At 36.3% G+C, this 72,089-nt stretch overlaps 1 protein-coding gene across 3 annotated transcripts; it reads left to right on the forward strand.

The window, feature by feature from the left end:
- Window positions 1-6,746: 6,746 nt before the first annotated feature.
- On the forward strand, window positions 6,747-57,869 carry MDFIC (MyoD family inhibitor domain containing). 3 transcript variants are annotated; one of them, XM_084298199.1, is made up of 5 exons: window positions 6,747-6,919; window positions 8,994-9,149; window positions 20,073-20,204; window positions 42,260-42,535; window positions 54,326-57,869. In XM_084298199.1, exons 2-5 carry the CDS (start codon window positions 9,059-9,061, stop codon window positions 54,571-54,573), a joined length of 747 nt encoding a protein of 248 aa, XP_084154325.1. In that variant the 5' UTR covers window positions 6,747-6,919; window positions 8,994-9,058; the 3' UTR covers window positions 54,574-57,869. The 3 variants fall into 3 exon arrangements, with proteins under 3 accessions (XP_084154325.1, XP_084154327.1, XP_084154326.1); XM_084298201.1 differs by lacking the exon at window positions 54,326-57,869 and adding an exon at window positions 46,996-47,129; XM_084298200.1 differs by lacking the exon at window positions 54,326-57,869 and adding an exon at window positions 43,216-43,928.
- Window positions 57,870-72,089: the final 14,220 nt, after the last annotated feature.

Below are 72,089 nucleotides of genomic sequence, written 5' to 3' on the forward strand. Positions count from 1 at the left end.
GCCAGATGATTGCAGGTGTAGCTCGCACTTTGTGAAAATAAGTGAGATATCATAAACTGAACAAGTTTAAATCTTTTCTGATTTTACAGAGAGTAGAGTACAGGTGACAATAGTACAACTTTTCCAGTCTTAATAGAGCTATATCCCCTTTAATTGATTCAGTTATATTCCCAATCTGCCAAATTGCACATGGCATGAAGAAAGCTGATTCTCTCCCAACAGTGATATTTTATGAGATTGGCTGTGGATTTATAAACAGCCAGAGTGTTTTAAGATGAAGGCAAAGTCTGAAGACTGAAAGGAAGAGTTAAGTAGAAAGAATTAAATTAATGAGACTAAATATTCTTCATACATTAAAAAATAAATTGTATTATTGATTAAAGCATTGAGCAGCCCAATTCCATCCCATTGCTACCATATTATTGTCACTTCAACCTGAACTCGCAATTTTCACAAGTTTCAGCATTTATCTTTGTAACTGTCACCTGTCATGCTTAATGAAACTAAGTGACAATTGTATTTCTTTTAGTACATTAATATAATTAGGGTTTTTTGAAAACCACTTCAGGGTTAAAATAAATCATAGAACTTCATTAACTATTGCAAGATAAGAAATCCAGCTTTCTGCTTTTTTTTTTTTTTTTCTTAAGTACTGTAGGTTTGCCTTACAGTTACTTTGTCTCCTTTAATAAATATTGATTAGGATTAAATACTTTATAATATATCTTTTTCCATTCATGAATTCTAGGCATCCACCTTCACAAATGAGGATAAATGTATAATCTCATGGTCTACTGTAGCATATCCTTTACACATGCACAGTGTGAGTGTAGTTAACTATGGGTGTCTAGACAGATACTTAGACAAACATTAATGTGTATGTACAGAATTCTGTTGTGTATTTCTAAAACCTTCACCTTCTTTTACCAAATTGCTGAACAGTATATTTCTTGGCAAAGCAAGTTAATACACTATTTTTCAGATTGCTATAGCCATGGGCCAAGATTCTCATTTCTTTTGTGAGGCCGGACTCACTGCACTCTTCATAAGTTCTCTCATTTATGTTGAGTAGACAAGACCAAATGTCTTCTGTTTTATTTTAAAAAGTCTTTTTTTTTTTTGTCACAGGAACTGGTCAGTATTATTCACTACTTCTCATGCCATAGCTAATCTCATATAAGAGAAGAATTTAAAGTGTGACCAGATATTAGAAGCTGTGGTTATCATGCAAAAAGGGCTTTTTTGTTGTTGTTGTTTTGATACTATAAAGGAAAAAGAATACATACCTCTGTGTTTCTTCTTACTCTTTCCAGCTTCAGTTTTATAAAAAGAAAATTGATCTCTGATAACTAAGATACTTCTGAAGATTTTTCTGTACTAATTCCTCATATAAGTAGACTTAAGTACTACAGTAATGACCTGCAATAATTTGTGTATGTTCTCACAAATTATTTAAAATGTGGAGGGTATCTTATTATTACACATATATTTGATTCCATTATAATGGCTGGCAGGAGGTACTTATTGAATATAGGACTTGACACATTTCTGGGTTGAAGTGACTTTCTTTGCTACCTAGTTTTACTGTCATTTTAGTCAATGACTAAACAAGGGCTTTGGGCAGGAAAGCATCAGGCATTCATTTCTAACCTAGGAGTATGTTTTGGAACTCCTAGCTGCTGACAACTAGGAGACAGTTCCTATTGGTTTTAGTATTCCATTACAGAAATTTCCAGATGTAAATTGTATTTTTCCCTGAAGAAAATGACACCTTGGTGAGGCTAGGGTGTTTTGAGAGAGCACTTTAAAACCCTCTTTCTTAATTTTGTATGTCTCTTTTTCAGAATTATTTAAAAATGGTAATATGAGGAGACAAGACACAATTCTGCTCAACAGCAGTTATTGTTTTGGAGTGAGTGTGCAGGGTGACCATAGGATGAGTGCTCCCATTCACAGCCCCGGAGCAGACTGATGCTGATGTAGGAGGAAAATGGAGTGGGCTGCAAAGCTTTATATTCCCTCCTCAAGTGACAGAAAGAATAGCTGAGAAAAAAATGTCAGTAGCATTTGTGAAAAAAATATATCCCTTGAATTACTCCTTAATTATATTTACAGTGTAAATTAATTAAAATTATATAAAGTATATATTTTAAAGTATATATTTTAGCCTGCAAAATAGGTGTCAAATCTTCTTCAAGCCCACAATAAATGTGTGCTTGAAAGTTTAAATAGTCTGTGAAAATGATTGGATCAAACTCAGTATAGGCCTAGTAATACTGAATTTTAAAATCTGTTTTTTAATTGTTTTCTTTTTCTTATTTTACTAAAACGAGAAAACTGGACAGAAATTAGGGTACTAATCTGAGTTCCAGGACTGGAAAACCAGTGGTCCTTCAGTGAATGATGCCATGTTGTAGTTGCCTAAATTTTACTTGGCTGTAGAGCACAGTTATCAGAACTTTACTTTTATTAACATATTTTTTTTGCTTGTTGATGATTATGGTAATTTGCAAACTGCTGGCATTTATATCTTGAAACATTCTCTGAGACAGAGCAGCTAGCATGTTAGAATTATAAAATAACTGAGTACATCTTACTTTTATTTACAGTCATAAAAGAAAAAAAACAGCTCAGACCTCAAGATAACTGCTTGTATAAGTTTACAACAGCCTGTTTATAGCTCTTACGTGTAAAACAATGTTAAATAAAATTATACTTTAACATTATGACTTTTATAGCATTTTCATTAATACTTTAAAGCAGTTGAAATAAAACACAGGAAAAGGAAAAAGAGAAATGAAGGAATTTGTACACCGTAATAGCCTCCCTCGCTAAGCTAAAATGTGACCATTTCTTTTAAAGGAAAACACTAAAATTCCACTGATTTTATGTACACACACCCTTACACACACTCTGATATGTGACAGATATTACAGATTATAATGGGAAATGTAATCATGCCCATCACTCACTGGGCAGGACTGCATCCCCATAAATGTGATCCAAAAGTACCAGTCATATGGGGGACTCTGAATCTAATTTGTGTTTTCTGATTTTATTAATATTTTAGCTGAGGTGTTATTATATTCATCTGCAGGTGCATAAATATTTTGTTCTTGTATGGTTGGCAGTTTATACTTGCCATTAATTACCAAAATGCTTATCTGAACACTTTCTGAAGCTAATGTCTCTGCTAATATCAAACCTGTAAAATACCTCTCAGTACTACTTATTTATGTAATATAACTGTATTTAAAAACTATTATTTGTCAATATAGTCATAGTGAAGTCCTTGAAATGATGTAGATCTTGAGTCTTTCTGGTTATTCCAGCTAGTCTATAGGAACATGAAAGGGATTAGGCAAAAGCCAAATCTTCCCTAGCGTTTCTTTTGCTTCCTGGGCACCCCCACCCCATGAACACAGGAACAGAATTATATGAGACTTGGACCCAAGGTTTGCAGTACTTTCATTTAGATAAGGAAGACAGCAAGAAATTGAGCAGAAGGATTTTACTTTACTTCCCTGTTTTAGGCAATTAAGAGTGCCTTTTTCCATCTTTATTTACATGGGTTGTCGGGATGTTCATCTATCAATGTAGGGGAAAAAAAGTAGAAGTTATTTTGGGCAAAATACACAAACACACACACGCACAAATCAGGATAGTTAAAAACACCACTGGAACAGACCGAGGTTTATTATTATATACTTGTTTTTTCCTGTGAACAATGTTTTACTCTTACTCTCCAAATAAGCATTTGACTTATTTGGATAAACATCAAATGGAAACTTATATGAAAGTCTGGTAACTTATATGAATGCCAAAATGAAAAATCAGGAGCATATATGCAGGCAATTAAAAAAAAAATAATAAAAAAAAAATAAATCTTCATTATGATTAGCAGATACAAGGAGTGGAAAAGAAAGGCCTTGTGAAATATCTTCCTTTAAGAAAGACATAACTCATAGAATTGTGGTAGTACTGGCTTTTTTTTTTTTTGTTTGTTTGTTTCCTTTCTTTTCAAGATTTAAAGATCTGGGTGAGAAATAACTGCAAGGTGGCATGGCTGTGAGTGAGAAGCATGAGTAACTTCTTGCAAGTAGAACAACTACTTTTATCAAAGATTCGATTGTGCTTTCAGTATTATGGACTCATAATATGCAAATGCATTCTGCTGTTAATACACATTCACAGCATACATGCTAGAGGTTCCAAAGGAGCTGTTATAAGATATGCTCTGAATATGTATTAGGAATAATATGCAATACGTAACTAAGAGAGTTCTATATTAAGAAACTATAACATAAAATGCACAGTATTTTTAATGCCCATTCATTGTGTACTGACAGCTCAAAAGCAGCACCTGTACTGTGAACTGATATTGAAGATTCACAAATTTAACAACATTTGTAAAGAAATCAGGATGTGATTCCATGATATCACATAGCAAAATATTACATACAGTATTCTGTTCCACTGCATTATTTATTCTATGTGTAAAAAAATTTATTTGGGAATGTTTGAGTAACTATTTATTTTATATAGAAACATTTTTATTTTTGTGGAATTCTATACATAATATTTTCACGAACTTCATTTGATATTGGCAATTAGTTTGATACTGATGAGAAAAAGTAATGTCAATTTCACAAATACCCACAACTGTTAAGAATGTGCATAAAATACTAACGTAGAATGTCAGATCCAGACACTGCTTTGGTTGCAGAAGCAAAAGGAGCCTTGCTAACTCCAATAACCAAAAGCAACAGAAATATTTGTCTTGGTTTTCTTTTAAATACAGCCTCTGGTATTATGACTGTGGTTCAGGCAAGATATCTTTATCCTAAATTTAAAATAAATTTACTAAGTCTCTATATATTTCATGTTGCAATAGTTTGTATTTTGCTAGCCATAATTGTTAATCAATATTCACTTAAACTTCCTGTTCTATTAACACAAGAGATGCTGTTGTCCATTTCTTCTCTTTGCTGAGCTGATCTTTAATGTTGAAAGAAATTCCAAATAATCTTGAATGCACTAAAAAGTCTGAATAACCTTTGAAGTGTTTAAAACACTCACTTCTGCTGAATTTCAAATTTATTCTGAAGACTTAAATAAGTTTTTTATTAAGGTGTAAGATTAAATGCAGAGCGAAAAGCTGAGTAACTGAAAAAATATATGCAAATAAATTGACTTAATAATAACAATCCAGCACACTTAGTTGTATATTGAATATTTCTTCCTGAGTTATTTGTAGGAATGTAATGAATTACTAGTTGACATTTTGTTGTGATGAAATGTCATTTTGCATGCCTCAATATATGATCTGTTACTTTTTCAGGTGAGATCTATTACCTGCCTGAGTGAGCTACTTGCTTGAGCTTGCTAAGCAATAGCTGAAACTGCCATAAACTATGCCGTGTGATGTGTTTCACCCTAAGATGGATAAAGCTTGTTGAGCTCAACTCATCTTTCATGTGACTGCTTTGGCTTCATTAGAGTTACATCAGAAATAATTCTTCTTAGAATATTTTATATTGTTTCACTCTATAATTTATCAGTTTTAATGAAATCTTCACTGTCTTAAAATATTTCACATAAAATAGTTCACTATAAACAGAAAACTAAAACAGAAAAAAATAGTGTTTCATATTTTAAATTCAGATTTACATGAGGTCTAATACTCAAATGCCAATTTGAGCTAGTGCAAAGCAGCAATTAAGCCTCATATTCCCTCTCCACTGCAGAGTCCATCCCATGGCAGAAAACCACTAGACTTGGGTAAGAATCATTTACAGTATATAGACTTCTTTCTCTAAAGGGCAATGTGCAGCATTACTGGAAAAAAATTGCTTCTCTGCATTTCTTGACTCCATTTCTGGAGTTAAATCTGCATGCCTCTAATTTCATTTTGGTATCCTACTCTTTGTCTCTCTGTGCTCTTTGGAGCTGGATTTCCTTGGAGTAGAAGGGATTGGTTGCCCTGTTATGACCTTGTGTCTAAGGCTTTTTTTTTTTTTTTATAAATGTTTTGAGATCCCTTTCACATCTATCCCTGAATCTGCCGTTATGGTCTAGAAGAGCACACCTGAAAGTGTGAGTGCTATGATCTAGCAATGGAAGAGTATATAGCAATACATATGCACAAAGCCTATAACCTGGTTCCTGAAAAAAATCAGTAACATTTTAGAATGATAAATATTTTAAAGGAAAAGAATAAAACAATTATTTTTGATTTGCCGTGCTGGGATGTCAGTAGATGCTCTACTATGCCAATGAATTTTGCCTATCTGTGGTATCTCATTAACAGTGACCACATCTGGATTTATCTTTTTACAGTAATCACAGTTTTTGGTTTTTAGAGTACAGTGTGTTTACAGTGTGTTGCACAATATTTTAAATATGTTATTTCAATGAGTCACACTTTTTTTTTTTTTTTTTTTTTTTAATACTAGATTCTCTTATCTTGTTTTATCTGATCTTGCTTGGGGTTATCTCACACTATCATCAATTGCAATATGGCAACATCAGCTGGAGTTTCTCTTTCATTGATTTAGTTGTTTTAAACTGTACGTAGGCATCTACATAGTTGAACCTTGGCAGGCTGAACTCATCCCATCATCTTTTTAAAGAAGATAAACTAAACACCATGAAGGTTACCAAGTGTATTTCATAGATAAGGTTCAAAAAACACCACGCCTAAAAAAAAAAAAAAAAAAAAAAAGGAAAAAAAAGGATCGTATCTGTTCGATATGTATTACCCAATGAAAGGTTTTGAAGGGAGGGTGTGGTTGGCTAATTTATTGCTCCTCCCACTCTTCTGTGCTGTGCTTCCAGTTTCAGAGGGAAAAATACAAGCTTGTCCGTTGGGTATGAGTCATAACCTCTCTTCTGCTACTGACTCACTTTCGAGTTTGAGGTAAGTCCTTCTACCTTAAGTCTCAATTGCTCTGCCCCCTGGGCAGTGAGGAGAGAAGGAGCTGTTGTATGCTGGAGCTATGGAAAGTTATGCAATGTTTTCTTAGATGAGAAGCATAGGTATTGATATCCATATTATTATTATGCAATACAATAACAAGTTTGCGTACCCCAAATGGAATTTTTACTTGGCTTCTTCCAAACATAGCACATATTTTTTCCATTTTATCATTAAAAGGTTTAAAGAAATATTATGTTGTACCAAAGAACATCTCAGCTTACTGAAATACTTAAAAATGATTGTATTTTTCAGAGGAAAGTACATAACATGTCTTATTAGTTGCATCACACTTCTTTCACACCAGTGGTAACCAATAATAAAGCTATACAGTGATGGCTGTTGAAATCAGGGGATGCCCCAAAGTGTGTGGTGTCGTATATGAAATGGCTCCTACTCAGGTATTTACACTCTATACTGGTTGTTTTGCAAGCATTGCTGGGAAATATTAAACTTTAAGAAATGAAGTTTTACTTTTAATACCTAAGCACATTGCTTAGCACTTGTATCAAAACAAATATCCATTATTTCTTTTCTTTTATGTTAGGACATAGGTAGTTTACAACTTGGCTGTTTCTAAGTCCTATTTTCAGCTTCCCAGAAGATAACTCTTTTCACACCATGATGGGATATACCAGTAGAGCATATTTACTCAACCATAATAAAAATTTGGTTTCTAAGTTTTAAGGAAATTACAGAGTAAACATGAACACACTTTATTAGAGAGGTGTGCAAAGTTGTGGTAGCATGAGCAAGGTCAAGCACTTAGCATATGGATACTAGCGTGTACATGAGCAGTAATGGCAATGCTGCATGGTGTGGGCAAGAACAGAGGCTGACAATCAAATCAAGTCCTGTAATGGGGAAGAAATGTATTTCTTATCTAGAAAAACCACAGGTAGGTCAGGTCTCTTGGCAGGTGCTGGTGGAGGAAGTGGTTTGCTCTCTAGGGTATTACTTTTGAAAAACACTTCTTCTATCCTTCACTTTCGTTTGAATAATTTTGTACACACACTTTAGAGTCCTTTTAATGTACACATCCATATGTTGCCAGGGGAGGTACACTAGGGCATTGGGTTGGGCTGGAACTGGGCTCTGAGAAGGGTGGAAAGTGCAGGCCTGCAGCGTTTCACGTGCCTGGCTACCCAGCTTCCGAGGCACAACTGGTTGAAGGCAAACAACCACCACAGCGGCCCAATTAATTCTGCGCCAGCTGTTGCCCCACGAGCAGTGCCTCTGCCAAAGGCTACAGCTGCAAACCCTGTCCAGGCATGAAAGCCTGCCTTTCAAGGGTGGTGTGTTTTTATTTTTATTTTATTTTTTCCCTTTTTCCCTCGTTCTGCCTGACGGGTTTCAGCCTCCTCGGGGACTTTCCGTGGCCGGAGGCCCGGCTGGGGGCGGGGGGCAGCAATGCTCTCCCGCAGCCCCAGCCCAGCCCAGCCCAGCCCAGCCCGCGGGCCCGGCGCTGGCGGGCGGCAGGACCTGCACCACCGCCGCCAGCCGCAGCGGGATGTTTCATCGTCCGGAAATGATGGAAAAGGACTGACTGCGGCCGCGGGGGGACAGCGGGGGCGAGTGCGGGTGTGTGCGAGCACGCCTCCGCCCCAGGGACTACGGGGGGTCGGGGGGACGTGTTGGGGGGAAGATGCTCCCCCCCCCAACCCTGCGGGCCGGGAGAGGGGAGCCGAGGAGCCTGCGGGCGGCCGGGGCGCTGAGATTAGGGCCGGGCACCGCGGAGGAGCAGGAGAAGAGGCGGAGAGAGGGAGCTCAGAGCTGCCGGGGGGCTCCGCAGCCGCCGCCCCGGGACCCCCCCGGGCCGCCCCCGGCTCCCCGGTGCCCGCCGAGTCGCTGCCGCTCGGATTTGCCGTCCCTCCTCCTCTCCTCCTCCTCCTGCTCGGTCCCTCGCCCCCCGAGCCGCGAGTTTTTTTTTTTTTTTTTTTTAGTTTTTTTTTTTTTTTTTTTTTTTTTTAACGTGTGAAATAGATTAACGAGTGCTTTCATTCGCTTGTTCCTTCAGGGTCGCGTGTTAGTTTTGTTGGAGGGGGGCGCAGGCTCTGCGTGACTCGGTGAGAAAGCTGGCAGATGTCCCAAGTGGGAGAACCTCTTCCTCCAGGGCCTGAAGGGCCAGAGCAAGCTCCGACTGAAAGCAGCGCTTTGATCTCTCTCCCTCGAGGTAAGTTGCTTTAAAGTTTCTCTGTAATTGTTGCGCCTTTTATTTGAATGATACATTTGCTGATTTGTTTTGTGGGTTTTAACCCCTCTCTTCTTTCCCCTCCCCCCCGGCCTCCCCTCGTTGGTATAACTCTGTAACACTTTCGCTTCCACGCCTGTGTTTTAACTAGAAATTCCTATGTAGAAAACGTGTAAAGGAAGACGAAGAAGAAAAAAGATGCACTGATGTCAGCACCGCGTTTCACTACTTGAAAAACTGCAGTCATACAGAGAGGCAGATGCTGCTCCTTAAAAATTGCCTTCTTGTTCCTCAGCCTTGGTGTTTGTGTTTAGGAGCTCTTCTCCGCAAAGCTTCTCTCTTTCCATGTCTTGCAATACACTGAGAAAGGTAGATCCTGGAGCAGGAGTGTTCAGGTTGGAGGTCACTTCCCTGTTTTTCTTAGGCCAGTCATTGATGTTGCACCTAAAACCTGTTTCTGAGAGTATTAACTTGTTTTATATTTGCTGTTCTAATGTTTTTTTTAAAGTACATTCATTCATCATAGCAATAAATTCCTTACATGATGTGCAATTATGTGCAACTTGCAATTACACAAGATATCTTTATATTCCGATCACCTTCACGTAGAGAAGTTTGACAAGGTATACTGTCAAAAGTATACCTTCAAGGTTACCCTCAAAAAGGGTAGTGTGTTTGCCTACTGAGTTCTGGTCTGTGAAGATGAGACTTTTTTAATTATTATTTTTTGCATTTAGAGCTACATCTTTGCTTTTCACAATTCTGAGAGCAGTTTTAAAAGTCCCTGAAGAACAGACAAATAAGATTGTTCAAAGACTGTAACTTTATATCTATGTGGTTAACTGTTAGCAGATACTGAGAGCATAGTTGTGCAATTGTGGATTAAAGATGCAGTCTCTGCTTTTGTAACTTGGAAAATCAATAACTATGTGAAATCAAAGTTGAAGACTTGTTTGAGAAACCAGAAAGTATCTGTAGCAAAGTTTAAAATAAATAAATAAATAAATTGGCAAGGAGACATATAAAATTGGCTTATACTTCTCTTATTGTTTTTTTTTTTTTTTTTTTTTTTTCAGAAGTTCTGAGAATGACTCAGAACTTCTAAACAGTAAAACAAAATAATAAAAAAGATTAGATACAGAAGATCAAGCATGCAGAACTGAGCTGTTAAAATCATGTTTTTGCCAGAAAAAATCAGTATCTGTGATACATGTTTATTTTCAATCTGTTGATTTTGTCTGCCATGTGATCAAGTGGACACACTGGTTAAATTTTATGCGTAGGCCATATATCAAAGTTATTGAAGTTGTAAGCCAGTGAGCTAACTAGCCTGGAAAGCAGTCTTATTCTTACAGTCCCACTTTGAATTATGTTTTTACTCTGAAATAAAGTCATATCTAAGATTTTTCAATACCCACCTTTCTGTTTTATGAAAAGTAAGGAAGGGAACGCTGGTCTTCTCACAGACAAGCTCTGTGCGGAAAGTCTGAATGACACAATTACAGCACACAGCTGTCAAGGTGAAGGATTATGGAGTTACTTTTTCAGGGATCATTAAGGTACAAACAAGTATAATGTGTTGATTCAAGATTGCTCACTTGCCACACCTTTCAAGGCACGTGATCAATTTTAAAGCATATGCATAGTTCGCAGAAAGACTTTTTTGAATTCTAGTGAACTTAGATTTAAGGATAACTGTGGATATTTGATGCTTTTTTCTAGCATAAGTCTGTTGGGGAAATGGGGGTGGAAAGAGGAAGAGGTGAGTTCATAACATTTCCAGTCTATATTCCAGCATTTCTGTTGTCAGCTTTGCAGTGTGTAGTTACAGAGTAAGGTAGTCCAGATATTCCAGGGCTAAAGATCTAAGATAATATATCTGTGACTTTCAAAACCCTCCAACCCTCTCTATACCATCCCACAGGACATCCAAAAGTACACCAACTTCTGTAGAATTTGGAGATAAGTGTAACAGCTGTGATTGAAATTCACATTACCTCTGGAAGTAGGTTAGAAGTATTTGGAAAAATATGTAGTAAATTGAAATAACTATTAATTTACTTAGGCTCATTTTTTAATATATAATTGATGACTCTTTGTCTTTACAATAGATACTTTAAATCTGTGTCCACCTAGGAATAAAGTTCCCTCAGTCAAAAAAAAAAAAGGCTTATGCTGTACGTATAGCAAAGTATTAAACACATTCTGGTGAAAAATAATTTTTGATTGTTAATGACATACTTTAATATGCTTTCCATATTTTATAACTGATACAGATACTTTACATTATGAGAACAGTCTTTTGTTCTCTCTGGTAGTTCTTTGAGTTATCATCAAAAAATCCAGATCTTCAAAGTGCTCCTTTTGCTTGCCATCATAAACATTCAGATGATGAAGAAGATGATGAAGATTGTTTCTCTTTCATAAAAGGAAAAGTAAATTCAACTGAATTATGAATATTCAACTAATAGCTATCCTACAATCTAAGGAAAACAAACAAACAAAAACAAAACAGAAGAAATAAAACTTCAGGCAGATGGGGAGATTTACATAAGTTCTGGAGATGATAAAACTAGGTTGAGAAGTACTTTGGCCTAAAGATGTGTCATGCTCTGGCTTTTGCAACTCAGAAGAATTTTCTTACATTGCTTTAACCAACAGTCTCTCAACATCCCTGCTCTCACTGTGCTTCTTTGCTTTGTTTTTGAATTAATGCATAAATAACTATTTGTCAGATTATTGGATTTTGCCCTTCCACAATTAGTGTGCTGAGAGAGAGTTGATTTAATCAGTGTCTTCTTTTGTAGCAACTCATTTCAGTCTTTAGACTATTATCGGTGCAGAGTCTGCTGCTGAGAGAGGAAGAAAGATTTAACCTAATTTCTGCAAATGTCTAGTTCACTTTTTGCCACATACTTCCAAAAGCCTAAGTCTAGTTGTGGACTGTTGTTCGAGATCCTGCTCATACTGTCTCTGTTCTCCTGAGCTCCTTGGAATCAAATTATGACTACTTCTACTTGTGTGCCATGCAATATAATCAGAGTGAATAGTGTCATGTCTATACTCCTGTAATTTGACTGTGGTCAAGTATTTTCTGGAGTGGCAGGTACCGAAATAATTCAATGTCCCTAGACAAGGAATGTGACAATTTGTGACCATCAGCCTCTCTGCTTTAAGGAAAATATTTCGCAAGTTAGAGGTCATGTCAGGATTATTGCTCGGGCAGTAATCCCAAGCAATATGGGTAGACTTTTTCCATTAAATCCTCTGCATTTGAATAAACCAAAGAATGCAAGAGAGAAGTTCAACAAACATGGAACTATATTTAGAGAATCAGACAACATTTAGAAAATGTTAGACTGCCATCTATAAATATATCTTTTGGTGGAGTGGATAGTGAAGTCTAGTAGAAATATTAGGGGTCAAATTCTGTAAGTGACCACTCTTCCCGGTGCAAATCATATCACTGTTGCTGGATGGAGATACAATCTGTTTTGGTGTCTGAAGAAACCATACACATTAGTTCATTCAGAACTTCCATTCATAAAAGCACTCAACACGTGCTCCTCTTCAACAGCATGTTTCAACCCCCCTAATATTTGTGTGCTTTTCTGTTCTCATGACCGGGAGTGCTACAGTACTAGATGAGAGAGGGATGACAGAAGACTCACAGTGGGAATGTCTGGAAATTCTTGAGGCAACAGCTATTACTATCACCATAATTGTTGCACTTTGCTAGCAGTGCCTCAGTGTTATGAGTAATGGATTTTTATTTTAACGGTTAACCCATACACTCAAATTGCTTGAACGTACCAAATTCTTGCTCTATTTGTGCTTCCGCTTTCAATCTGACTAGAGTTTAGTGTTAATTTGTTTTATAGTTTTCTGTCAGCACTAAATTGAACGTTACTGACTAAAATGCCTGAAACTTTCACAAATGTCTAACTCTAGCTAGTCATAATAATAGACTTCTTCTTTCAGTTTCATGTGCATGCAGTTCCAGTAAAGTGATTCATGTCCACATGGGTGTGATAGACTTGTATTTCACAGAGGTGACTGTAAAGATCTTGCATCAAATTTGAAATATTTTCGTTCCATCTCATAGGCTAGTTTTACATCACAATCATTCTTCTCAAATTCCATTCCAGACCTTCAGAAGTTAGATTTCTCTTTGCTTTAAACACTTTTTTTTTTTTTTCCTAATAAGCAGCATCCAGCAATTGAGTATGTCTATGGTAATATTTTCATTTGGATCAGCAGTGAAGTTTTGAAATGAACCTCCTGTTCACCCCTGCTTTATTTTACTTTCTGGAGTGATTCTGGGGAGTGACCTGGACTAGATTCATTTTGAACAAAATAATCTGGAAGATGCACTGCAGGAATGTGCTGGATGCACTCCAGCCAGAAAAGAGCTCTCAGTCTTTGAGACTGGAGTGTTAGTCCAAAGTATTATCCAAGTCCCTGGGATAATAAGTGTCCTTTAAATCAAATCTTTCACTGTACAGGTCCACCATTACTATAGTGTGCTACTTGGTAATAAAGACAGCCACTGTGCTCAGTATCACTCAGCATTTACCTGAAACTTAAGTTTTGTACATGTGAAACATCATCGGATGAATTACATAAATTTCTAACTGACCAAATGACAATTAGTATGATTATTTATGAAAATACGTTTTCACTTATGGATTTTGGATCTTGTGTTTTTAATAGTGCAGGGTATTTATTTGCATGTTCATATTTATTTTTAATTTATCATGACAGAACATTGGCAAAGGCTGTCAAACTTGCAGTATATCCATAATTGTTCTATGGTTTGTACCATAAAAAATGGAAAATTCTGTGGAAGAGCTTTCCAAGTTCAGTTGAATTGCTTTAGTTTTAAGAGATTGTTTCTTCAGTAGTGCTTTTGGGGCCAATGAAAGTTGTAATGAGACATTTAAATGAAAGGCACTGAAATGAAATAAAAGCAAGTTAGTTTATTTTTTAAAAAATCAAACATCTAAACGGAGGCATCTAACTCCATTGGAGGACTCTGGACTTGATAATTTGTGGATTATCAATATAAACGTTGCACTTAGATTGTAGAACCAGTCATTAATGAAATGTGATGATTTCAGGCAAACCATGAACTGGAACAGGCTTTCTGTTCCACGAATAGCACAGTTGAACTTGTTATGAGAAATGCATAAAAGTCTTAGGCAGCTCATGAAGTAACTACTGGGGTTATTGCTAATAGTTGCATTATGCAACCTGGTATTATCACTGTTCCATTGTATTACTGTTGTGAAAGGCAGGGAATGGTATCGTCAGTGGTTTCTTGCCAGCTAGGATATTAATGAACAAAGAAGTGTTAAAATACAGCATTTGCTGTATGCGCTTCAATTTCTTTCAACTGCTGTATACTTGAGACAAAGAAATGTTTTGTTAATGCTCCTTCTGGAAACATTCTGAAACTTTCTTTTTTCCTCATAGACCTACCTTTCCTCTCTCTCTCACTCTCTCTCTTTCTCTCAATCAATCAATCAATCAATATCTCTTTGCTTTGAAAGACAAAATTCCATTTGGGATGGCTTATGATCTTTGCACAATGTGTCTTTAAATCTACATCTGCTTGTTCAGAGATAACTAAGGCCTTTGGAGGATTCACGTTTACATCCCCATAGCTGTGTCAAATTTAGGTGCCTAAGTAAGCTTTGCCCCATGCTTCCACTGTTCCTCTGTCCTTAAATAGTGAAAGAGTCGAACTGTTCCTGTCTCTACATTTTTTGTGGTGGTCAGCCGTGCCAGTCCATTTTGCTGGTTTTTGTCTCCTTGATGAGAATGATGCACTCAGGTTTCCAGAAGGCTTTCCCAGCAGCTGCTTTTGCTTTACTTGCTCGTTGGTGCTGTATACCACATTGTTGGTGAACAGAAAATGAATGTCATAGCAACAAAGCCTTTTACTGTTACAGTCATGGGATTTTTAACTCTTGTTACATCCACAGTGCCAATATGCAAAATCTGAATCTGTTTCTCAGGTCCAGTTTGTCATGTTGCTGGTCTAGCACTTTCATTGTTCAAATTTTTGGAAGAGATGACTGAGTCAGTATATGGCTTTATGTGTCATCTAAAGAATAGAAATCAGCTGCCCTTAACAGGATGAGGATGCCCAACCCACTTAATATATAGGTACTTGTTCTCATCTTTTTGCATGTTGATGGGTCGGACATTACGCAGTTCTTGATGTAGTAAAACATAATTCCATGCTTGCTGTCTTGGTCTTGCAGCAGCCATTGACACCCATATCTTAGTAAACTCAAGAGACATAAGGGCGTGTGGATACAGCTAGTGTATGAATGTACAAACGGACAAGCACTTGAAGAAGAAAAGACAATTGTTTGTCAAAGACTTGAGTTCTCTGAGATGTGTCCTCCAAATGCACATCCTTTACCTGTCTTTTTTATCTCTTCTATCAGTCTTGCATATTAATTAAACCAAAACAGGAGTTAACAATATTGCAGTAGTTTTCACCTATGAAAACAAGGATTTATTCTATGAAATATATGTACTACAGTTTAATTCCAAAAATAAATATAAAAATATTGTGGTATAATAAATTAATGTTCTATAAAAGTGATTTTATATATCCTTTAATAATTCCAAGTAACAAAAAAGTAGGAGTTCACTTTGATCACTTATTTCAAGAAATGGTCATTTTGAGATATGAATAAAGTTTTTAATTTTTAACTTAACAGTTGTCTGTAATATAGATATGATCTAGGTTGTTAACCATCTCAATTCTATACTTTGCCTGCATATTTTATCTCTTCCTTATTTAAACCTTAAATTTGTATTATTCTTTACGCAAGTAGAATTTGTGCCCATGCTTAACTTCAGGATAAATCACAGTGTGATCTGTCTGAGTATCACTGCCACAGGGTTTTGGCTAGAAGCCTAGGGACTACTATTCCTTTAGGACAGCACAACCATCCAGGTTGCTGATCTGGGCCCTGAACACGAGTAGTACCAAGTACACAAGTAAGAAGACTACGTTGCTTTTGTGACATGACCTGGAGTAACTTGCAATGGTTTTGAAGAGATTGGGTTTCTGCATCAATACAGCCAGACTCAGAACATAATGATACTTTTCCTTCCATTATTTGATCTTCTAGGCAGAGCATCTGGTTTTCTTCTTGGCTTTCAGTTGTGGAGGTTAGTCACTTGAGAGTGGAAGAGTGTACTAGAGGAAGCAGCAGCTAACATACCAAAGAAATATCACAAAAATTTCCTAAGGCTAAGCTTAATTAAAGCAGAGAAGTGTTACTAATTTATTTGAAAACACAGTGGAAAAATGACATGCCTGGTTATGACCAGATCCAGCCATCAGTATTTGTAGTTGTTGTAGGTTTTATTAACCCTGTTTGCCACAAGCATCGCACTTCAGAGGAGGTTAAGGTCTTTGTGTAGATTTTGATTGGCTTCATGAATGCATTACCTTTCATAAAATAAATTCGTAACTATTTTTATGCACTAAAAATAATGGCATCAACAAAATACAGACTCGAGTGTTCTTGAGGCTGTTTTCATGTGTAATCAGTTGTTGATATGTTGTCACCACACTTTTATAATAATAATAATAACAAAAGTGATTCTATGATCCCATCATAAGTTTTTTTTTTTATTATTTTATTTTTTTTTATAATTTATTTTATTAGGGAATAATTAAGAAATTTATTTGTACTAAAACTTTGAGCTTATACACAGTCAAGAGAAATAACAAGTAATTAATCGGGAATCCATAATTTCTTTATTTTCAGTGGTCTGCTGTATTATTTTTTTAGTAGTGTGGCTATAAAAAAAAATCTTAAACATAACTGAACACTTTTTCTAAAGGCCCATTATGCTAGGTCTGGCTGGGATGGAGTTAGATTTCTTCACAGAAGCCTCTGTGGTGCTGTTTTTTGGATTCATCACTAAAACAACATTGATAACAAACCAGTGTTTTAGCTATTGCTGAACAAAGCTTACACAGCATGTCACGCAGGGAGAAGGTTGGGTATGGGCAAGAGGCTGGGAGAGGACACATCTGGGACACCTGAGCTGAGCTGACCAAAGGGTATATCATTCCATTCCATGTAACCTCATGCTCAGCAACAGCAACTGAGGGGAAGATGTTTCTGGGGAGGTATCCATTGCTTGGAGACTGGCAGGCCATCGTTCTACTTGTGGGAGGTGGTGAGCGATTGCCTTTGTATCACTTACTTATTTCTGACTTTTTTTTTTTTTTCACATATTAAAAGTGTATTTTGACCCATGAGTTTCCTCACTTTTGCTCTTTCTATTCTCTCCCCCCTACCCCACTGGGGAGAAAAGGTGTTTGCTTCTGGTCAGGGACAACCCACCACACTGTTATAGTAGCATCTGCTGGGAGAAAAATTTCTCTGGTGGGTGATTAGAACTGCAAATTAAGCAAATACATGCTTAATGTCTCTGCTGCAAGTTTCTATTATGAACATTCTCAGGGAAGACTTTATATGAATGCAGTAAATCAAAGAACAGCTACTCAATTCATGTAAATTCCTGCAAATTTCCTATCAAAATTGGTATTCAATTGCAACACCGCTGTTGCTTCTTAATAGCACCTCTTACTTCTTTCTTGTTAACTGTTAATATTGTTTACATGGTTTTGACTGGCTGTTCATTATATCCAGCTAGAACAATAAAAGTAAACATGAAAAATGCACATGCAAGCTGTAAAGAATATGTATATACCAAACAGAAAACAAGCAGAGGAATGAAAATTGAATTCCTATAAATAATGATGATTTCATTGCATTCAGCACTTCTTCAAATTTATTAGATAAAAATGTAATTTAGAGTGCCAAAGGCCTTGTAATATTAATACTAATCTTTCCTTACAGTTCATTTGTTGTTTACAACATGAAATAGTAGTGCTCTGCAAAGTTGTATCATATACAAGAAAAATTTATACAGCAACTCTCCAGTTTTGCACTACCACTGCAGGGTAGATATTGCTGTAATCTTAGTGTTGTTACTGCAGTAAAGTAGTTTAAGAGCCAAATGTCTTAAAATAGCTCATTTGAGCTTACTCTGTATGAAAAGCGGATAGTACAGTGCTTGCAGTTCTTTTACACTAGCTCTCTCCAGGATGCTACTTATTTTCATTCAGCCTATTTCAGGGCACTTTTCAAACACTTTTGAGACACATTTGAACCTAATACCTAACTGCAGAAGCAAAATCATCATACTTCAATACAGTCATATTTGTGTCTGATAGATATTTGGGATAAATAACTTGTGACTAAAGTCTGTCAAAGGGCTTGGGAAAAAAAATAATCCTCCAGTATTCTGTTTGTTTGCTGTTTTTTGGTTTTGGACACGATGAGAATCTAGGTGAGATTAAGTCATACAGGGCGAAGTGCAAAATTCATTGAAGTCAATAGCTATCTTTCCAATCACTTAAGTAAATCACAGTGAAACTGTTCATCTCAGGATGAGCTTGAAGAAATATTGACAAGTTGTTGAGGAAACAGTGGTGTGAGGGAGTGCAGAGAGATAAGTACCATATAGGTAGCTGGGTCAGATGTTTCAGAGGTGGAAATTAATAGAAGGGGAGCAGCAGTGCTTGAAGGCACATGCTACTATACATACAATATGGCATATATTATTTTGAGTGATGTTCAATGGCTCAGTTTAATAGGGTGGATAACAAAGGCAGAAAGTTAGGATTTAAATTCAAACTGCTGTTGGTTACATAAAGAAACTAACCTTTAAAATGTTGCTGTAGCACTAAGCAATTTCTCTGTGTCTGAGGACTGAAACTGATGCTTTGGTAGAGGATATGAAATCACTACATTGTGATAAGTAGTTTATAAACATGTTATAGGTTGAAAAAAAAAAGAGAGCTAACAGACTTTTCAGCAGTTGCTCATTTACTTTAGTTTTACTGTAAATATTAGATATTATAAATACTCTGAAAAAATACTCCAAACTGAAAACATTTAGTGTTCTACACATCCTTCAAGTAAATGATTTAGGCTAATAATCTATGACTATGAATAATGAACAAAGTAATTTGGAAATGTTTCCTTGAATGCCAGTAAAAATAAATAAATGAACAAACAAACTTAGAACATTAACAACAGCGAAAATGAAGGCTGTCACTTACTTTGGTTTGAGAAAGTACAGGTCTACATGAGTTTATTGGAGAAATCATCAAAACAAGATCTGCTCTCTTTTAAAATAATGTTAAGAATCCCTCAAAAAACCTTACCATGGAAACTTCTTTGCAACTTGTATACACTTGGAGAGAGAAAATCATTTTTCCTTTCATCATAGGCTAAAAGTTGACTCCATGAATGGCTTTTAAAAGTGTAGTTTTTTAATGAAGACAAGAAAATTGTGCTATAGTAAAATCTTTGTACTAATCAGTGTTGATGTTAGAACAATATTTGTCTTTAATCATATGTTGAATTCTAAATAATGGAAAACAGACTTTTGTGGAATTTCTGTGGCTTTTATATGCCAGAGGCACATGCTTACGGACAAACTATGTTTTCTGTGTGACAGATTCAAATTTTTATCTGAAAATGTCATGGAAAGTAACTAAACATAAATTCAGTTGTAAGTTGTTCTTACAAAAGGTGCTGAGAATTTCTTTGTATGACTAAAGGAACAATAACTAAGACTAAAGACTTTTTTAAAGAGAGAACTACAAAGAATCTACAAAGGAAAACAAACTGAAAATTGACTTTATTAGGACTTATTTCTAGGGAAAATATATGAGATGCTAATAAAAATTATATTTTATGTTCTCTAGTTTTTAACTTTGAAATATGAGATTTGCTCACGTAGAGGAAAAATACCAAAGAAACTAATACCCTCAAATTTCTTTCGACTTAGAAAAAAATGACCAACAAAATCCTGCGGCAGGAGATAAAGACATAAAACAGCCTTCCAGTAACCAAAGTGTACAGCCAGAGATACAAGAGCAGTCTGTCTGGGGAAATCGCACTGATGGTGACCTCATCAGAAGTAAGTATTTCCAGAACAAATTGCTGCCATTTAGGCTTGCTTTAGTAGTGTAAGGGGATACTGCCTGTTGACTCCCTTAAATGTGTGTCAAATGCAATTGTGTTGCAACTATAATGCGTGTCTTGGAATTTATTTCCCGGAATGACTTCTGTCAGCATCTATAAATAACAAATTGAAATAAAGGTGTGATTTGAGCAGTGTGGTATATTGTAGACCTTTATGGTATCTACATCTTAACCCTTTATGTCATATTATTATTATTCATAATAATAATATAATATTCATAATATTATTCATGATCTGTGCATTTAGTAGGCACATGAGCTGCATTGTGCAACTGTGCACAATGTCATCACCTTAGATTTCTCAGGTTATATGTTTCAGTGGTAAACTATACTGAGAAGTTTCTACCAGATATGCTAAGGACTGTTCAGATGTAATTTTATACAGAGCTTTGAATCTGAAAGTAGTTTTAGTCCTCTCAAAAGTAGAAGAATGCTGTAAGACAAGGTTTTAGATCTAAAGTGCTATGGACTTTTTTTTTTAATATTTTTTTTTAAGTTGAATTTTACAAACCCACATTCCTAGTGTATGTCTTAGATGCTTTACAACATAAAAAGGTGTACAGGATTATTCCCAGTTTTCTCACTTGAGGATCACATGCTGTCCAAAAGATCATCCAAAATATCATCTATAATTGCACTCTCCTGAGGCAAAAATATTTCTGTTAACTGCTGATTTAAAATTCTGTGAATATTTGAACACTAGATGTTCAAGGGAGGGGCAGCAGGAGAAACTTCCCTAATCGTAGGGTGCATTCAAAAAGCAAATAGACTCAATACTGAGTTGTACTCCAGCTCTTAGGCTGGATATTCTTGATCAGCTTCTCCTGAACTTTCTGTAAAGATTTGCAAAGAAACTCAAATATTAGTTAATCTTTTTTTTTTCCTTTTTTTTTTTTTTTTTTTTTTTTTCTTCTCCTAAATAATAAATATAAATAATTAATCCTGGTAAATAGTTACATCCTTAATGTAGTGAATAGTTTTCAAGATCCTTAATAGGAGAACTTGAATTTAGCATGTCAGATATTTATCTGAAAATTTAAAAATAATTCTTCATGGGCTATAAAGGAGAAGAATTTGCTTCTATGATTTGAGAGTCTTCTTAACCCCCAAATATTGTTTACTTTAGACTGAGTAAACAAGCAATTGGTTTGTACTTCGGTTGTGGATGTGGGAAGGTGGGTACGGAGTCAGCTGCTTTTGGAGTGGTCTTGTTCTAATTGCCCCCTCCTAGAGCGTTCCTTATTCCTGAACCTGTGGGAAAAAAGATTTATTTGGCAGCAAATTAGTAGCATGCCTTAACTATGGAAGAAAGGGCCAAGGATGGTTCGTGCTGTGGTTCCTCTAAGCTCTTCACTGCAACCCTTGGGCTGGGGAAGTAGGAGAGGAAAAGGCAAATTTTTCAGTGTATGGTAGAAATTGCAGCAGATTTTGCAAGTCCCTGACAGTGAAGTAAGTGTAAAGTGACTTGGCAGTTTTGTGTAGTTATATGTCTCTGTGACAGGAAGGTTCTCTGTCTACAAATTAAAAATAAATAAATAAATAAATAACAGGAAAAAAGGGTAGAGATATGGTAAAATTCGGAGGCCCTCCTGTGCATAAATGTGCTCTTCCTGGAGTCGGTAGCAGTTTATCTTTGTTGAAAGCAAGCTTAGGTAAAAGCTGGAAGTCTCTAAAACTCCTAACCTTGATAATTTTGATAATTGAATTTTGTATGCTAGTGGCTTTATTATGATACAATTGCGTAGTTGTTTCTATGCACTTCTTTCTCTGTTTCAAATCCATAATTTTTTGTTTCATCACCAAACAAAATGGCCAAACAAAACCTTCTAGCTTTTTTTTTTATTTATTTTTATTTTTTTATTTTTAATATAGCTATGAGTAGAGAAGTCAAAAAAGTCAAAATTAAAGAAGAGTGTTTGGCTCACTGCCAAGTACCTCTTGCATTCGTAAATTCTACAAATTGATCTACGTAGTTACTAAAATCTGAATAGAACAAGTGGAAAAAAGGAGTTTATCACAAACATTGTTTAGACAGTTCATTTTAAATAACTGATAGTTTAGATCAGAATGACTATGATTCAACCAAATCTATTACCCTGCTAGACTAAATTTTGTGGAATATTGCATATTGAAAGAAGTTTGAGGTTGGAAATAAATAGTGTTTTGACTATTCAGAACTATTTTAAAACCATTTCTTTAAATTGTTTTAGACAAGACACACTTTAGTTTTCTAAGTATTAACAACTATTCACCACTATCCTAGTGATCCAGTTTCTTTTTTTTTCCCATACAGATTGTTTTCCAGCCCCACAGCTGATACATAATCCATTTGTGTTAGTTTGTTTTCACCGTATAAATGTTTCCAGCATTTAATTTCCAAGGTTCTTCTTGTTTGCAGCTGTTTTACCCTGCTGTTGTATGGAAGTAGATTAATCAGTCAGTTTTACTGGCACACCAACAACGAAGTCCAGTGTTAGAGACTCTGTAATGACTTCACTATGTATGATTTCTTATTTGCACTTATAAACTCATTTTACCAGGCAACATCAATAAACTAAAATGCTGCACCCATTTTCCACACTAAGACACTTCCAGTTCACCTTTATCTTGCAGACCCTTTCTCAAGCCACTTTTAAAACTCTTTCTAGATTATGAGATTTCCCCCAGGTTACCTCTTCCCTGAGCTCCTTTGGAGCACTCCCTCTCCCTAGAATGAGAATCCCTAAATTTCATAATATCCTGGGTAAATGGCTAATCTTGGGAAAGAGTTAAGGATTTAATTAACCAGGGAATTAGCCTGTTTTGAAAAGAGCTTGTGAATTGTGGTAGATGAATATTAACTTCCAGTGCAACTCTGTGCTTCAAAAGGCTACTGTATACTGGCATGTAAACAAGGGAGAGCTAAATAAGAAGGAAAAGTTTATGTTGAGTTTCTGTATTGATTGTTAATGCTTTTCATAACTGTTACTGGAATACTGTGTTCTGTTGGAGAAGGGTCAATGGAGAACCACAAACATCTCAGGAATGATTAGAGTAGTTGAAAACATGCCTTATTGTGGAAAAACTCCTGGAGTTCAATCTGTTCAGTGTTAGCAAGGAGTGTAAGGAATGGCTTGCTTAGTCCCTAAGAAGCGTGATGCCACAAAGAAGAGAAATCTGATAAGTTCTCTATCTGTAGCACACAGAGGAAGAACTAGATCTAATGTCTGGAAGTTCAATTAAACTGGAAGTAAGGCGTGTGTGTGTATATATATGCATATATATATATATATATAATAGGGTATTTGAGAACAGGTAGAGCTGCATGCTAAATTATTTTTAGGTGCATTAATTTGATTTTACTCTTGAGAAGGTGACCACTGCTATCCCGATACTTCAATTTTACAGCTGCAGTAAGGGAGAGTCTCCTTTCCAATTGTAGTTCCCCAAACCGGAATAATTTTAGAGTTTTAATCTGAGGTATTCTTCAAGGCAGTGCTAAGATCTGTTCCTTACCCTTCACAGAAGCACACGTAGCTTGCATTTTATTTAAGGATATAGAGGTTCTGCTTTTAAAAAGAGTTTAGCATTAATAGCTCCATCTGTTTTTCCTTCGTCTTCAGCAATGCATTTTAAATATCTGCAAACACCTTCTGCTCATTTTCATTATATGATCTGGTGGCCTTTAATGGAGACATTCTGCTTCTGGTATCACTCACCTTTGGCAAATGAGAAAAAGTGAATGTTAAACCATACAGCAGAATAATCTGTGGCCATAGGAATGAAGCCATCACAGTTTTTACTGCTCTGCATTACCACAATGCCCTGCTTTGTTCTTTGGGAAAGTTTATCTTTTCCCTTGTTAGAAAGTCAAACAAACAAGCAACTCCCCCTCCCCCCGCCCCAACTCTAAAGTTGGATTTCAGAATATTTAGGCAAAAGTTCTACACAGAGTACTAGGTAATTGTCAATATGCCCTGTTATGTGAGGGAAGAAATTTTTAGGAGGGAAGAAAATGCCAGTGCCAACACTATTTGCTTGTGAGGATTTAATCTCCTTTCTGGTTCTCAAGATGGACCTTAGCTATGTGATATTTAAGAAAACAAAAAACATCTACCATAGATTCAAATTGTCATGAATAATTGATTAATAATAATCCAATTCTCAAGATTAAATACCTAAAATATGCCCATGTTTTACAGATAGAAAGGTCATTGCTATCCATCATTTCGTAGCTTCAATTGCCTCTTTCTCCTCCATGAAACAGCCTCCCGATAAAAGTGGGTCTTCAGAGAAAGAGGTGCTTCATTCAGCTCTGTAGGGATTAAACAATTTTACATGTTCTTGTGCTCCCTGTTTTATTTAGTACATTCTTACTTTTTTAATTGAAATTTAAAACTAGATTTAAATATATGTGTGTATATATATATATATATATATATATATATATATATAGGTTTTATATGTTTATGTTGACATTTTTACTTTACATGGCTATTTATTTAACTATAATGTGTGGAAATTCCCTTTTCCTGATGGCTAAGTGGCTGTTTTCCACAGTTTACATTATACAAGCTTGAGTTTGGGACTGTTTTTTGCAAACAAGAAGATCATTTGTCATTAGAGCTGTTCTTTCTATGTTCTTTCTATCTTCCAAAGTACCTTTTCTTGGATAATTTATAGTGCATAGTCATGTTACAGTTACTGTGATTTCAGACGACTGTGTTCATTCTGTCTAGAAAATAGTGCCAGTTCTTGAGATAACTTAAATGGTTCTTTTAAAAGTTAGAAAGCATGACACATACCATCATCTTCTAGTGTAACTGAGTGTGTGAATATAGAAATTTTGTAAAATAGATTAATGGAAATTATTCAGAATATCTTGCTGAGTCTGAAGGGTTTGCATAATGTTCCCAGTATATCCAGGTATTCATTCCATCTGGATGTGAAAAACGTGGGGGCCTGTGGATGAACTAAACTTTAATCAGTTCAGTACTTAAACACTGAAATACAGGAATGCAGTATTTGATATTTAGATTCTTCTTTAAAATAAAAAGACAAGTCTTTAAGAAATCTGGCCCATAGAAGGAATAGTGGTGTGAAGCACCTCCTTACAAGCTCCTTTCCCAGAGTGATGCTCTAATCCTTTCTCCAGCAGACAACTATCCCATGTCTTTTCTCTTTCTCCCCCGTGGTCTGGCAGATCTCTTACTACTTCTGTTCCAAAATTCCTCAGAAAATTCTGCTCACATGTATGGATTATCCTGATGTGTTTTTTAACTTCTTCCTAACCTGTTGTAAGATGGCAAACAAAACATGCATTTTAGAAAAAAAACAACAAACAACAACAAACCACAAACCGAACCAACAACAAAAAACTTTAAAAATAAGTAAGTAAAATGCTTTGCATCAATTGTTACTTTTAGTACACACAGAAGGTACAATATGATTTCTTATAATAGTTTTCAGCCACAAAATAGTGAAATACAACTTTGATTATATAAACTGGAAGAAAGCTACCTACCAAATTGTACAGCACATGTGGGGTACTCATGCCAGTCAAGATGAAGCATCTTATGAAGGTGCTTGAGAAAATTACACTCTTTAACAAACCTTTGGAATTTAATCCATTTGGAGGCAGGCCATTGTGTTGTGCAGCAGAAGTAAGAGGGCCTGTGTAGAACACTTAGATTTACTTTACTTTACTTTAAAGATGTAGCTGTTGTGGCTGAGCAGGAGAACAAGTATTACTGCTCTTGCAATAGGCTGAGAAATACAAATAAGAAATCATAAGCAACTACTATTAGAATAACAAGAGACCAACAATTTTCAGCATTCCAAATAAATCAGGGTTTGCAGATGGTGGACACACATGCAGCTGTATCTTATGATCTATTCACTTGAGACTTGATGATTCAGCTGGGGTTCTTTAGATTTCCCTGAGACTTTTTTAATGGATAACAATGATGTCCTCTTCCCTGTCTCTACCTGGACTTTTCTTGCTGAAGGTGTATCCATCTTCTTGCTGTTTTGATTTCCACTAGGAATTTCTGGGATGGTCTCTTAGCTGAGAAAATTTTGCATCCAGGAAATTTCAGACCTCATTGTTGCACAACCGTAGCATTTTTGTTTAATTTTGATTTAATTACGTCCTAGTCGGAGAGACATTTTCACAGATAGCTGTATCCTCACAATTACAGTCTTCAGAATTTAAGACCTTGCCTTCAGTGTTTTCCTAAGTCATCTGTGGAATGACTTGAGTGTTGCTGATGCAACTTTAGTAGCCTCTTACTTATATAAAAAAAGGTGCTGTGGGATGCAAATGTTTTCTGTGTAGCTTCTGTCCTGCAACCCTGGGTTCAATGTTTTGAAACACAGTAGTTAGCGATGAACTGTGATAAGTAAGGAATTTGTACATGTATAGTCTGTGGTGACTTCATGTGGAGAAATAAACTTGCTTTTGTTGATCCATTTGCAGAAAAGTAGTTAAACTTCAGTGAGAACTTTAAACTGTGCCAGATGACCATGATAGATGCATGTATTCTGCATATCACTAGTAGCCAGAATTACCTGGAGCTTTTCATTTTCTGTTTTACCTTACTTCTGACTCTCAGAACATCATCTGAATATATGGTCTGAGGCTGGGAAGGCTTGGATGGCAGTAATCATCAGTACCAGACAAAGGTGAAATTCTTCGAGTAATGTAAAGATTACCGTGCTTGCTGTGTTTGAGCCTGCAGTAAATTGTATCTTAATTTCAGAATATTTTGCTTTGTTATATTGGTACTGTCTCAGAATTAATGTGCTGTTATGCCAGATGGGAAAGAATACATATTCTTTTCCTGATCAGTTCCTCATATCGGGAAAAAGTACAATATATTTGTAGTGGTTCCTTAAAGAGGAAGAGTAATAAAACTCTGAGTGGGTTCTGCATGAAATATTATACTACAAAAAGAATGAGTCAGTGTGGTTTCAGTCTGTTATTTTCAGTAATAACAGTGTTCAGCTAGCCAGTTTTAGCAAAGAAAACACCAAATTACAAAGTGCATGAAAGTATCGTTATACAAGTTGTACTTTTAGGAACCTGTTTGCTGGCAAAAAAAAAAAATATATATATATATATATATATATCTTGTATGTAAACCATGGCAAAAATTCTGATAGTTTTTCTCTTTTAAATGTTTTATTACATTTTTGATATCATCTGTGGAACACTTGGAGTTATTTTATATAGCTTAAAAGTAATAGTGAGTATTGTGTGTATATCAAAATTCTGAAATTAATTCTTCAAAATTTAGAAGAATTAGAAGAATCCAAACTAATTTTTAATATTTGAATTCTGTATTTACTGATATAAAAGGGAAAGATGAAGAAGAGCTTATGGCCACATCAGAAGGCTTAGCTAAGTAATTATGATTAAACATTTTTCTTCTTTATATCTATGCAGAGGAAAGAAAGGTCTGAATATTACTTATTCTGCATTCTGGTAAATATCTGCAGTGCAAAAGTGCCCACAAGTACCCTTTCCCTGAAAGTATTTTTCTAAAGGATAAGGAAAAACAGGGGCTTATGGCCTATTTGTGTGCTGTAGTGGTGGTGGTGGTTTTCTGTTTCCCCTACCCTTTTATTTTTTAACAAAAAAAGAAATCATGACCCAGACCCAAAGGATCTCTTTGAAAAACATTCAAATGTCAAACAGCTGTGGTCACTCAGTCTTTTTCTAATATCAGTTTTGTTAACTCATTATACTAGTGAGGTAGGCTTCCAGAAATATTGAGGCTTGATTTAAGAGAATGATGAAATATTTGCCACCTGAACCTTAAAAATTCTTAAATGAGCTGTAGAGTAGGAAATACGGTTTTGTATGGAGACAGCTCTTGAAATTTGTGACCATCGAATATCAAACAACAGCATTCTAACATAAGAGTTTTCAAATGTGAAGCTATTTGTCTGAGCCCATGAAAATGAGACAATTTTTACTTTAAAACCTGCCTCCCTCAAATTCTGTGCAGAATCTTGGTTATCACATTTTTACTTGTTTAGAGATAATTGTAAGATTTAGCAATGCTAATATTAATTAGAGCAGAATTTCAAATAAGAAACTATTTCCTGGTGCAGAGGTTCCTCAAGTTTAAGTGAATATTATTGATTTATATTTCAGACTTACGGTTGTATAATGTTTGCATAAAATGTTATGAAGTTTGCTTTTGAGACAAGGCAAGTAGAGCAAACTGTTAGGCAAACCTGTAAAATATGTGTCCTGTGAGTCAGTTTTGACCTTCAGGGCAAGTTTTTGCCCCAGGGAGACAGTACATACTGTTTACTCATTCCTTAGTGGAGCAGGAGTAAGTCTGTCTTCAAGTCTGGGTAGCTACAAAATACATCTTAAACAGTGAAATCTCTAAGCCAGTTAGATGACATGTACCTTTTCCCATCTCCCATCTCTTTATTAAGAGAGATGCTTATTTTAACTGCTATTCTGTAAGATGGAAGTTAAAATGCACAATTTAACAGAAAAGCAATGAAGGCATTATATATTGATCAGAATTGACCATGGAGATCCGATGATCACGGAATACCTTAGGGCTCTATAGATAAGTGAATAATACTTATTTTGCGTGAATTACAAAGTAAAGGAAAATGTTAAGTTTCGCTGAGAAGATTTGGGTCAGCCTGGCTGGGAACGTTTATCTGAGTGATCAGATTGAGTTTTTCGTAAAGGTGATATAAAAAAAGTTTTTGGATGGTAAGGCAGGATACAGAGCTAAGTTTGTGTAATGCACATGTAGTTTTTATATATGCAATTTTATTGAATTACACCAGCTCATTCAACAATTTAGTATTTCCTAGCTATTTGCTTTGTAACTTTGACCTTATAAATATACATATTTTCCTACCTAAATATATATTATCTTTAGTATATGCTGACTTTTTAATAAGTCACTACCGTATTTATGTCGTTAAATCAAGTATAGAGAAACATTTTTATATGTTAATAGACTTTTCAACAGTATGTACTAATCACTCTAGAAAGTGTCTCTCAGTGTACCTTTGTGCATCTGAAGTAGTCATAAAAATCTTCCCTACGTTTCATAAGTTTTCATCATAGCTGTTTTGTAAACTGTTTTGTTCTGAATTAAGACTTGGAAACTTGCATCCAGTGTGAGCTTAATATTTACAGCAAGCAAAACACTGTTTAACTTTTAAAAGATATGGAAGGGAAAAAAGCAGCACATAACACAGACTTAAAGGAGAATCTTATTAGTAGTTACCTATTTTTTTCTCTCTTCTCCTGTTCCTTTCATTTAACTGTTATTTCAGCTACTTCTGCATCCATCCACTTGATTTTCTGATTCCTGTCTATAGGGTAGTGTTCTGCCTGAGGAATCTTTTCCCCATAATTTAATTGATAAATTCAATATCAATTTTAAATAAAACACAGTTTGTTTTGGACCATTTGTGTAGGCATCTGCCTACACAAGAAATGTCAGGAGGGTTGTGGTTAGAGGGTGGCTGGATTTTTTTTTTAAGTGCTTCGGTATAAAGGCCTGTTCACTTCAACTTTAGGGTGTTAATATCAACATTTAACCTATTTTGTAAGTAGCAATGAACCTTCTTATTAGAATCAGTGTTTTGACTATTGGAGAGTGAACAGTAGATTAAAATTTATGAAAAGGTATGGTGCATTCAGGAAAAAAAAACAGCTGTTAAACATAACAACAGGCTATGAAAATTTTAGCTTCTGGAGTCATGTTATTGCATGAGATTTACATTTTCATAAAATAAACAAATAAACCCAGCCGTAGTCTTTGCAGTTTCTAACAAAAGCTGAAAGTTAAAGACTCAAGAATGCCAATAGCAAGGACATTTAAAATGAAATGATTACTAGTTTTTGTGTAATTTAGGTTAGCAGTACTGCACTGAAAATAAAACCAGGAATTCTGTCTAAATAAGTAGGACACTAATTAAGTGTAAGGTGGTAGGGAGGTTTTCTTATTGTGTGTTGTTAATTCCCTCAACCTAAGAATAGGCACAATAAAATGCAACTAGTTATGCTGAAGGCACAATAAAGAAAAGGGTGCTGGAATTAATTCCAACTGGCAGAGCTGTGGCAGCAGTGCAAATAAAATAGCAGATGGCACAAAACTTTGGTAGAGTGGGTACGAATGTGTCAAAAACTCTGCAGTTGTGTCCTTTTGGCAGTTACTTCAATGGTTTCCTAAGAGCTTTCCTGTTAGGGGCCAAGAAATGCAAGAAGGGAGGCTGAGATGTTTCCTCACTATGAAACAGCTGCACGGCACAAAGGGCAGCAGTTTGGTTTGCTGATCGCTAGCCTGCTTGAGCTGCTGTTGCTGATGATGACATGAATGCTTTTGTGGGGCTGAAGGCAGCAAAGGAAGGTTGTTTGCATGTGATTTAGTTGCTGTCTTTGCTACAAGGTGAGGGTCGCCTCTGTACTTCTGATCTTTGGGGACAAGAGAGGGTTCCTGCTTCAGCTGTGACTTGCTAAAACTCTTGAATTGTGAAAGGACAAAAAATATGAACACAGATGTAAATTGTTATGCTTTTAGTTAACATGCTGTTTCTTTCCTATGAAACCCTTCAGCTTATTTGCAAAACCTTACAACCAAGAGTTTTTAAAATGTAAGAGCAAATATTTTTCAGTATAGTGAGTAACACTGACATAGCACAGCTTTCACTGCTATATCTGTACTCCATTAAAAAAAAAAAAAGTGATTAGTGTACAGAAGTTTTTTTTTCTTTTCTTTTTTTTTTTTTTTTTTTTTAATTTTTTCTTTTTTTTTCTTTTTTCTTCCAGAAAAAAATACAGGAAAATATGTCTTCTAAATAAGAGACAAAACATTTTTTGTTGTAGGTTTTTTTGTTTGTTTGTTTTTAAAAAAGATCCTTGTTGCAGGAAACATTCAAACTGAAATGCTATAGTGGTAGGTAAACAGTAGGTAAACTAAATAAACTTCAGAGGGTCAAATTATGTAATTTTATAAGTTTAAAGAGGAAGTATTATTAATGTTTTTAAGAGAATGAAAATTATTCCACATATATGCTGAATGGTTTTGAACACGTTGAAATAAGAAAACTCCCCTTCTGTATGTCAGAGATAAAAAGCAATACTCTACTGCTATCCAATCAATTTTGCAGTAGAAGGATTTGCAACTGCTACCGGCCTCTACTATACTGAAATAGTTTGAGCATAATAATTTCATGAAGATTTATATTTGTTTTCCTGAAAGGAGAGGAGAATCAGAATTTTAGGATGTGAAAGAAGAAAGTTGTATGGGTAATTTCACCCCATTAAGACAGACAATTTACCTATTCTTTCAAATGATCTGTAACTTTCTCGTTTGCCCTAATGCGATTGTTTCTCGTATTTTTTGTGCATGTTACTGTTGGTCACTGATACAACACTGTATTTTTCTAGCAGCACAGATTTGTAACTGTGTGGCTCAGATACCAGAATTTTCTTGTGCATTGTTTGAGCAGCTTATGCTTTGCTTCCTTTCAGGAAACTATGCACACCATTTTTACAGGAAGTTCAGTCTTCACCAGACACAGTGAGCGGTTTGACTCTTGCACTTCAGTAAGGGATGTGAGCATGAGCAGAAAGCAAAAATGCATGTAGCTTTTTTTTCTTTTTTTTTTTCTTCTTCTTTTTCTTTCTTGAATTCATAGAATGGATATCATATATAAAAGCTTGGCCAGGATGAGTGGGTATTGTCTAGCTGAGTCAGAAAGAGGACTTCCTAGAATGTTTTGGTAGAATATAATTAATAAGGAGTAAATAAAATAATAGTAGTAATAATAATAATAATAACCACAAACATTTTCCTTTGTGCTAAGTATTTGTGACAATAATTACATGTTAAGCACATTCAGCTTTGAAACGAACATAAAAATCTCTCAGATTATAATTTTTTACATTGCTTTTCCTGTCAGCATATGAAACTGCTGTTTTAGCTGTGTAAGTGTATAATAGTCAGGTTGCCTGTGGGGTACAGGAGGGCTGCAGAGATGGAGGGCTGCCTCTACTCCATGGCCCTGCCGATTCCACCCATGGGCACAACAGCCAGGTGGGATGGTCCTGTGCCCATCTCCTAGGCCCTGCTTACTCAGAGGGAATGCCCATAGCCAGAGGACGTCAGTAGCAGAAGAGACTCCTCTCAGTGTCTTTTATGTCTGTGTAGATACCTATTGCTTCTCCATCTACTCTCTTATTTATTTATTTACTTATTTTGGTAGGTGGTACCTGATGCACTCTCTATGTTTCTCCTTTTTTTCTACCATCAACAGTCATTGTATTAATCACCCACGCTGTAGAAATCTGCAGTAACAACAAAGTAGGCATTGTTGTGGACCTCATGTCTAATCCCTGCTTTCTGACACAGAATTTCCATTTTCCACAATTCCACTGTTGCTGAATGTGGCTGACTTTTGGCCTGGGCTCCTTGAGTCTCTTTGACCCAGAGCAGAAGGGAAGCTGTTGCTTCAACTCTAGATTACTGTGCAAATACAACATGTTTGTCTTCAGTTAATTTCATTGCTTATCAATGAGTGGTTTATCATTTAATTATTTCCTTACTTGTAAAATTTGTAGCAAATGCTTCAGCTGTAGTGGACTTTACTTATGATTATTTTTTTTTTCCTATTACTTTTCTGCCCTCGCAAACTGAAGTGGCTCAGCTCACTTTATATTTTTCCCTTCTCTATCTCCTTCCCCTCCAGTGCTCTCATCTTGTGGGTGGTTGCTATCTGCTCTTTTTTGCTTTTGATGTTTTTGCCCTACTATTGTTTTAATAATGTAAAAACCCAAGTTTTAGCCTGTTCCTTGTGGTTAGTGCCCATTTGCTTCTCCTATTCCATTTTCCTTGCAGCTGTGCTTTACCCTTTTCTTCCTTTGGTTTTCTGGTACTTGATAGCTGATGCCAAACCTAGCATCAACTCTAGATTGCTAGAAAGAATAGCATAGAGAAAATGAATGCAGCAAAGATTCAGAAACTCAGGTATCAATTTATGTATTTCTATTTTTGTACCAATTTTTTTTTTCCTTTCACTGTCTTTTTACACACTCCAGTCTTTGTTGCTGTCCTTCTGTTTTTACTCCTATTTCTTTCTTTCTGCATGTTGTTGGTTTTGTTAATAGCAGCATTATGCAATGCTTAGAATTATGGGGATGATGAAAGACAAAGCGATAAGAGCAGGGGGCAGACTGATATCTGAGGTGGAACACTTTGGAATCTTCAGAAATTCTGTCTGCAGAAATTCAGAAATCTGGAGGACTTGAAATCAAGAGAACAGTGAATCTTAACATTCACAGTTAAACTAATAATCTTCAAGCATTAATTAATAAATAAATAAATTAATAAATTTCAAGCATTTGCCCTTATGCCCTTTTTAAAAACAAACAAAATCAGACCAAAACAAACAACAACAAAAAAGAACAGCCAATTTCTGTATGTATTTGTTTGAGTTTAAAAGAATGCTGAAATATCTGAGAACCCTGTATATAGGATCAGTAATGAATACATCTGACCTTTGGCTGTTTTCTCATTCAAAGGTGAGTGATGAATGGGCTAGGCTGAGAAGCCAGGACTGCTTTTTGCCTCACCATCTCATGGTTTTTGCTACAGTGCAACAGTGACTATAGTCCATGCTTGTTGGTTTGTTGAGGAAGGGAGCAGAAGGTGGTGGAGCCAAGAGGACCTGTTTGCGCACTCGCACAGGTTGTGGCTGTTAATGACACTGAGGTTATCTATCCTAGCCGGTATATCCTGTTGTGTCGCTTATGAGGCAATACCCAGCAAGAGATATCCTGTTATTTGTAGTTTTTCTTTGAAGTTTATTTGATTTGGGAACAAGTAACACAATGGTGAGAGGCATCGAAAATCTTCCAAATGATTGACTTAATGTATTAGATTCATGGTACTCCAGTGTGTCTTTATGCAGTGGTATAACCATATGTTGTAATATGCACTAATTGCATAAGTGCTGTAATTGTCATGCCAACAGCTTGGATTACTTTTTTGCATGTACTGGTTAATTACCCTTCCTTTTAAAATTAGAAGTTCAGAAGCAAGCCATGCTGTTCCTCAGTGAGATGGGATTGTGTTTTTTTTCTACACCTTTGTATACTTTACAGTTCTGGGGACTGTCTCCACATCTACTAAATGACTGATTATTAATGGTCTAGGAATAGATCACTTTCACCACTTCAGAAATTAACAAGCCTAATTCTCTGATTCTTAATTTGTGCATTATTTTGTTTTCATATCCAATATCTACAAGTCACTGTGCATTAGAAAGCAAAATTTAACAACAAGAACTACAAAAAAAATCAGGTAGATCAATACTTCTCTTAATAAGCATGCTATGTGGAAAACATAGGAAGAAATAACTAAGCATAATAGTTAAGTAACTATTTAATTCACCTTAAATACAAAAAGAATCACCTTCAGAAGTCATTGATTAAAGTGTAGATGACCAACAACATGCACATGGAATTCTGGAATGTTGATCATAAATTAATCTGGCATTGCACATATCTTTGCAATGACAGTTGCTACTGTAAGTATTTCTAATGCTGTGAAACATAAAAGCAAATATACTGAAGTTCTTTCTCAGTCCTCTAGCAGAATATATGAGGTAAAAAAATAAAATACTGCAAGTGGGAAGCTTGGAGAAAAAATTCCCACTTTTGAATACAGCCTCATATAGAAATCTATTTCCCACTACCTACAATGTCCTTTTGTGTGTGTGTGTGTGTGTGTGAATGGGCGCTTCTCTTGTTGTTGTTGTTTTTCTATTTTTTTTATTTAGTATCAAGCTACATTTGTTTGTTCTCAAGAAGTGAAAAACTGTATTCTGCAGTAAGAACTGTATTCCACCTTAAGTAGATGTAGCTTATCAACCACCACATTATGTGAATAATTTTTATTTCTATGTAGTGGTCTAGAAATAATTTACATATCATTTGCAAAGTTTACATATCATTTGCAAAGTTTATCATAGATGTCAATATTTTCAGTCTCACACAACTACTGCTAATGATGGCAAGATTTGTGTATGATAAGAGTATTTTCTAACGGTAATTAGAAGACAAAAAGATATTTGTATTTTGAGATAACTGTTAAAAGACAGGTACCTGAAAAAAGTTAAAGTCTCACTCAATCCAGCAATGATAAAAAATTTGCTGTTGCTGTTATTAAAAAAAAAAAAAAAGCAGTCATTCCCTCATTTAAAAAAAAAAAAAAAAAAGGAAAGAAAAAAAGAAAAACCAAAAACACTTCAGGGAAGAGGATTTGTAAATACAGAAATTCACTCCACATGTTCAGTGGAAATGCCTATCAACTTTGTAAACCTCTGGCTACTAGCCTTTTTCATGCTTCCCTGTGGTAAATGCTGCATTTGGGGTATGTCAAAGACATCTTTAAACAATTTCCGCAACCCTTCAAACAATGTGTAAGGTCCCGCAGAGCTTCCAGAGGAAGGCACTGCAGGTGTCTTTGCACAGATTTAAGAGTACTCTTAGCACCTTCTTGTACACTTATGTCGCCTTCTCAACCCATAAACACACATGCACACACGTATTTGCCATTCTTGTCAGCCCTTCATGGACTGAGAGCTGACAAGCTAAAATGTCTTTTTCCTTTGTCCCCTTACAGCCCCGTTGCTGTTATACCTGGTGCTCTCTGGATGTGTTCTCAGACATATTTTTAACAAAGTGTTCTCAGTGTGGGTCTTGTAAAACTCAGCAATTTTACTACAGTATTTTCTTTACAAAGAACATCCTGTTTCATAATAATTTATTGTATTCATTTGAAGATGTCCCCATGTCTTACAAGAAGCAATTCTTAAAAGGTAGTTGATGCTGTTAGTTGGAACTTTGTTTTCCTTGTAAAGTCAGCATGGTATAAAAAATTCAGTGTAAAAAATTGATTTTAAAAGATAGATTGTACCTTGATGGTACCTTGTTATTTAGTTAATGTATGCTTTCTATGATATGGAAGCTGCACTATATGCTATTTATGTCCTAGAAAATATTCAAAAATAATTGCTGACAAAAGCCACTTCACAGGTTGACTCAGAGGTACATCTTGTAATCTGATTGTTAATATTCTGGATAGCTAGGCAGAGAAAACTATTGATGTAGTTTGAAGATCTGCATAGAGACTAGTCAGGATTTTAGTTAAAATGTGGTGAGGAAGAGAGATTGAGATATTTGAGTTCTTCCAGCTTCACTGAAATTTTATGCTTATTGAGCATATAAATGCATACAATTTGTAATATTTTTGAAAAGGTAAGATTTTTTGCTAGTCAGTTTGAACTGTCACCTTTTATATCTTAGGAATTTATGTCTTTTCCAGAAGCAATGTGGAGTCACCTTAATTTTACTCTAGAATACAAGTAGCTCCTAGTTTTACTGTAAAATCCATGACTATCTGTCATTTGCTTTATTTTCCCCCTCAAGCCTGGGTTTGTGTTATGAAGTACTGATAAGAAACAGAGGCCTGATTCTTACCTTCTTACCATGTGGTCTCTTCAGCATGATCCATGCAGAGCAAGTAGAAGCAGCTACCGCTGAGATCAAACAATTTTCCAGGCTCAAATTAGCATGCAGATCTTGCCTTTCAACATTAACGGACCAAAGCAGGACCTCTCTATTTCCTAAAAAAAAGTTAATTCACTTAGTGTTTTTGCAACTTTTTTGGGGGAGGCAGAGAATTGACAACCATATTCTGAACTGAAGTACTATTCCGTATTTTCTCAATATGTGAGAATGCCAAAGGTTATATATTTTTTTACACCCACCAGTTTTGCATTTTTATTCCACCCTAGTCCACCTGCAAAAATATTGTTTCTATGGCCTGATCTGATGTCATGAACTAATGTGTCATAAGCTAAGAAAAACAGTGCTCTTACCTCTCCAGGTATGTAGTCAGATGATCCAGGCTGTCAGTGGAAATTTTTTTTTCTTTTTTTTTTTTTTCATCAGTGACATTGGCCAGCCTATCAAACTCCATAGGCATCTGTATCAGATGCCTTGGAATTGCTTTTGATGTGATTAGGGTACTAATTAGCTGTCTCAATCTTTATCTCCCTCCTGATGTTTTCTTTTGATTCATTTTGACTCTGAGGAGCCTGTATTCTGTGATGTTTGTTTTTGTATTGTGTCTAAAATCCCTAATGATAGCTTAAACTGTCCTCTTTTTGTTGAGTATTTCCCTGTGTTTACATACATTTTTCTGTTAAATGCATACATCAGGACTTTTCTCATAAGAATAGCTGTTATTTTCTAGAGGTGTAAACCATGTATTGTCAGTGTGAATATATATGTGCTATGGATTTTACAGTCCAAATGAGAATGTGCATAGTAACTTCATCTAAAACCATCAGAATCATAGCAAGTATTTGAATATTTATTCACCAGATAGTAACATTATAATTAAATTATTATGTAAAGCCAGTTAAATAACAGCAGAAGTTACTGTATTAAGGCCCACTTTGCAAGGAAACCAATGACAAGGAAGCAGTGAAACATGCTAATAGATTTTATGCTATAGCAATATATTGGCTTTTTATTGCTTTTCCACAGGCAGCAGATTCATGTATAGTTATTACTAGCTACATTATCTGCTAGTTTTCTATCAAAAAAGATTCAATCTATTGAATCATTTATCCAATATTTATCATTCTTATTGAAAATCCACTAGTGTTAGTACTATATAAAATATTGACTTAAATGTACTGGTTTTGCTAAAGATTAAAAACATATTAACCTAAAAGGCACATTTCTTAGGACATTTAAAACTATTTATTCTGGATGTTTAAACTGACAATATTTCTGTGTTGTGTGAGGAATGATTTTTATTTCTTTAAAAATCGTTGGCATACAGTAAGTGACCAATGCCATACTGATTTGAAGATGCTGAATGTTCATACAACTCATATTTGAAATTTTGATGTGTATTGCATTAGTTACTGAATATCAAGAATAAAATTTTTGCTCATACATAGAGTGCAAAATGGGATCTTTTGTAGCAGCACACGGCCTGTTTAGAATGATATAACAGGCACTGAATGTTCACATATCAAACAAAATGCCATCTTTCTGTAGAAAAGAGGTGTCAAAAAGTTTCTTTGTACCTTTAACGCATGTGATTATGTAGTACAAAATGCAGAGTTTGTAAAATTTCTTGAATATACAGGCAAAAAATGAATAATTCAAAACAACTCATAAGTTCTACATTCTATTGTATCTTTTATAACGCAGGCAGAAGATAGCATTGTGTTCCCAGTAGAGCTGAATTTGCACAAGTTACACCTCTGAAAATGCCAGATGGTCTATGGTCTACTTTTGAGAGCTGTCACATATGTAAAGATTTGAAAAAAGAAAGACAGCTGAATGAGAGCAGTGGATCATTAAAGAGAGAGTGAGAGTCCCTGGGTATCACTATGTTTTAAGAAGCATTGTGTCGTTCCCCATATTACACTTCTTTTTTTTTTAAGATATACACAACCTTTAAAAAATAAGGTAAAAATATTTCTGTTTTAAACTGAGTGGTTGTAGCTTAATCTTGGAACTGTCAATTGCTTTTGTTCTTTATGCTAGAATGCGGTCATATGGTTCCTAATTGGTTTCAAGTGTGTTTTAAACATAAGATTCAAGTCTCCCTAGTGCAAAATTATCAATAAAGTTAAAATAAATTTAAATTGAGATAACTAATCCATTTGGGGTTTTATTCCATTTTGATTTGACCTGCATATCATATGTGAATACTGTAAAGCCAGTCAGCTAAAAAGTTGTATGGTAATGCTGAAAGATTGAAGTGCGAGTACTTTGGGAACAGGATTATTATTAACACCCTCCCTCCCCCCCTCCCCCCCCAAAATAAGCAAACAAAACCCCCACTACCATAGTAAAAATACTAATAAAAGCAAAAACAGTAATTGTTTAGATTCCCCAAGCCTTACCATTCACCCACAATTTGACAGAAGAACTCAAAAAGCTTGTAATTTTGTAGATTGAATTTTGGAAAATTTCTCATGGAATAGAATCATAGAATATCCTAAATTGGAAGGGACCTGGAAGGATCACTGAGTCCAACTTCCAGATCCCCAAAAGGGCTACCCAAAAATCAATGGGTGACAACATGTCCAAGAGCACTGTCCAAATGCTTCTTGAACTCTAGCAGGCTCAGTGCCATGACCACTGCCCTGAGGAGCCTGTCCCAGTGCCTGACAACCCTCTGAGTGCAGAACCTTCCCTAACCCCCAGCCTGACCCTCTCCTGTCCCAGCTCCATGCCGTTCCCTTGGGTCCTGTTGCTGTCCCCAGAGAGCAGAGTCCAGAGCCTGCCCCTCTGCTCCCCTCCTGAGAGAGTTGCAGGCTGCCATGAGGCCTCCCCTCAGCCTGCTCTGCTCTGGGCTGAACAAACCAAGGGACCTCAGCCGCTCCTCATACATCTTCCCCTCTGGACCCTTCACCATCTTTATAGCCTGCCTTTGGACACTCTCTAATGGTTTTATGCTGTTGAAAGCACCAGAAATACATAAACAAGTGCAAAATGCTACCACCAATTTATCTGTCTTGAAAAAGATCATAACTGTCAGTTTAGAAACTTTAGAGACTTATGCTGGTAATGAGTCTGCTCCTATTTTAGGCAAGAGAAAACTAAAAAACTTGTTTTGGGGTTCCCATGATAGTCTGGAAATGTAAACAGCAAATATGTGCTGGAATTGAATTCCAGAGGCAAGAAAGTACCTTGCCTATGCTTCTGCTCATACATTTTTCAAGCAATAATGCAAAACTGAAAGGAACGGCAGCTTTGGTATTGCCATTGAAAACATTTTTAGGCAAGTTAGTTCAAGTGTAAGGATACCTTTGTACTCCTGCTCTGTTGGCCTGGAAGCTCACGAGCAGTTACCAATGGAAGGTAATAATCTTTGTCACTGCTGCATCTTTGGGGAGTCTAATAGCATAAATGTTCCTCTAGCCCTTCTCTTCTTACCTGCAACAGAAACTTTTCACTTTTGTAAAGTAGGTTTACAGTTGGTGTTACTTTGGCCTAGACTGATTTGCACAGTGTAGGGTATATTTTCAAAATCTTATTTGCTCTGACTAAAAATGTCAAATGGAAAATAAAAACAAACAACATCCCCTCCTCCTTTTTTTTTTTTTTCTTTTCCTTTTCAATATTTAAACCAAGATTTAGTTTAAGATTAATCTAAAGTTTAATCTGGACAACTAAATGATAGTTGGAGGAAGCAATGTATATATGATATCAGTGTCCTTGATAAAAGGGAAGTGTTGAGGCTTTATTAGGCAATTTCAGAACTGGGAGTCCTTTTAAAGACCATACTGGTCTGTGTGTCCTGATAGAATTCCAGAATGGTTTGGATTGGAGGGGACCTTAAAATCACCCACTTCCAACCTCCTTGTCATGGGCAAGGATGCCTCCCACTAGATCAGGTTGCTCAGGGCTTCATCTAACCTGGTCTTGAACACCTCCAGGGCATCTGCAACCTATTCCAGTGCCTTTCCACCCTCATAGTAAAGAATTTCTTCCTTATATCTAATCTAAATCTACCCTCTTTCAGTTTAAAACCATTACTGCTTATCACTACACCCCCTGACAAAGAGTCCCACCCACAGCTTTACAGCAGGCGCCCTTTAGGTACTGGAAGGCTGCTTTAAGGTCTCCCCAGAGTCTTGTCTTCTCTAGGCTGAACAACCCCAATGCCCTCAGCCTGTCTTCGTAGGAGAGGTGCTCCAACTCCTTGATCATCTTTGTGGCTATTGGTAGTATTTTAGTATTTGTCCAAAAGTTTAATCATGTGTATCTGAAGTGAACAGTGTAGCTGTTTCCTTTAAATGAAACTAAAATTACCTACACTTTTAAAAATGTATATTTTATGTAAAATAATACACTACATATATATAATATGCATACAAAGCTATACTGTGAAATCATCAGAAAATTTACATGAATTGTTTAAAAAGAGAATGAATTGCAGTGCTGAACAGTGTTTGCTTTTACTACTGGTGTTGTCTAATCTCTCTGAGAGTTAAGTGAAAGTCTTAAAGAAAAATTGGGGGGTTGGGGAAGGGAGGATGGCTTTTTTTCTTGACATTAAATTTATAAATAGTCAAACATAGGCCTTCTTGAAAACCTCTTTATGTCCAAGCAAGATAACAGTATTTTGATTAGGAGATGTGATTGGTCTGATGCTTTATGATTATGAAATCTGGTTGTGTTACTATCTTTATAGTTTAATTAGTTTCAGAACTTAGTTTTTTTTGTTGTTGTTGGTGGTGGTGTTTTTTTGTTTTGTTTTGTTTTTTAAGCTTCTTGAAGATTGTGACTGTTTTTGTTCTTCCCAGCAATCCATGAGTTTAAGCTCAATCTGGTGTTAGTTACCAGAATACTCCTATTCATATCTAATATACTGGTAGCTGGTAGCTGCCTTTCAGCCTTGTCACTCTGGTTATCTTCCGAAGACTGGCAGGCTGGCTAACTGGTAGTTTCACTTCTCTTTCTGCAGTCTCTATCTTTTCTGTACAATTTTCTCCTTATTGTTTGTGTTTCCTCCCATTCTTCATCTGGCTTTCTTTAGCCCAACTTTACCTCAGTTTTAATACTTTTTTTGCTCCCATTCCCGACTTTTTACTTCTTCCCATTGGTTATATTGTTCTCTCTGTCTAGTTCAGAAACCTATGAAACAGCGCAGTGTTGAATGGGGATTCTACGTCTCATCTAGACATGCAGCATATATATTTTTAATTACATAATAATAATTTAATAATGGTTAAATTTGATAATTTAATTGTAATTATTTTTAATTTAGGGATATTTTTTGCTTTCTTGTTTTGATGGAAGATGTTAACTTTTCAATCTGTTCTCAGAACAGTAAGAACAAAGAATTCCCAGTCTTGCCTGAAATGTTCAGTTATCAATTTACAGTTTTAATTAACACTTTCTTTCCATTTCATTTTAAGCACAACCTCAACGCTTGCCTCAGCCAAATACTTCAGCACTGGAAAGGGGTGAGGAAGAAAGTGGCAAAGTACAAAACGGCCATGTGGGCCTGAGTAATGGAAGTGGAATTCACAATGGGGTCAAGCATGCATCTGCAGACAACAGAAAACTTTCATCTCCTGTTTCAGAAAAAATGCACAGAAAAATTCAGTCCACCTTGTCTGTCAACAGTGACGGCAGCAAGAAGAGTAAAATAAGCTCTGCATTTTCTCAAAAGCCAGGTACTTCACCTGAAGGTAAGTAGATTTTTTTATTAAAAAAAAAAAAAACAACAACCAAAAAAAAAAAAAAACTGAATAAAGACTAGCCAAACTCCATTCTCACTAATAATTACACAATCAACTCAAAGTAATTGAAGAGCATGACTCATGCTCCAGAAGCAAATAGAAATCATTATGATAAAACATAAGTTACTTCCCCAAAGGAAAATATTAAGTATTTGAAGGAAATTGAAGCAATGGGAGATTTCTTGCTCTCAAACATTTGGCCAGCATAGTCTGGTGATGTTTAATTCTTTGTAGTTAGTATCCTGAACTGATAGAAATTCCAGTTAATGGCGTAACGGGTACACCAGAAAAATGTTAAAGCACTATTTCCTAACATACTACACATAACATACACATACTTAATTGTATACTTAATTGTATGCTTAAATACATAGTAACTACTACATTGTTAATACTTAACAATGGCAGGTTCCATGACAGTAGAGTTAGTTTTTAAAAATGTTCTGTTAGGAGATATTCTGACTAGCTGTGAGGTCTGAACACTAAATAATAAAATTTAGAAATGTGCTTTGATGATGAATGTGTCTTATGCTATATTTAGGCTGTAAATACTTTAATGAAAAAGTTTCATATTCCCTATGCACAGCTTAAATAAACAAAAGTAAATAATTTTGCCATATTTTTTTCAGCTCTGTGTGTGTTTTCACTGCTTGCAATTACTCTAATGGTCCCAGAGTTCCTGAGCCTCTACTCAATCTATTGCCTTCCCATTAGCACTAATATACTCAGAGAGCTTTGCTCCTGCCCATTACAGGAAGGGTGCAGAAGCTCTATAAATTTTATTGGTTTGAGGCAGGCTTTCTTTCAGAATGCAGGTCACGTCCATAGGTGCATCTAGTTAAAATAAATAAATAAATAAATAAATAAATAAATAAATAAAAAAAAAAAAAATCTTGGGGGGTAAGAAAAGACACAGATTCTCAGAAAAACAGGAGGCTGTACTGTTCAGTGAAATGGGGAGGATTCTCAGTGTGGATGGAAGCAAAAGGGATCAGAAAGACTGTAAGTATGTAGTGGCTTGGGTGAAACCCACTGATTTCAGTGGACTGACTTCTTTTGGCTTCTACTACTTCAATCAAGCCTACTGCGTGCATCTATGTAATAATATCAAGTAGAGCTTCATTTGTGCTGGGCCATGGGCTGGTCTTCCTTGCTGTGGTTTATTTTCATATATATCTTCAAGAACCTAATGTTATTTTTGACTTGTGCTTTCAGTTCTAAAATTTCTTTCCAAAACTGAGATTTCATTCTTGCTATATTCCCCTTCTCTCTTCCCGTTATGTGAAAAACAGTTCATCCTCCAGCCTTGCATTTTTCTTGTATATTTTTCATTCATGCAATATCAAAAAACTGGAAGTCAAGAAAAATAGATCTGTTCACAGAGCTGATACAAAGTGGCAGTTGCTAAATTTAAGATATTCAAACTCTGAGAAAGAAATTCTAGCATTATACAGAGATAGGTTCTGTTCTGTCCATGCCCTTATATACTTATTTATGGTTAACACTTCCTTTTTCTTCTAAAATTGCAGTTTAATTGCATTTAAACCAATAATAAGTACTAATAAGTACCACTTATTAAGTAATAAGTACTAATTAGTACCACTAATAAGTACTATGACTGAGGATTTCATAGACACTCTTTTGAGATGGTATACACAAATTAATTTGGACACAAGTTCTACAACTTCATATTCTGAATCTTACTTTTGTAGGCAGAGGTATTTTTTGTGAACAGTTCTGTATTCTTGATCTAATGACATTTCTGTAGAAACTATTGAAAAGATTCACAGAAAGATGGATCAGATAGGAAACTATTTGAAATTGTCTCTTTTCCCTTTCCTCCCCTCCCCTCTCCTCCCTCTGCCATCTGCATTTTTATATGAAGATCTAGACCATGGAGTCAAGTCAGCATTCCAAGATACGCTGTTTAGAAACACTTCACATCCAGTGAGGCTTAGGAGGGTGTAAGTGCATTCACTAACTCTGCTCTTCATCTGCATCTATTATTAATCCATATCATCCCTGAAGAAATCTTACTCAGCTCCATGACTTACACTACAAAAACAAAAAAACAAACAACAAAAAAACACAAAGGAATTATGAAAGAGTTGGAGCTTCTCTTTTAAAAAACAGTTTTTAAACACTATTTCAGTTCTAAGGATTTTTCAAAAGGACTGGATAGGTTTCACTGCAGTGAAAAAATGATTATATATATATTTTAATTTATATAATAATGTTAATGATATTTAAAATGTTTTGTGTCAGAAGTGTCACAGTTCTTGCAAAACTGTGGTCTGTAGACTACTGGCAAAGTGAATTGTCACTTTGCACCTATGATATGTAGCACAGAGCAACCTTGGAAACCTGAAAAAGAAATTGAAAATGAGTAAAAAAAAAAAGAGACAATTTAGTTGCTGCTTTTGGAAGTTTCTGTTTAACTACACACAAGGGGAGAAGAAAGGAGGAACAGTCCAAAGCAACTTAAAGAAGGAAGGAAATCTAAAGGAGACAGCAAAGAGGCAGCTGAACAGTAAATCTACGTGTTAGGAAATGAAGAGAGAGAGGTAAACTGAGTACATACAAGTGTATCAGAATGGTGGGACACAAATAATAACGATGTACCCAGGGCTGGAGAAGGAAAGGTGAAAAGAAACTGGGCAGTGGCGGGATGGAAGAGGAATTTAATTAACAGAATAGGTGGAGAGAAGGGGCAAAATGGAATAAACACTAACTATTTTGTAAAATACATGTACAAGCCGAGCTTTTCTACCAAGAATGTATGAAGCTTGATGATAAACTTTTTTTTTTTTTTTCTTTTTTTTTTAAATAAAGCATTTTTTTTAAAAGAAGTTAATGGTGGAGAGAAGGAACACAAGTTTTCAAATGGAGCTCTCACTTGTGGTCAAGTTGCTGTGACCTCACAGATTACTACGATTGTTAGGGTAGCAACTAAAATTCTGACAACCTGTCATAATCTGAGTTTAGATTAGCACTGAGTTTAGCACTTCACATATTTGAAACGCTGAGAGCATGCAACTACTGTGCTCATCTGGACAGGATAGCTCATTAAACTACTGTAAGCAGATCATGAGCCAGACTCCTTTATGTATGGCAGATCTTTATTTCATTCCTTTTCAGGCTCCCTAAACCAGAGAGGCAGGACAAGGCATCTTCTTTCCAATTATTATTATTTTTTTTTTCCCCAAAATAGGTCACTGGAAGTTTAATAAAGCTAGATAGCTAGATGCAGGAGAGAGGTAGATGCAGCATGTGTGTGTATGTGCATATACAAAGGTACAAAGGAGCTTTTTCCCTTTCTTTTCTTCCCCTTCCCCCTTTCCCTTTCTTCCATTCTCTTCTCCTTTTTTTTTCTTTTTTTCTTTCTCCTCTCTCCTCTCTTTCTCTCATTCTTTCCCTCCTCTTTCTCCCACTCTCTTTTTCTCTCTCTTTCTCAAATTTTCTTTCCTTCTCTTTCATCCTTTCTTTCTCTCCTGTTCTCTCCTTTTCTCATTTTCTCTCCTGCTTTCTCCCTCTTTTTTCTTTAAATTTCTTTCTTTTTTTTTTTTTTTTTTTCTTTTTTATTATTTCTTACATGCACTTCTGAAATCGGCCCTATCAGCCCTTAGACAGCTACTTAATCAATATCCTGCAAATCTCTTTACTTCTGCCAAAATTTCCATTGTTATCTTTTGGAACTTGCTTTAAACTGGAGTTCTGTCTGAGCAAGAAGTATTTTAGTACTTTAAACTGTTTGTTAGACAAGGTTGTGTCAGAAGGCAGTTGTCAGTCAGGCAACTAACATTATCATATGGTCAAAACTATCATTTAAAAAAAAAATATTTTGAAAAGCAGTGTGTTTTAAGCATGGTTTGTACTTTTGCTTGCATAGAAATCTTGGCACATGTTTTACACATTTGTTAAACAAGCGAGTGGAACACAGGGCCTGCAATGAAGAAAGATCTTTCCACAGCATCCATTTTATAAGGTCACAGTCCAGCTGGCATCTAACTAGTGTCAGTATTTGCATTGGTGAACAATGGGAATGAAAGCTGCAGATTTGAAGGAAGTCTTAGGTATTGTAAATTGGCACGTTTCATAGTATTTCTATATGTTTAACATAAAGAACCTGGATCATTTTTCTTCCAAGGTTACGTCTGTATTAAGAGTTTAGAATATAGGCTTTGATGAAAGTTTCTATTGATTTTGCAGTGTTCTGTTCATTTTGCCTGTTAATTTTCTTGATCAAGAGAGATGATCATTTTCTATTTTAAAAAGCTGAAATATCACCTGTCGTGATTTGTAACTTTATTGACCCCCATCTAAAGAAATGGAGCTCTGTTTTCCAGGGATAGTTATACTCCATCTGACATGTCAGTTTATTCTGTCTGGTTTTCTTCTTTTTATTTCAGAATTTTAGTGGACATGGTGAATTTTCTAAAAGAGGATGGGAAGCAGAAGCTGCACAGGAGCTCCACATATTATGGGCATGGCATTGTGTTAGCGCACATGCAGCTGCTCTGTAAGCTGACATCCCACCTCTGGGTAACACACACCTTTTAGAAATGTGGGCTGGGGCAGTTTCTCCATGGCTCACCTCCTGTTTGTAGCTGAGTGCTGTGCTGATCTGGCCAGGGCTATTATTCCTGGCCACGGCTTATCCCTGCCTGCGCCAGTGGCAGGAAGCCTACAGCGCCTGCTGGGGCTTCTGTTCAGGGCGCTGCGGGGGCCCGGCACGAACACCCGCTGAGGACCTCAACCGGCACTTTGATTGCGGGTTTGCCCTTTTTTGATTCTTGCTGTGAGACAGCAGAGTGCCTGGAGATTTGTTTTGAGTTGTCTGAACTCCGTGGATATAGTTAGTAAAAAGCTGACCAAGGTCAGTATGCTGTAAGTGAGCTTATTTACCATTACAGACAGGGAAACCTTTTATCATATGTGACCTGCCTGCTTGGTATGAAAGCTTATTGGGTCAGTTTGTGAGAGGTTAGTGTCAAGCATTACAAAAGCAGCACAGATCAGCCTGCCTGTGTGCTTCTCTGTACACTTTTTTCAGTTTAACTTCTGCAGATCTTGTACAGTTTAGATGATAGTTCTCTTAAAATCTGTTTCTTAAGCAAAGCTGCATCTTTTCATAATAATGAAAAGGAGGGGATAAAAGGGAAGCTGAAATAAAAGAAACATATGTGTGAGTATTTAAAAGAAATTAGATATCAGAACAATGTGTGTATGGAAAGATTTTAGAAATAAAAAGTAATGTGCAAATGTTTGAAGACATGTACATAGACAAAAATTAAAGCTGTTTCATTGCTAATATTATTTCTTTTCTTTAATTGAACATAGCTATTATAACCATGATGAGATATAATGTGGGGCTCCCTGGGCTTTGAGTATCAGTGGATAAACAGTTTTAAGAGATTTTAAACTGCTAGTCTGGATATTGTCTGAGATAACGTTTATAGCCCAGTTAAAGTAGGTATTATTTGTAACATATACACTGGCTACATCAGCGCAAGGTAGCTGGAATTACATGTATGATCTAAGCAACAAAAACTTGGACAAGTTTGCTGAGCTTCTATTTGCCTTGGCATTGTTTTAAGAGTTTTCATGAAGTTTCCTAACAAATCTGTGACTTTTGGGGATGTGCCAAAAGTCTAAGGAAACAGCTTTAAACAGCTTTACTTACACTGGTATTTAAAAACGCTGCATGAGATGACCCTTTTAACTTCAGGTTGAACTTTTATCCCAGGATAATAATGAAAAGGTAATTGTGGATGAGATTGTGAGTCTGAAAGTGAATCTGTTTTTTTCCACTAACAGTGGGTTGGTCTAATAAGATATATTCTCAGCGCCTACAGACCAAGCCTATCATAATTTATGTCATCCAGCATAGTTTCTGGGAGCTTGAATCCTACTCAACAAATGTGATACAATGTTTTGACTGGCATGGTGTAGTTTGGAAGTCTGGAGGAAAGTCTTCATTAATGGTGGTCTTACGTAATGAGAAATAGACTAATTTCTTCTCTCTCTGTGAAAGTATTTAAGTGAAAACTTAAATTCCAAGAAACTTAGAAGTTAACTATTTATCAACATTGCTGCATCATGAACAGCAAGGAAGATGCAGTTTGGTCCTTAGTAAAAGGGCACCCCTAATTCTCATTTTCATGACTATCTCTAATGGGGAAAAAAAAATTAAAAAAAAAACTTTTATCCTAAAAAATATTAATAAAATAAAATAAAAATGCCACTTATATCACTTTAAACTAGCTACTCTTTAAGGTAACATAGGTGTTGTGTCACAACTTACATTGCTGTATCATTTCTTTAACAAAAAAGGCTAAAATATGTTCAAAGTTTCTAGAAAACATGTTATCAGGCCTTAAGATCATCAAATTTACTTTTTACTTTTTTTTTTTCCAAATATATAAATTACATTTAATTCCAATTGGAATAATTTGTTCCACTATTCACTTATCTGCAAAAACTATTAGGATTTTGATGTAGTAAGTTCAAAGAGAGGAAATTAAGTATAGTCTTAACATGTTAAATTAGTCGGTATTGGTACCAGGGAAGAATTATCAGGGAGTGCAAACAGTAGAATATATATTAGTGGTCTCCAACATGGTATTGATAAACCTGGTATTCTCTCTTTGGGAGTTTTATATAGTATCTTCTTCACAGATGGCTTTCTCTGACCATGGCATCCTACAACAGCAACCAAAGGAAGTATTTTAAACTCTATAAATTTTTCTTTGAAACTGGCAGATTGGGGTATGAATATGGGTACTAGTCAAGAATGTGTAAGTTTTGTATAATATATAGATATAAAATCACAGAAACATAGAATATCCTGAATTGGAAGGGACCTACAGCGATCATCAAGCCCAACTCTACCCAAAAATCAGACCCTGTGTCTGAGAGCATTGTCCAAATGATTTTTGAGCCCTGGAAGGCTCAGTGCCATGACCGCTCGCTGGGAAGGCTGTGCCAGTACCCAACCACCCTCTCAGTAAATAACCTTTCCCTAACATCCAGCCTGAACCTTGGACCCTGGAGATATGTTATGAGACATTAAGGTCTTGTGTCACTGCTATTACAAAAAACACCATGACTGCATCTTTTCATCTTATTTATAATTGCATCAATAAGCTAAGAAGTAGGAGTCATACATGAAAGTAATTCTTCCAACAATCCATCCAGAAAAAAGGTATTGCTGATTTTTAGAGTCGTGATTCTGAATTCAGCTGGTCAGGCAGAGCTAGGTGACAGCATGTTTTGCCAAGTGTTGAATACACAAGGAAATTAAAATAAACAACAACAAAAAAATTCTTTTAGCGTTTCAGTCAGTGAAGAAGAGATGGAAAGATCCTCACTGAGTTTGTGCTATAGCATTAAAGGCAAAGGCAAAAAATTGTTATTTCTTTCTGTTATCTTGGGCCATATTTGGTAGCTGTTACCTTGGAAATATCATAATTTAAACCAACATGACCTCTACGTTTAAGTATCGATTAGTGTACGATAAGTGTAAAGGGAAATTATTATTTTTTTTCCAGAAAAGTGCCGGAAAGTGCAGTCCCTTTTGGTTTAATTTATGAATTGTTGTCCATCAAAAAATATATATGTTATAATTTATATAAATGTTTAGTTCTTACCCTTCAATTTTACATATCCCTGTATCACAGAATCACACAGAATCACAGAATTTCTAGGTTGGAAGAGACCTCAAGGTCATCGAGTCCAACCTCCAACCTAACGCTAACAGCCCTCCACTAAACCATATCCCTAAGCTCTACATCTAAACGTCTTTTGAAGACTTCCAGGGATGGTGACTCCACCACTTCCCTGGGCAGCCTGTTCCAATGTCTAACAACCCTTTCAGTGAAGAAATTCTTCCTAACATCTAACCTAAAACTCCCCTGGCTCAACTTAAGCCCATTCCCCCTCGTCCTGTCACCAGGCACGTGGGAGAACAGGCCAACCCCCACCTCGCTACAGCCTCCCTTGAGGTACCTAAAAAGAGCGATAAGGTCACCCCTGAGCCTCCTCTTCTCCAGGCTGAACAAGCCCAGCTCCCTCAGCTGCTCCTCGTAGGACTTGTTCTCCAGGCCCCTCACCAGCTTCGTCGCCCTTCTCTGCACCCGCTCAAGCACCTCGATGTCCTTCTTGTAGCGAGGGGCCCAAAGCTGAACACAGTACTCGAGGTGCGGCCTCACCAGAGCTGAGTACAGGGGGACGATCACCTCCCTCGCCCTGCTGGTCACGCTGTTCCTGATACAAGCCAGGATGCCGTTGGCCTTCTTGGCCACCTGAGCACACTGCTGGCTCATATTCAGCCGACTATCCACCATCACTCCCAGGTCCTTCTCTGCCTGGCAGCTCTCCAACCATTCCTCTCCCAGCCTGTAGCTCTGCTTGGGGTTATTGTGCCCCAGGTGCAGGACCCGGCACTTGGCCTTGTTGAACTTCATGCAGTTGACCTCAGCCCATCGGTGCAGCCTGTCCAGATCCTCCTGCAGAGCTTTCCTACCCTCGAGCAGATCGACACACGCACCTAACTTGGTGTCATCTGCGAACTTACTGAGGGTGCACTCGATGCCCTCGTCCAGATCATCAATGAAGATATTAAAGAGGACCGGCCCCAGCACCGAGCCCTGGGGGACGCCACTAGTGACTGGCCTCCAACTGGACTTGGCTCCATTCACCACGACTCTTTGGGCCCGGCTATCCAGCCAGTTTCTAACCCAGCGAAGCGTGCGCCAGTCCAAGCCAAGAGCAGCCAGTTTCTTGAGGAGAATGCTGTGGGAGACGGTGTCTGAGCATCTTGTTTTCAATACTGATGCTCATAAAGTTTTATTAAGGTGTTTTGTTTAAAAGTTATTTGTAGAACAAAATTTGTTATGGTACTTGGTTCTTGCAGTTGTATTTTAAAGATGTAAAATACTAAAAATCTCAGTTCTTCAAATATGAGGGCTTCTTAGATACAACTCTTGGCTTCTTTATCTTTTTCCTTTGCATTAAAAGAAAATCTGAAAGGAGATTGTACCTGAACAAATTTAACACCATCTCCATGACAACCAGCTAATTAATCGCTATTGGTATGGCTTTGGTCCTCTTCAGTGAACGGATACTCCCCAGCTTTATTTCACATATCTTCTGTGTTTTCTATGAAGGTCATTTATTTAGTGACAGCATTTCCTAGGAAAAAGCAGCCTTTTTAGTACAGGCAACAATTGTCTTTAAAAATAGCTCAATCTTACCTGCATTTTTCTTCTTTTTTTTGATGTTTAAATTTTCTTTTTCACTTGGGTATATAAGCTCATTGTGTATGTTGTGACTGTGACGACATTGCAGTACAGGCATTCCCAAGATAAGTTTGGATCTAACTGACGTAGTAATTAGGAGAAATCCATCTGCAGCATTGTGGAGGTAGTGTGGACTAAGGATTCAGGTAGTTGTTTTCATTCTTGGGAAAGATTTTGCAAGTGGTGTTGAACTGTGAGCTGCATTGCTGTGAGTATTGTGTGTTTAGCTGCTGGCTGGGTTAAATCACAACAGCTTGCTAGTGTAAAATCAGCTCTATTCTATCCTGCAGTCAGTTTCTGCAATGTTAGTGATACTTTGATTCAATCAAGATACTTGCCAGGGTTACTCCATCATTTTAGATATTATAAATATGTTTTAGAGTCTTGGTAATTGTATTAGTACTGCAAGTAATTGCAAGCTTTCCCCCAAAATAAGAGCCTCCAACCTGTGATTTCTATGAAGATTCAGTACTTGGTCAGAGGAAATGTCTGCATACTTCAATATCCTGTTTTTGCTAATGGCCTCTCTTAGCAGATACCTGTGAGGGACTCTAGGAACAGAAAGGATGAGATGATGCAGGATATTTTCCCCAGAACAACTTCCCAATCTTCAAATATCTGTGGATAAAGGAGTTAAAGGCTTGCAAGCTGTAAGAAGAAAAATGAAAGCTGTTTATGAAAGAACAATATTCTCCAACTGAATGTTTTGTGTATTTTAAAGTTTTCATTTTCTTTCTGGGCTGGCTGTACACTGCCTCTTACAAATTAAACATGCTTCACAGACATTATATACTTACTATTGCCTGAATGGTTACACTCAAAGATTTGTGGTCAACAGTTCAATATCCGGGTGGAGATGAGTGATGAGTGGTATCCCTTAGGGATCTTTACTGGATCCACTATGGAACTTCTTTGTCAGTGACATGGGCAGTGGGATTGAGTGCACCCTTACCAAGTTTGTAGATGACACCAAGCTGTGTGGTGTGGTTGACATGCTGGAGGGAAGGGATGCCATCCAGAGGGACCTTGACAGGCTCCAGAGGTGGGTCTGTGTGAACTACATGCAGTTCAACAAGGCCAATTGCAAGACCCTGCACCTGTGTTGGAGCAATCCCAAGCATGAATACAGGATCAGCAATAAGTGAATTGACAGCAGTTCTGTGGAGAAGGATCTGAGAGGTGATGATGGATGAAAAGCTCAATATGACCCAGCAGTGTGTGCTTGCAGCCCAGAAAGCGGTCGTATCCTGGGCTGCATCAAAAGAACGGCCAGCAAGTTGGGAGAGATTGATTCTCCTTCTCTACTCTGCTCTTCTGAGACCCCACCTGAATAGCTGCGCTCAGCTCTGGGGCCCTCAGCACAAAGGGCATGGACCTGTTAGAGTGGGTCCAGAGGAGGATGATCAGAGGGCTGGAGCACCTCTCCTACAAAGACAGGTTGAGAGAGTTGGGGTTGTTCAGCCTGGAGAAGAGAAGGTTCAAGGGAAACCTTATAGTGGCCTTCCAGTACTTAAAGAGGGCAGGGCAAGGGGTAATGGTTTTAAACAGAAAGAGGGAAGATTTAGATTAGATATAAGGAAGAATTTCTTTACTCTGAGGTGGGGGGAAGGCACTGGAACAGGTTGCCCAGAGAAGCCGTGGATGCTTCATCCTTGGAAATGTTCAAGGCCAGGCTGGTTGCGGCTTTGAGTAATGGGATTTGTGGGAGACACCTGCCCATGGCAGGGGTTGGAATCTTTAAGGTCCCTTCCAGCCCAAACCATTTTGTGATTATATGACAGTGAAAACAAATCCCTCACTCTTCAGTTTCAATTTCATTGAAACTGTTTAATTCCATGTTTAATTCCAGTGTTTGTGTTTTTCTGTCCTGTCTCACAGACATATCAAATGTTTGAAATTATTCCATAGTTGAATAAATTCCATTAAGTTAATTCTTTTGGTGCCTTTTTTTTTTTTTTTTTTTTTTTTTTTGACAGTGAGTTACCTTTCTGGTTACCTTATGTAATTTAATAGTACTTGAGAGAGATGCATATTGACATTCAGGTATAGGTGTGAATTCCCCTGAAACAAAGTAATTGGGACTGGGGATCATGGATATGGATATTTTACGTAATAAATGTCTGGAGAAATAAATTTAAGTGGACATTTAATACTTGGAATTTTCATGAAATGATTTGGAGAAAAGAAGCTTACACCAAAACTGACCAAAACTGGTAATTGAATAGGAGATGTTAGGCTGCATAAGTGACCTTGAAGATAGGAAACATGTTCTTTATGGTGTTAGATTATGTCTATTGTGAATCATTGTCTTTCAAGAACTTATCTGACATTGTGATGCATCTGTATTTAGAATAATATTTTAAATTTTCTCTCTCTCTCTTTTTTTTTTTTTTTTTTTTTTTTTAATATGTGACATTCTACTGAACTGGTATACGTGAAGATTGCTGTGTTCACTGTATCCTGGCTTGCTTGTTCTGTGAATTTCTCACTCTCTGTAACATTGTTCTGGGACAAGCATCCTGTGGCATCTGCACATCGGAGGCCTGCTGCTGTTGCTGTGGGGACGAGATGGGAGATGACTGTAACTGCCCTTGTGACATGGACTGTGGCATAATGGATGCATGTTGTGAATCTTCAGATTGCTTGGAGATCTGCATGGAATGCTGTGGGATCTGCTTCCCATCCTGAAATACTTATTCCTTTCTAATCTCTTAAAAACTGGAGAGCTTTTCTTTAAATACATTTGAAGAAAGACAAGGTAAGATTTTCACACAATCAACTGGTATTGCACTGTTCATTCCCTATATATAAATATTTTTTGTAAGCAGTCCTCAAATCTGTCTTCTAACACAAGTTGTATAGTTTTGTATGTGAAACTCAAGCTACATTCCAGCTTCCTTTTGGCTTTGCAAATGGAAGATTTTAATGAAACTGAATTATAGGCCTGATACTGCAGGCAATATATGAGGGCAAAGTTGCCATTTGAATGTAGTGACAGATTTTAGTTGGAGTAAAGACTACAGGGCAAAGCCTTAAGTATTTGCCTTTACCTACTTTAATGTTTAAATGCTCAAATGCCTACATAAATAACATTCCTTTACAGGAATTCTTAAAAGCAAAATGTCTTTGTTTCGGTCTCCTTGGGTTCAAACTAACCTTGTTCTATAATCTTAAACTAAATTCAGTTCTCAACACCACTAACCTACTGTTGGTTTTGCTACCATGGTCACATTGACAATGTTTCTTTTGTTTTGAATATCTCATTTGTTTGAGAGATATTCCTCATATTATGTTAATAATACATGTAGATTTGGCAATCTGGAGTCAATGTAAATTTTACTATCAATTAGAGTACCAAGGTTTCATTGTTATCAATCAAGACAGAATAGAGAACTTTTGTTCTACTTCATTACTAATATTACTTGAAATGCTTCTTTTAGAAACAGACTTTGGAAATCTGTGTAGACATGAAATATATCCATAGACTAATAAATTAACAAATCTTAAAAATTTGGCTATTAAGGGGAAAATATCAAAAGTTAACTCAAGAATCTAAATCTGTACATTAGAGGCCCTGCCAGGTTTTGTGGCTTTACAGTTAGTATCATGTAATTTAATATTTATTCATTGTGTGAGCATGATCCATACAAGATTGCACCATTTAAACTGGATAGAAAGACCAAATTAAAACCGACTCAATCAAGGAATTCTGTCATCATATATGAGAATATTACATTTGCTTTTTGTATATGTTTTAAGTGATATTTTTAAAAAAGCTATGTAAAAAAGGGATATATTTTAAAAGTATATCCTTTTCACGTAAAAATAATATGATTTGAAAAGTTGCTAAGTACACAGTTAGGATTTGGTTGGCAATTTTTTCCCTATTATACCATTAAGACTTTCTGAGAAAAATCTGTCTTTGTCTTTGCAATTCTGAAATTAATTTAGTCCAACTCATAGAAAGGTTTACGACATTCCCAGATTTAGTGAATAATGGTACCCATTTTCTTTCCCATTTGCTAGTTTCTCCCCTCTATGTCTGTAGCTCGTTAACTTTTCTGCATAAAACCACCTGTACATCTTGATCTCACATACTGAAACTTTCCTACCTACACTTCAGATTTCCTATTTGGAGATTGTTGGATCTGGTAAATTTATACCTTGTTAAAGAGTCATCAATAGCCAATACCATATTTCTGTTAAGTGAATTGATCATAAATGTCTCTTTCCACTGGAGTGAATTCAGTTTATGCAAATGTGACAAACTAAACATCACAGGAATGTGAAGCTAAGTCAACAAATTGCCTTATATTAATCCAAGCTTCTACCTGTGAACACTGGCTAGTAGTGCCTACTACTGCAAGTTATCACTGAAGGTAAAATAGCCAAATCCTCAACTGTATTTGGGAGCTGGGAGGTGTTACCTTTTGCCTTAACATCTGCAATATTGTGGTATATTCTGATGCAATGCAGATTTACTCAGAGGGTGTCTTATCTGCTTTTTGATAGTTACTACAAGAAGTGATCCATATGTGGTGGTTTGGTTTTGTTTTGTTTTCCCCATATGTTGGGCCAGATTCAGATCTGTGTTGCATAAACTGAGTACATTTCCATTAATGTCAGAATTTTCCATTGGTGTAGTTCCAGTTAGAGAGCACAAAGATATTATGGTAATAGGCAGGCTAATAAGCAATCATATAGCTAAATTGATAAATTCCCTGAGCTCAGAATCAGGCCCATGGGGCTCAATTATGACTCCTAAAAGTCTGAACCACATTGGGAAGGGGGAAGAGGTACATTGGTTGAGTGGCAGTGCCTGGAGGCATTTTGCCTTTGTAAGGCATAATGCCTCTGGGGAAATTGGGGGCATCACAGTGAGCACTGGGACTTGATGCACCTTGGAAAAAGTGTAGACAGTGCTTCACCCATTGTAGGCCTATGGTTGACACAGTGGTGGTGGGGCCATGCTCTCTGGGGCCAGGTAGCACCACTAGCTGTCTGTCCTTCCTTGTGTCCTTCTTACCACAGAGAGGTGAATTATGGCTGTTTCCTGTCTGATTGTGCTTCTGGAGGTGGGGAAAAGTACTTCCTGTCTCCTGTCCTGTTAGGACATCCCTGCCCGAGCATTTCCAACTTTGTGTTTGGAAAACTGCACATTTGCATTTCAAGCTTTCAGTGAATACTGGATGTAAAAATTACTTTTACCACAGGATGATATAGTATAAGAAACGAAAATGTTAATCCAGGGAGTATCGTCTGTGTAAAAGAATTATACAATTTACACAATCCCTTGTTTCTACTTACATGAAATCAGATTTTGTTTTGATTGTTTGAAATTATGAAAATCTGAGGAATGTATTTACTATTAAGAACATATTTCTAGTATTGTACTGTCCAGTACAAATTCTAGATACAAGAGCTCTGTTGATGCATCTATGCATATGTGTACACTCTCCTACACGTGCACACACACAGAGATATATTTCTTTTCCCATTTCGTTTGTGAAATACAAGAAAGTGAAAATACTGTGTTTATTAACACAGTGATTAGGACTATAAAATTATTACAGTTCAAAAAAAACATGTGATTTGTTTGACATTTAAGTGTAATCTGCTACTATTTGTCGTAGAGATATTAGCACTTTTGTAAAATGTATCTTTGTAGCAGAGAATATTAGTATGTAGTTTAAGGACTTCCTTTTTATATTTATATTATTAAATTCTGTTTTGTAATTTTCACTCTGTAGACTATCTTATATGCACCTTGTGTCATTAAAACAATCATAATTAGAAGGAGACAAATGTGAAAATATAGTTTAAAACATCAGAACTTAATTGTATTTTATAAGAGTTCTTGTGAACTTGTACAGTGTTTCAGTATATATCTCTGCAAACTGTCCCATTTTGGAAAAATGGTAACTTGCTATTTGTATTTTCTATTAACTGGATGTGTTATTCTCAAACACTATTTTGAAATAAAGATCTTTATTTTGAAACTTCGGTATATCTTCTAGTTTTGTCCTGTTACTGTTCTGAATGGTAATTTTTTGTATTATTTGTGATTTTTCTGTTATAACACTTCCTGAAGGCTTTAACCTTCGGGTACTTTGCACAGAGAGCATTAGCCAGAGTAGGTGAGCTGTCTTACAGGTGGGTCTGTGCCATTTCGGGTGCCAGAATCTGGGCTAGCGTGAATCTCCACCATGTAGCCCAACAATGGAAAGTTCATCATTAAGGGGACAAATTTGTGTCTGAGTGCAATTGTATTAATTACTGTATTGTATTAATATTAATTAATTGTATTAACTCTAGTCATTATTAAATTTGATCAAAATGAGAATAATTTCAATGCATCTGTTGGAACAGTCTGGTTTTCTAAAAGCAAGCTGAACACAGAGTGTTCAGTTGGTTCATAACACTGCAGTAGATAGATAAAGATGAAATGGCATTTGTGGCCTATGGAATTGTATACACAGTACCACTATTTTAAAGCTTATACTACTTTAAAAACACAGAAACTGTTGTCTTTTACACTAACTTTCCTACATCTAATTTAAAATTATGTAATGTATATACACATTGCATATTGAATTATATCCATGGAACATGGGCTCTTAGAGGGTCTAAAATAATTCTGTTTTGTCGCCTGTGGATGTTACACAGGTAGTATATTTAAACTGACAGAAATTCTGTGCTCAAGTGTGTACCATGAGATCTTGCTGTTGAGACTGTGCCAAAATTCTCTTTGTAAATAATTGTTTGTGTAAGAACACTAACAAAAATATGGACAATTACTATCTGAGACTTACTACAGGTGCTCTAGGCAGTGTTTATAGTACCTAATGTTTCTAGAAAGAAAAGACTTATATGAAAAGTGACCGTGATCAGCATACAGGAACTTCTGAATTGAATAATGTCTATATCAACTACAGTACTTTAGTGAAGAACTGCTTCTTAATTTTGTTGAATTATTTGGTGTAATCTTCTGAATGAAAAACATTTCCGAGCTCTTCACTTTTTTTTTTTTTTTTTTTCTTAATCTTAATGATTGCAATAATTGATGTACATTCTCGGAGCACATTGCCATTTATATTGGTGCATTTTCATAGTAAAGCTCCTTTTATCATTAGCCCTGTAATGTTGTAGAAGACAACTTCTTTCTGTTCATCTTTACCAATTATGTGGCTGTGCACACCATATGTTGGAAGACTTAAGGTTGTTGGTGACAATATAAGATTTGAATCCTTCAGACATTAACCTTACATTATTATTTTTTAATCTTCTAATCCTTCTGCCAGTTTTTTTTTCTTTTCTAAAGAGAGCAGGGGGACCTTGGCTCAATTTTAGCATCAGGGTCTTGAAAGAAATTCAATAAAAATTGTACCCTGCACCCACTTCTGTGATGTACTTGTTCACTGTACTCAGTATTATGGAATATGAATTGATTGCTTGTACAAATTCAACCTCCTCATAAGCACATGCTTATGTTATTTACCGGTGATTCAGTGCTAGTGACATAAAAGGATAGCCTTTCTCTGCTTTACAAACCCATGATATGATGGGCTATTTCTATTGTAGATAGACAGGAATTTCTCTGAATTATCATTCTGCAAAACAGCAGATGTTGAGTTTGATTAGGTGATCTTAATCTCTATATAGGTTTTAGTGTATCAGCTCACCTCACTTGAAAATAATTTAATAAAACACCAGATACAATCCAGTTTACTTTTTTTTAATATATATTATATATGTCTATTATAGCAATTGTTAGTATGTTACCATTCAGCACTCATAAAAATGCGATGTTAGATGAAAGATTGTATAATACCTTTTACACCTTTTAGTATTATCTTACTAATTTTTATTCTGATATGCATATGCTATTTTAACTGATGAAATACTCAACTGTAATTGAGGCTCTTTATATCATCTCAGTAGGGTATGTAATTGGTGCCCAAGCACTATACAATTCCTCTTCAATCAATGGTGTAGGCTTGTGCAATTTGTCTCATCTCTAAGTTGCAGAGTGACCACACTGTGAATATGCTATACTCCAGTTTGTATGCCTTTTACATTGCAATCTTCTTCTACTGTGACTAAATTTGTTTCTTTATTTTTATCATAGTGTATTGTTGTTATATGTTTGTTTGTTTTGTTTTTTAAATCTTTGTTCAAGGGAGAGCACAGAAAGGGCTTTTATTACGGGACGATATTAAGATGTATATTGTGTTGTAAGTTACTTCATCTTTTCTGTGTTCATTGGTCATTGCAACTCCTAATCAAAAAGAGTTGTGAAAGTGTATGTTTGGAACTTTCGAATATATGTCTGTTACTGTAACACAAGAGTTTTACATTTGAATATATGAACTTCAAAATACAGTGATTCTGTCTTGCTCTTTGAAATAAAGAACTGAAAGTTTGTTAGTTGAGATGTACTCTGCAGAATCCTGCAAACTGGCAGTCTTCAAATAGTTCTCTTCATATGATTAAGACCAGTACATTATTTTAATATTAATAGATTTTACAATGTCATACAAGTGCCAGCTTTTATACTCTGTGATATTTTCAGTTATTGAAGGCTAATAGGAACAAGCTTGGGTAAAGAAGTGTATTAAGCAAGATGGGTTTGCTTTCCTCCCTAGGAAATGTAACTGCATTTGTCTATTTCTTCTGTGTTGAGGAAACACCTTGATTCCATATTTAATGTAGACTAACAGCAATGGTTTAGAATGTACAATAACTTCAAGGTCATTCTAAGTATGTGAACCATAAAAGGCAACACCTTGCAAGGATTCTACTGCTGTTGTCAACTGCTGTCTCTGCAACAGTAATCTGCTTTGCAACTACCAAGGTTTCATGGGGTTAAGTTTAAGAAAATTAAGGTAGCCATGACTGAAGTTTTATATTCAGTCTTGTTTCTTCAGAAAGAATAATTAGAGATATTTACACAATTACATTTTAGTAAACTATTATGCCAGTTTAACTGTAACACAGAGTATTCAACAGCAATCCAAAAGCAATTTAGCTGCTGAAGACATTATTGGCTATCTATTTCGTCACAAATTAATGAATAAAATTAAATTCCAATCACTGAAAAAAAATGAAGCAATAGTGAGAATCAGAACTACATATTAGTTAAAGCTATGCAATTCATAACAGAATTAAAGCTTTCTTTTATTCAAATTCAATGCTTAAAAAAGAACAAATCCATCATCTTGAAATTTGACTTGTAGTTTGACATTAAAAATAATATGAGTAGAATTTTCAGTGGGGTAAGCACAAAACTAGTTCAAGTAGTGTCACTCTCAATTAATGTACTCAGGCGGTGTGCCCATTAAAATTCCCACTTGTGGGTTCAGCTCTCTATGCAAATGGGGTCATTACCTGGAGAATTTAATTGGGTATGACACTGGGAGTAGGAATTTTCCTTTCAAAATAAACCTACTTGCACACATTTTCACTAGAAATTTGATTGTTACATATACTTCATATTGTTTGGCTCTATAAATATTTACCAAAATTGAGAATGTCTTCACTTATTTATTTTTTTTTACAGGTGATTCATAATGCATCAAAATGATTTTTAAATTTTTCCATGTATTGCATATGCAAGTATTGCTACAAAGGCCTGTGGTGAAAATGATTTTTTTTGGTGTTAAATTGATATTTTTACACATCCTTTTAAAGCTCATATTAATTTTTACAGCATCTGAAACCAGAACTGTAATATTTTTTATAGTGTACATACATGTTAATGGAAACATTACATAATACTGAACTTGTATCTCACACATTGTTTGGAAAGGACAAAAGTATATTGTCTTTCTGAGAAATTCAAGTTTCTAACTTTTGCTGCAAATTACTTTGCAGAATCACTTGTATAAAGAAAGCTAATACCACAAAACATTTATTCCAAAATGCTCATAAAAATACTGTGGAAATGCAGGAGTGTATGGCTGGGAAGAACTTCTAGAAAACTTCTAGTTCAGCAGCCTAAGCTGAAAGAGTGTCTATAAACATGATCTTGAAAACCTCCAAAGAGAGCTTTGGACACTGTAGAAATAATCCGCAGTAGCACTATAGTAGTCTTCAGAGAAAAAACTTTTTTTTTTTTTTTTTTTTTTTTTTTCCTGAAGAACCCATTTAATCGTATTTTCATTTCTGCAAGACCAATGTATCCATGTTCTATTCCCGGTGGATGTGTAGGATAATCACCATTCTCTTGTCGTAACCTTTCATATATTAACCTTTCATATAGTTTGTGTACTCTTGCCTAATTTTCTCTTAACTAGTCCAAAGAAATACAGTCTGATTTCTTCAACCTTTCTTCTTCAGTACAGCGTTTCAGTACAACATTCATTTAAAGCATTATCTACTATACGAGTTATACTTTTTATTTCAAAGTATCACAAGACTGAGGGAACGACTTGTTCAGGGACTTTCTCTGGAAATGAGAAACATACTTGTTGCATGCAGTGTTGAGGTAATACATATATTCATGTCTCTAACGTGTGCATTTTTGTGGCAAGAGAATTGACAGTATTTCATTTGCATCTTAACTTCTCTAAACGATACAGTATAAAGAATCAACCTGATCTTCTACATGCAACATATGAAAAATTTAAAAAATTTAAAAATTTTTCAATTGAAAAATTGAATTTTTTTTAAAATTTTTAATGGGATTTGTAGAATCCTTTTTAAAGTTTCTAGGATGTCGTTGTTAAAACAGTGATTTTAGAAAATTAGAAAGATTCTGCAGAGATTGGCACTGTGCCTGGCACTATTCAACATTTTCATCAACGATCTGGAAAGATTTCTAGCAGAATTTATAGATGAATCAATAGCTGGCAGAACAGTGAACTAAATGTGTACCTTGTTATAAGCAATCCTGATCTAGTAGGTGGGAGCTATTTTTTTTTTTCCAAGAAAGGTAAAAGAAATATTTAGAGTTTTCTTCATAGATTCTTCGCAATATTATTTTTAAGCACTTTGAAAAATATTGAGGTCCATGATGAAGAAGGCACTGAGCAATGGTTTTTGGTTGAAATGCTGTGGCCTTTCATGGTGACATGAAATATTTAGAAATATTTAGAAATATTTAGAAATACGGTATATTTCTAAATGGGCGATGCAGTGAGTGGGAGCAGGGAAGAGAGTGTGGTTAGGAAACTGGTTTCAGATCACTTTTGCTTGGCTTTTGCCTTTTGAAAAACAGAAGTAGTTCAAAATAGAGCCACAGAGATGATTTAGAGTCATGAAATTGCTTTAAAAAGAGAGAACTGCAGAGCTTAATCTAGTCAGTTGATCAAACAGGAGACTGAGATGGGATTTATCGCACTGTACGGGTGTTTTCACAGACAAAGATTACTGTGTTCTAAAGCTGTTCTTATTCTACCAGAGAGAAGCAGAAAACACTAAAATACAAAGGCAAACAAAACTTGTTGTCCAATTTCATACCTAAATGTAACTGTGAAGATAGTAATGAGCGGAGCAAACTACTAAACTCAGCATTTGATTACCTACCTCCTGACAGTCTTAGTACACAAGTGAATGTTTTTCTGGAACATATGCTTACCTTATAAAGTCTCTGTGTGTGTATGCATACTTACATACATTTATGTATGTATGTATATATACATAAAATATATAGAATGCATATAAGCAATAAGTGTTGAATTGGATGAAATTTAATTTCCTTTCATATTGGAGGTGATGAGGTGATGCAGTAATACCTCACGTATTTGTTGTCTAGCAGCACTAATAAATTATTTTAATCAGCCGAATGAGTAGATTTTCTTTCATCAGACATTTCAAAGAATAGAAGACAATGTTTTTCTGTAAAGCTATCATTGGCATAATATAGACATATTCTAGGCCTGTAACGGGATGGGATCAGAAAAGCGAAGGCACAGATAGAATTGAGCTTGGGAAGGGATGCAAAAAGTAATGAGGGGATTCTACAGGTACATTGGTCAGAAAAGAAAGGCAAAGGAGAGCGTAACTCCTATGATGGATGAGAAGGGAGAACTGGTAACAACAGACATACAGAAGGCTGAGATACTCAACAACTTCTTCACCTCAGTCTTCACTGCCAGTCAGTCTTCCTGTGGCTCTCATTTCCCTGAGCCTGTAGATGAGGGCTCGGGGAGCAAAGTCACTGTAAGCTAGAGCAGGTTTGAGACCACCTGATGAAAATGAACAGGTAAAAGTCTATGGGGCCTGATGACATGCATCCCATGGAACTGGCTGATGGAGTTGCCAAGACTCTCTCCATCATATTTGAAAAGTCTTGGCCTTCAGGTGAAGTCTCTGGTGACTGGAAAAAGTAAACATCGCTCCCATTTTTAAAAAGGGTGGAAATGAGGACCCAGGGAACTACAGACTGGTGAATTTCACCTCTGTGCCTGGAAAGATTAGGGAACAGATCCTCCTGGAAGCAATGTCAAGGCACATGAAGGACAAGGAGGTGAGACAGCCAGCATGGATTCATCAAGGGCAAAGCATGCCCTTCTGGTGACCTTCTCTGATGACTGCATCAGCTGACAAGGGAAAAACAACTGATGTCATCTACCTGGACATCTGTAAGGCCTTTGACACAGTAACACATGACATCCTGGTCTCCAAATTGGAGAGAGATGGACTTGATGGGTGGACCATTCAGTGGATAAGGAACTGTCTTGAAGGTCACACCCAGAGAGTGGTAATCCATGTCTCTATGTCTAGGTGGAAGCTAGTGTCCTTCAAGGGTTTTTCTTGGGACCAATACTGTTTCAGTTACGTAGACAGTGGAATTAAGTGCACCCTCAGCAAGTTTGCAAACGACACCAAGCTGAGCGGTGCAGTTGATATAGCAGAAGGAAAGGATGCCACCCAAAGGGACCTGGACAAGTTTGAGATGTGGGCCCATGTGAACCTAATAAGGTTCAAAAAGTCAAAGTGTAATGTGCTGCACCTGGTCCAGGGCAATCCTAGACATTAGCACAGAGTTGCTGTAGAACTCATTGAGAGCAGCCCTGCTGAAAAGGAATTAGAGTTTTGATGGATGAAAAGCTTGACGTGAGCCACCAGTACACAATGCATCCTGGGCTGCATCAACAGAGGAGTGGCCAGCAGGCCAAGGGAGGTGATTGTCCCCCCTCTACTCTACCTTTCTGAGGCCTCACTTAGAGTATTGCATCCAAGTCTGGAGCCACCAGCACAAGAAGGCTGTAGATCTGTTAGAGCGGGTCAAGAGGAGGTCTATGGAGTTGATCAGAGGGCTGGAGCATGTATCCCATGAATAAAGGCTAAGAAGGCAAGGGATGTTCATCCTGAAGAAGAGAAGGCTCTGAGGTGACCTCACTGCAGCTTTTGAATACTTATAAAAAAGATGGAGAAAACTTTTTGATTGGGTAGACAATGACAGGACATGGGAGAATGGTTTTAAACTAAAAGAGGGGAGATTTAGATTAGAGGTAAGGTGGTGAGGCAGTGGAACAGGCTGCCCAGAGAAGTTGTGGATGCCTCATCCCAAAGGTGTTCAGAACCAGGCTGGATGAGGCCCTGGGCAACCTGATCTAGTGGGAGGTGTCTCTGCCCATGGCAGGGGAGGTGAAACTAGATGATCTTTAAGGTCCCTCCAAGCCAAGCTGTTCTATCATTCTCTGATTCTATTATTCTATGAATAAAAGTAACATTATTCTGGATTACTTATCACACCTCTGTTCAGAGATACAATCTAATGAGGACGTGATGTTTTCTGCCCCGTGCTCTCCAAGTATACGTTCATCAGATAAAGCATAGATTTAAAAAAGGATTTAAAAATAGATCTAAAAGTTCGATTGCTCCTTGACTGTCTTCCCATAACAGTTTCCACAATACTTCTGTGTTTTGTTGTTGTTGTTGCCTTCTTTCTTTTTCTTTTTTCTTTTTCTTTTTCTTTTTCTTTTTCTTTTTCTTTTTCTTTTTCTTTTTCTTTTTCTTTTTCTTTTTCTTTTTCTTTTTCTTTTTCTTTTTCTTTTTCTTTTTCTTTTTCTTTTTCTTTCTTTTCCTTTTCCTTTTTTTTCTTTTCTTTACTTCATCACATTCACTGGTGAGGGTGTGAGTACTATTATATGTGATACATGTCTACTCAATTGATAATTTGCTTTTTTCACTAGTTTGAGACCTCCACAACAGAAAGACGTATGTCCTCCCTCCTAGCTGTCTAGAATAATGTGGCAGTCACTGATGTTTTCAATACCAACATTAAAATATGGTGAATGTAGGTTATAGTTCTGGACTAATAATTCAAATAAAGATTAATTTCTATTGCAAAAAAAATGTAAGACATTAAATGTTAATTTCAAGTGCAAAGCTAAATTGAAGTCCCTAAGAAAATACTTTAAATTAGATGAATTACCTGTAAAACAAACATCATAGATAAAGAGTGAATTTACTTAATATAAAAAAGTTAATAAAATAGGAATGTGAAAAGAAGATGAACAGCAATGTTAAGATAAATAGTCCACTCACTGAAATAAAGCATGAATGTTCATCTATGATATAGAAGCTTATTGAAAATTTACAAGACAAAATGCAGTCCAGTATATTAAAAAAAGGGCCACTGGGACTGGAATGTTGTGAGGTGTTAGTAGGCTTATCATAACAATCACAAATCTACTCTGAAATGTTAAAAGAGCAAAAATAAGGGTCTAATTCCTGTGGGCTGGTGAAAAGAAGTGGGTACTGGCTTTTTTTTTTTTTTTTTTGTACATTATCTTTTCACATGTTGCAACGCAGAAAATTATAGAGCAGGTGGAAAGGTCAGGAGTGTGTAGAGACTACTGCATATTTCACTTCCCTGCTCCTTAGTTAGAGGTTAATACAATATTTTGTTGCATTGATTCAGCAGGAGTTTTGTATTTCTCTACTCCAGGAGAAATTTAACTCACAAACTGCGTCTTACTTATTTATTTGTTTGTTTGTTTGTTTTTGTGCTGCTTTTTTTGCTTCTGTGATATTCCTGAGTTACTCAAATAATAAAATGAATATTGACCCCTACGGAAATCATTAGTTTGTTAGACTATGTTTAGAGACATATGGAATTTCTCCAATTAGAAAAACAACAACAACAACAAAATAAAAATTCCCTATTCTTAGCTTCATTTCCTGGGTGAAAATGGCTTAATATTCTGCTGTGAGGTATACGCTTGCATGTTTGTTCATCCATTTCCTTATTCCCCACTAATACCATTTAAGCTTGTTGGTCCAATTTAAACCAAATTAAAAATGAGAACAATTAAAAAAAAAATAAATAACAAAGGTAACTAGATAAAGGACAGTGGGCCTATTATTACCCCACTGAGGAGGAACTTGCAGAATTTGCTCAGCTTTTATAAGCTGTCAGAGAATCAGTACAAGGGAGACTTAACTAAAAATGTGTAATTGTAGAGGAACCTACTCCTGAATCTCACATTGTATTAAATATAATGGAATTAAGCTGAGAGACTTAAATCATACCAATGGAAAGAAACAAGGTTTCCTTAATTCTGCTACTCATGGAACAATTTTTTTTGTGTGATTTAAACATGATCTCCACAAATGTGAATAGTTTAAATTGCTTTCAAAATAAATCCCAGTTTTTTGTCTCCCATTTTGTAACCGTTGCTTTTGGAAAAGTTATGGTATTTCTCTCTAATCATTCTATTTTTTTTTTTTTTTTCTTTCCCCCCACCAAATTGCTTTCTAAATCCATCGTTTCACGGTAGCCTTCAGGTACCAAACTAGAAAGAGCTGAGAATATAACTTGATAGTGACTAAGAAAAAACTTCTCTAGGGTTGAAAGCGAAACTGTATTTTTTTTGGATATGCTGCTATCTATTTTCTTTTTACTGATATTAACTTTTGACTCAAGACTCAATTTAAAAAATTAATCGCATATATAATACTGAAGCAACTTTGTGCAACAAAAATTATAATGAAAAAATAAATAATATACTGCATATTTGTGTTCCCAGTTAGCATTAATAAAGTATTATGTGTGTAATTTTTACAACTAAAAGCGGTACTGTGGTTGTCACATATTACTGTACACACAGGTTGATTGTTGCAGAGTAGACATCTGCCAGGAACATTTCAGTTTAGCATGATGAATATACCGTAACCCTGTCAAAAATCACATAACAATGCTGAAGTATTGCTTTGAATATGGGTTGAAAAACAGGAATAAGTGTATTGAGGAGAGGTTTCAAATTCTCTCAGAATCCAGTCATTACTGAATCTACAGCCAGGCATGTAGGAATGCTGCTACTCCATAGGGGATTCCAGGGAAGTTAACATTACTTAGTTAATCAGGGTAGTGAAAGGGAAGACACTGTTGACTGTAGGTGCCCTGGGTAGGCTCTCAGCCCCACAGTGAGGATGCTAATGCACTAAGGACATGCAATTTACACAACAACATAAAGACTTTTTGAAGCACAATTGTTGAAGCTTTCTGTTAAAGCTAAAATGGCAAACGCACATTTTGTTTGTTTGTGATGTCTTCTGTGGTAATGGCATTTCAAAGGCTTACTTTTTTTTTTTTACTAATTACATACAGAACACTGTAACCAGTGCTGCTTGGGTTAATATGCTTGTTGAATCCTTTTGTTGGGACCCAATTCTGAACTCAGATAAACAATAGAGAAGACAATCAGGGAAAACACACACTGTCTGGAGGCTTAATGGTAATTCTCTAGGATCCTGACATTTCAAGAAATAGTGTATCAAGAAAGTAAGTACTGCTTCTGCATCTTTGATAAAAGATTCTTCAGTGTGGTGTGGCTTAAATTAAATGTAAGCTATCTCACTTTTTTCTCAGGTTAAATCTTCTTATATTTTCAAGAGGCCAAAGGTATTCCAGCACATTTCAAATAGAAGATAAGATCCGATCCTGGGATGTAACTCATACACCACATTTGTATATTATATAAAACTGTTATTTATGAAAGGGAATTATAAATATCCAACAGCATCTGCTAGGTCCATTGTCTGCCTGTATGCATGAATATTTCCATAGCCTTCAGGTAAACCTTGGAATCAAAGGTAGGATATGTATGTAGTCTTCTTTAAATATGTAGTCTTCTTTAAAGGACTTTTGAACTGTAAACAACCAAACTGCTTGCTCGCATGTAGATACACTTACTGTAAATGATTATTTCCTGATATCAACACATTAACCAGTAAAGATGCATTGTTTGTTCTATTATATTTTTCTATGGTTAAGTGACTTAAAAAAATGTAAAAGTCTGACAGTAGAGTGGCTGTGCTCTATAGCTTTGGAACTTCTACCTTTATTGATTTGTGTCAAAAAGCTTGAACCACTGAAACCACTATTGAACAGATAAATCTCCCTCTGTCTCTTCCTTTTCCTTCTCAGAAACATACCTCAGAGTGCTGGGACAGATGGTGTCAAGCAACCCCAACCTCCCAAACTTCCCCAACGCCCCAAAGCCAAAAGCTCCACAAAACCTTCTAAGAGGTGACAGCCTGCAAAACTGGAAAACACGTTCCAAAACAGGCAAAGGGAGAAATCTTTTGTTCCTTCAGAGAACTTTGGTGAGAGAGCTGGGAAAGTCCCTGTGTTGTGAACTTTCCTTTCAACATCTACATTTGCTGAATTTATCTCTGTAAAATATATTGTTATAGTACACACACATTGATTCCTATAGGTGTATCTTATAACTCTGAATAAATATTCTTGCTTGGAGTGTTTATGGTTCACATCGTTCTCTGCCATGTTCTTGTGAATAGCCGAACATACTGAATGACTGACAAGACATCCTATTCTGCTACAGCTGAATTAGGGCTGATACACATGTTACACACAGTGCTGTCTGACAAATTGAATCAGCTACTTTAAGTGATTTTGCCTGTTTCAGAGTACTGGGAAACTCAAAGGGCATCAAGTCAAATTACACATTGATCGCAGTTTGCCCTGTAGCTTTTGCACACAGGAGGAATCACATACTACACTTAGAAGATTAGTGGAACAGACTGCATCAGGGGAATATCACATGTAAGGATGTAGAAGTTGGACTTCTCTGGATGATAGTAACATCACAAACCTAACCATCCAGGAAAGAGCAAAATTTACATTGATGTGAGCTTCCCAAATGATGCAGTTAAGACATAGAATTTGTCACCCCTCTTGTAGACCTTGTAATTCCAATTTAACCAGAGCACAATTCCTGTTTGGTCTTAGGTTATTTTTCCTTCTTCAAAACTATAAAATGGCAGAATATTGCAAATTAAAGTGATGTCTACATTTTTTTTTTTTAATATAGAAATAAATGGCATTTAAAAGGCAATACAAGTTGGAATGTATGATTTGCAATGATGTGCCAACCACCAGCACAAAGGTTTGTCTTTATTTCATTTGCAGTGCCTGCACTAGCTGAGGACTGCTTTTCCTTTGTACACTGATGAGTAAATTCTACCACAAAATCACAGAATCACAGGATCACCTAGGTTGGAAGAGACCTCTAACATCATCAGGTCCAACCATCAACCTAGCACTGCCAATTTTACCACTAAACCATGTTCATAATCACCACATCTACAAATCCATTATATACCTCCAGGAATGATGACTCAAATACTTCCCTGGACAGCCTGTTCCAATGCTTCACAGCCTTGTCAGTGAAGAAACTTTTCTTAATATCCAATCTAAACTTTATCTGGCACAACTTGAATGTGTTATCACTTGCTGCTTGGGAGAAGAGACTGATCCCTCCACACACCACAACCTCCTTTCATGTAATTGTAAAGTATGATAAGGTCTCCCCTTTAGCACCCTTTTCTCTAGGCTAAATAACACCTTGGTTAGGAGGCTGGGTGAGAACTTCTGCCAGTACCCTTGGGTAGATCCCACCTATGCCCATAGGCTTGTGCATGTCTAAGTGGTGTAACAAGTCACTATTTTCTCATGGATTATGAGGGCTTCATTCTGCCCCCTGTCCCTATCTTCCAGCTCAGGATGATGTATACCCAGAGAACATTTAGTCTTACTGCTAAAGAGTGAGACAAAGAAGACTTTGTCTTCAGCCTTTTCCTCATACTTCATCACTGTTTTTCCCAACATCAAATAATGGATTGAGATCCTTTTTACACCTTTTGTTGCTTTTTTTTTGTTGTTGTTTTGGTTTTGGTTTTGGTTTTGGTTTGGTCTTTAATAGTGATAGCCAGATTAAGCTCCACCTAGGCTTTACTCCTTCTAATTTTCTACCTGCACAGCCACACAACATCTTTGTAGTCCTCCTGAGTGGCCCACCCCTTCTTTCAAACTTTTCAACTTTCTTTTTCTTCCTGAGTTCTAGCCAAAGCTAAACCAGGCTGATCTTCCACACCAGCTTCATTTTTGGCACAGAGGGACAAACTAATCTTGTACCTTTAAGATTTCCTTCTTGAAGAGTGTCCAGCCTTCCTGGCATCCTTTGCCCTTCAGGACTGCCTCCCAAGGGACTCTGTCAATCAGGCTCCTAAACAGGCCAAAGCCTGCCCTCTGGAAGACCAAGGTGGCAATTCTGATAACCCCACTCTTTTTCCAATAGTCAAAAACTATTATTTCATGATTGCTACGTTCAAGACAGCCTCCAGCCTTCACTTCACCCACAAGTTCTTCTCTGTTCATGAGCAAAAGATCCAGCAGTGTGCTGTCCCTAGTTGGCTCACTCACCAGCTGTGTCAGGAAGTTATTTCCACACAGTCCTGGAACCTCCTAGACTGTTTCCTCTCTACTGTATTGTATTGCCAGTAGACATCTGGTAAGTTGAAGACCCCCATGAGAACAAAGGCTAGCAATTGTGAGACTTCTCCCAGCTGCTTACAGAATATTTCATCTGCCTCTTCATTCTGTCCGGAAAGTCTATAATGGAAACCCACCATGACACCTGCCTCACTGGCCTTCCCTCTAATTCTTACCCATAAACTCTCAACCCTATCATCATCATCATTAAGCTCAGGACAGTCCAAACACTCCCTAACATACAGGGCTAGCCCACCACCTCTCCTTCCCAGCCTATCCCTCTGAAGAGTTTATTGCCATCCATTGCTGCATTCCAGCTGAGTCATCATGTGTGAGTGTTTCTGTGATGGCAGCTATATCACAGTTTTCCTGCTGCACAATGGCATCTAGCTCCTCCAGCTGCATGCATTTCCCATGCTGCATGCATTGGTGTAGATTCACTTCAGTCATTCTAGTG

This window comes from Netta rufina, assembly GCF_964035555.1.
Source record: "Netta rufina genome assembly, chromosome: 1".
NCBI classification, from domain to species: domain Eukaryota; kingdom Metazoa; phylum Chordata; class Aves; order Anseriformes; family Anatidae; genus Netta; species Netta rufina.

Coding starts and splice junctions, on each gene's coding strand:
- MDFIC (XM_084298199.1), top strand. CDS start 9,059: ATGTCCCAAGTGGGAGAACCTCTTCCTCCAGGGCCTGAAGGGCCAGAG. Junction 9,150..20,072: donor TTTGATCTCTCTCCCTCGAG/GTAAGTTGCTTT, acceptor CTTTCGACTTAG/AAAAAAATGACCAACAAAAT. Junction 20,205..42,259: donor TGATGGTGACCTCATCAGAA/GTAAGTATTTCC, acceptor TTTCATTTTAAG/CACAACCTCAACGCTTGCCT.